Below are 72,089 nucleotides of genomic sequence, written 5' to 3' on the forward strand. Positions count from 1 at the left end.
ATCAAGTGCACTTTGAAGATCCTGTATACACCAAGAATGTGCACATGATCAGCTCTTGCGTAATGCCAATTGGCTAAAATAAGATGAAGAAAAAAGTTTCACGATACTTGAACAAGAAAAAGGAATAAGAACTGCTGCTCCTCTCAGCTCCTCTTCCTGTAAAAGATTCACACTTGAAACTTGTCCAGAAGAAGCATTAATGAGATACATAAAACAAGCATTAACAAATGAAGTAGGATATTGTAAACACCAAGTAAGCGTTATTGGTTACAGATAAACAAGTCATCATCACATTCTAGGGAACAGAAAGAAGGTTTTCATGTAGCATTCTTTCTTTTTATCAAACTTCTAAAATACAAATGTTACTACAGTAGACCATGAGATCAATGTTACCGCCTGCAAAGTAATCTATATATCATCTTCAATGCATGGAATATGTATAAGATATACCATAGCAAGGTTTTAGGAAGTTTTTAAAAAAGAGGATGATTAATATTTATAAGATATACCATAGCAAAGTAATATATATATATCGTCTTCAATGCATGGAATGTTACTACAGAGGCTGGTCTATACTAAAAGCGTCATTTTATTGAATATGGGAACAAAATATGAACTATATACTAAAATTGAATAGGATGATTAATCTTTTCGTCTGTCATGAACACACGAAAGCATAGATGTAAACTTTTATTTTATTTCAACACTTTTAAACATTGAGATAACCTGGAATAACGCTAATAATTAAATCCCAAGTCCATATTATAAAAGTGGTTCAAACAGTGGCATCCCATGAATACAACATTGAAATGCTATAACAGACTCAAAGTTAGTAAATGCCCATATAGATGATATTCAAATGCATCTTACAGGCCTATCGGTTCATTGAAGTCTAGCATTTCTCCAGGAAAAAAGTAAGCCATTATTGCTTCTAACTTGGAATCGTCCACAAAGTGGCACAAAAAGTTTCATAATCATTTGAAGGAGTTATACACAAGCAATAAGTTAGGTCTTATGTAAAAAAAATTATTTCTATGCAACCAGAGAGATATCTCTTGGCATTGAGTGATAATCACATTGACATTGATAGATTTCGGATGGCTAGAAAATTCAACTGTACTTTTTTATACTTAGGTTAGATTTCTTTTACCACAAACACCGGTTGAAGCTATTGCATCAACAACCAAAACCACAAAGTGGAACATATATAGTTCTAATCATATATCCTATTGAACTTTTCCTATTCATTTGCATATTATGATGTTCAGGAAAATCTACGATTTTATGAAGCATCAATCTTAAGAAACTCATGAATCTAGTTTTACACGTTTAGACCATTCTCTAACAAATAACACCACCAACACTCCAGTATATTATAGTATCCAATCTTTATAATAAGACTGATGAAAACATCAATTTCTTCAAAGCATACAATGCAAAGCTTCTAACAATCTCCATATCTTATTTGAAGCAAAAATAATTCAGCCCAACAAAAGCATTGGAAAACTAGTAGGCACAACCTAAAATTCAGAAAATACAAGAAGCACTAATAGCAACATTAAAGTCAAAAATTAATTTGTTAAATAATAATAATAATAAGGGAGACAAACCTAAATCACCAAAACTCCCCACCTTTTCAATAACAAAAACCCAAACTTTACACTAAAATAGTTGAATAAATTTTTCGATGTCGCCAAGCTTTGAAGCTTACTTGCAGAATTAAAGTAAACCTGAGTTAAATCGACCCAAAGACATGAAAAACTTAGCGAACAAAAAATACCCAACAATTTAAACCCCGAATTCATTGAAATATATATATTATATATAACCAAATAAAATTATGCTAAAAATAACAGGATGGGATTATCTCTTGAATACAACTTTATGCAGTTGAGATTTACAATAACAAGCATTATCTCAAGCCTTTGATATAAGAAATTATGAACTTCGTCATCTCTTTACCTTCAAACAATCAAATCGATAAGAAAATATTACTAATTCAAGACAATACTATAAAAAATCTACTATACACGTTAAAGATCCAGATCAAGAAATAGGAAAAATGTTTACCTGACCTTGGATGAAGGAGAGGAATCGAAGGAAGCAAGAAATGGCTGCTGTTTGAGTGTTTTTGAGGTGAGAATTTGTGAGGGTAAAATAGGATTCATATGGCAAGGAATGGGTAAACGGTGAAGAGGGAAGGAAATAGAAATCCCCGAATATCTCTACTTAAGCCCGGAATGGAATACACCCGTAATAGGGTATTCCCTTGAACCAAAAATTTGTTTAAGTGGGCTTGCAGAATAGGCTTGTAATAGGCAGGAAATGGCATATCTTCAACCAAACATACCCTTAAGGTTTTCAAGGACAACTTAGACAAAATAAAGTTTAAGCCCTAACGTCGGAACAATTGCCAAATTAGGACCTAATTTGGACCCAAAAAAAATTCAAACCCTAATGTAAAAAAATTTATCAAAGTTCATTCCCTAAAAGGATATTTAACCCAATAAAGTATTAGGGTAATTTGTATTGAGGAGTCGAGATAAAATTATTAAAGTTAATCGGTAAGGTTAAAAAAGTTTGTGCTAAAATTTATTAAATTGAACTGTTAATATTTTGGAGGTGTTAAGAAAGTAATTTTCCATGTAACAAAGAAAAAAATGGATTAAATTAAATTAAGAATTTTTAGAAATTGCTAAAAATGGTTTTTCCCATTTATCCAATTGGGCAATGCCCTTGCTTACCCCAAGCTTTGCTCTTAATTATAAGATTACCTAATAAGTAATTGGTCCTTAGATGACTAATATTCACACTATTATAGATTCAGGATTTTACTTTAAGGGACACGAAACTTTTAAATCTGAACGACCTTTTTTCTAATGTAAAAAGTGTCGATTCTTCTCGAGATATATTTTTTTCTTATCAAACAAATCAATTTAATATTCTTTTAAAAAGCAAGAACAATTTAACAATAAAAAATTAAAAGAAAAAAATCACATTATATAAAACTAAATATTTATTTCCAATATGCAAAAAGAATAACTACAACTATATTAAAATTTTCATAAATATCATTATCATTCCAAAAATTAAATTAAAAAAACTTGGCCTTCGTTTTATTTCTCAATACTAAGCATCCTAAATTACACCATCCACTTTTTCATAAGATAGAACTCATCAATGGTGGAATTTGTTCAAAATTCTCAAGTTATTTCATTTTTTATGTAGGCCACCAAGTAAGTTGAAAGAAAATCATCCTCCATTCTGTTGCGAAGCCTTGTCTTCACAATTTTCATAGCTAAAAAATAGTCATCTGGTTGTTGCAGTAGACATGGGAAAAGTTAGCACAAGACGAATAATTCTATCAAGAAAAGGATAAATACTTGACTTATTTGTCTTATCTAGCACTTGACACAACTCGACAATTGTAGAAGCTTTTTGCAACTCATTTGTTTCGACTCTCAACACCTTACGAGTATGTTTAGGAACTTGAGAAGACTCGATATCTCATTCAGGATATTGGGATTGAGAAGACTTGATATCTCGTTCAGGAGCTTGTGAAGACTTGATATCGCATTCAAAAGCTTGGGATTGAGAAGACTTGATATCTCGTTCAGAAGCATGGGAATATTTGATGTTTGTTTTTTCTCCACTAATAGCAGAAGGTTGAGGAACTGATTGATCATTATTGCTTTCTGATATCCTTTTTTTGAAAAAATATTCGATCTTTTTATTGACCATAATTAATCGAAAAACCTGAAGACTACAATAATATATTAAACAACAACATATTAGGAAAATAATAATAATAAGTCAAATAAATAAATAACATAATTTATGTAAAAATATTTATCGAGAGATCTTTTACATAAGGAGCTGAGAGGAAGATAATTTGTATTTTTTTACTATATGCTCTCAGTCTCGGCATCAAACTCCTTTCTTTTTCTCTTGACAGTGTCGACACCTTACCAAAGGAAGATAATTCCTTAGTAAGTCATACAAATCAAAATACAAGAAAATCACTGACTTATTATGTATGGGTATGGGCCAAATCAATTAATTCTGTAACTCGGCTAAAAGTCTATATTGAGCCTCTAAGTTTCGTCTTTCAAAATTCATCATACATTTATTGAAGTTATATAATTAAAAACTGAAAAAATATTTTGTTAATATAAAGTATGACCTTATGGTTTAAGGGGGCGAATTATATGAAATACAAATTGACAAAAGGGGACGAATGTTACACAATGTGGACACCAAATCTAAAATACATGACAATTTATATATAAAATTCAAAAATCTAAGATAAATCTGACAATTTATAGTTTTCGTCTCTGTATTATACTCGATTTGATAATTTAGTTTATAAACTTTATTTTAACATAATTTGGTCTTCCTCCTATTATTAAAGTTAGGCATTATAGCCAAAGACGAATCGAATGGGAGTAGGTAGAGAACTTGTCCCCAAAATAGAAAAATTGTAATTCTATCATTTCATAAATGATGAAAGTATAAGCTAATATATGATAAAATTTCACTCTAGTCCTCAAAATAGGGACTAAATATGAAAACATAGTTTGACCAAAATTCTTAGCAGCATTGTTATATTATTTTAATTTGCTACCATTAATCAAAGTACTTAGTTTCTTCTGCTTGGGATTAATTAAAGGATAAATCATTGTGATTAACTAAATTTATTATAAGAGAGAAAGTGGTGATGAAATATTGTCAATTTGTAGAGCCACGCCGTTCGCCGGTTGTCGGCTGCGTATGCGAGACGCTCAAGTAACCAAACTTATACTACTACTACTACTACAACTATTATTATTATTATTATTATTATTATTATTATATATTTTGGTCCCTGAACTTAGCAACTAAAATCACTTTGGTACTTTTTTTTTGTTCACTTTGATATTTAAACTTGGTAACTAGGTCCATTTTGATCTCTAAACTTGAACTCCATCAAGATTCAATAATATGACCAATGTTCTTGAAACATGATTAGATTGGGTGGACAGTCGGTTGGACTTAAAATCAAACGGAATATTAGTCCAAAAAGGGGTTGAACCAATTAAACCGAGAACTACTCGAAATCAATAAAATAGAAAACGAGGACAAAACCAGTAATTGAACAAGTTAAAAAAGTTTAATATTTTTTTTTGTTTTTTAAATTTTTATTGATTTTTAATTATTTATTTGATCATTGTTGGTCTAATAGTTGAATCGGTCAAATTAATTGAATTAAGAACCAGTGGTATAATCAGTTTAACCATTGGTCCGATTATTAATAAACTGTATGTGATACTCTAATATTGTGCCACATCATCAAACTTTTATATTTTTAAGTTCAAAGAGCAAGATGAATCTAGTTGTTAAGTTCAAGTACTAAAGTCGATCAAAAAATAGTACAAGTATCAAAGTGTACGTAGTTGCCAAGTTCACGGGCTAAAATTTATGTTATCCATCATCATCATCAATAATCCACACTTTGTGTTGTTTTAACTTTTTGGACTCTATACTTTTCATCTATTTGAAATTTAATTCCATATTTTTATTTTCAGGAATTTAGTCATTTTATTTTTCAGATTTAAACTTTTGGGTTTAATTGTTAACGCTATTAAAATTTTTCATTAAATTCATTTGTGTGACATGTTGAAATTAAAAAAAAACATGTGGTAGCATAGTGGCAAAAAATGATAATGTAATAGGCTTGGACTTAACAAAGAATTTTAATGAAGTTAACAATTCTTAAAATTCACATAAATATTTTAATTAGAATAAAATATTTAGAATAACTAACGACATTCTAAAAATTGAGATGCCAAATTATGTAAAAATTAAAGTATAGAGAACAATGTCGTTAGTTAATCATAAAATATAGGAACAAAATTAAAAGTTGCCCATTGTTATATAATTTCAAAAGGTAAAAGATTGTATATTTGGACGCAAAATAAACTATTTAATTTAACTAATGTCATTATAAAAGTTGATGTGCTAAATGTTATCAACAATTAAACTATTAAAGTATAGATATTAAATTTCAAATTTGAACATAACATAGGGACCAAAAGTAAATTATACATTTGCTATATAATCTTTTTAAAAAATGTTATTATTTAACAACTTTTTTAGAGTATACAATTACAAAACAATATAATTATAATTACAGTAAACTACATCGGTAGTCACCCAACTATTGTTGAGTTTTCTTTTCTTTTTGCCATTTAGTTATAAAAAGTTACAAAATAGTCACTAACTATTTAATTTTGTCTTTTTGGTCACCGTTATTAAATAGTAAACAACAATATGACGTGACAACTTTTAAAATTGGTATAATAGATACTTTAACCCTCAACATTTATATAATGTGTCATTTTGATCTTAATTCTAAAAAAAAAAAAAACCCCCTTAACATTTACGCATCGTGTAATTTGGTCTTTTTTGCAATTTTACTTTTCTTTGTGACCCTTCATCTAAAAAGCTAAAAAAACAAAGTTATCAGCTAAATTTGATGATAATATACCAAAAATGGAAGTACCCAAAAGTCCAAGATAATAATTTCTCATTTCTCATTCTTTTAAAATTAACACTTAATGTCTCGAAGAAAAATAATTATCAAAATATGCAATGTGTAAATGTTGAGGATTAATTTTTTTTAGAATCGGGAAAAAACTGACATAATGTATAAATGTTGAGGGTTAAAGTTGAATACTTGGGTGACCACCAAAAAAGAAATTTACTAACAGTCGGGTGACTACTAACATAGTTTACCTTTATAATTATAGTTTAATTACAAATACATGTCCAATCAATTTTAAAGTAGAATTAAATCAATACAATCCAACAATTCGAACGACGATGGACCTACCAGACTGAAATCCACACGTACCATGATAATACTCAAACCTAAATACAAAAATCTTAAAACCTTAATATTTGTCAATAATATCAATGCCTCATTTCCTCCGGTGGAGGTTGCCTTACAAGAATAATATAGAGCAATAGCTTTGGGCCAATAAGCCCAACACTATTTTGATGGAAAGTAACTTTGATTTTGGAAAATTAATTGATTATATATTAAAAAATAATGATTTTTTTATTATAAAATATCAATTTATCAAAAATTGATTAGTGTGCATCAATCGTTTAACAATTTATATATAACTAAAGATCATGGGAGGGGCAGACAGGGATGTAAACTAAAAATTTATATTTTTACTCTTTAAAATGTATAAAATTATAAATCAGTATTTTACGCACTCTAGCTCTCAAAATGAGAAGATTCTAATTTAGTCTTCTAAAAATTATAAAATATTAACTAATGCAATGGTGAAATTGCATTTTAACTCTTATCAAAATTTATAACTTAATTCTGCCTCAAAAAAATTTCTGGCTTCGCCAATATATACGACAAATTAATAAAAAAAATCACCAGTTCAAGCTCATGTTACCAACAATTATATTTTTTTTATATGATCAAGGAATCCTTTGTAACCATTTTACAGTATGTGAAGACTAATCTTTTCGGGGTAATGGCTACATTCCTAGCAATGTGTTTAGGGTTTAAACTTGAGTCATCTTAGAAATACAATGTATGTGTTTTATCACTGCACTCAACACTTATTATTTACCAATAACTATATTAATTTTTAATGGCTTATGTGTCAAAAAAGCCCTCAAGAAAATACGAAAAAAATCAATTATGCCCATGTATTAAATTCACACCCAATTGAGCCCCTGCCATTAGCTAAAATAATCAACTAAGCCCCTTCACTAATGGTTTTCGTTATTGACTACGTTAACCGTTAAAATAAATTGACAGACCAATTAGATGTTGATATGTGGCTACTTCAAACTTTAATATAATATTAAGAAATCATAAAAAATTTATTTAAAGATAAAAAACAGAAAAATATTAAAATTATAAAATATAAAAAATTAAAATTGATATAAATTTATAATATTATAAAAATATAAAAAATCTAATATATTCTAATAAATTATGAAAAATATAAAATTAATAAAACATATTTAAAATTTTATAAAAACGTATTAAAATTCTAAAATCATGAAAATTATTAAAAATATAAAAATATAAAAATATATCGTTAAAAGATTATGAAAAATTCATAAAAACATTAATTAGACCAGATTAGCCGGTTAGACTGAAATCAGCAAGGGTATAGGTCTTGAGAAAGCCATTAGATCGGTTGACTTGACAATCGGATAGTTGAATTGGTTTTTCATTTTAAATATTTTTATTTTTTATATTTTTTATTTAATTGAACTTGGAGAACCAATCGAATTGGCAAATTGGTAGCCTGATCAGTTCGACCGCCAATCCGGTTCTAAAAATCTTGGTTAGAACATTTCATTCTCACATATGCTAATAGTTGAGTAATAAAATTTTGATTTGACAAAATATATTAAAAAAATCGGTTCAACTGCTCAGTTCGTAGGTCAATTGATGTAATGGTTTTTTTCGAGCCGATACCCTTGCCGATTTTGATCTAACCGGTCGAACCAACTATTTCAGTCTGGTTGAAGGTTTTATGATTTTTTTAAATAATTTTATAAGGTTATATCAAATTTAATAAATTTTATAATTTTTCAAGAATTCTAATACGTTTTTATAAAATTTAAAAATGTTTTATTAATTTTATAATTTTTTTATAATATTTATAGGTTTATATCAATTTTAACAATTTTCATATTATCTTTATTTTTATAATTTTTATAATTTTCTAATTTTTGAATTTTTTAATGTTTTTAATAATTTATTATGGGTAAAATATTGGATTATACTAGAAGTTGTCACATGTCAATATAGTCAATGACGAAACCATTATCGAAGGGACTTAATTGAATATTTTAATTAGCGACAGGAGCTTAATTGGAGTCAAATTTAATATAGAAACTAGAATGATTGTTTTACATTTTTAAGGACCTGTTTTACCATATAAGCCTTTTCTTAATCTTCATAAAATACAAAAGAAAAATTTTAAAAAAATTAGAAAGACTAGATTTCTTTTTGGGAAGAATAGAGTTGATTATATATGCAACACTGAATAATCTTAAAGTTTTGGACACCAGCTTTACAATTTGTCAGCTTTCCCCGTTTCAGATAGTTGAAAACAAGTTTCCAAAATTTATAATTGAATCCAGGAAGTGACTAAAAGGGGTATTCTCCAAACAACTCTAAAAAGTAGCTCTACATTTTCTTGCCCTTCACCATTGTTTGATGATTAAATTACTTGCAGCACAGAGTACCATATTATATGTGTATATTTACACACATATAGAGGCTTGATTATGACTGCTTCATAGCCTCGGAATTGCTGCAAAAGAGTAAATGATTGCAGGAATGGTAATATTATTCACACATCATTATGGCATCATTGCCACCGATTCCTTTTTCAAAATTATATCTTTATGCAAATCAAATGTTAATTAGTTTAGAATAAATATGGTTGAACATGAGTTCGAGTGTACATTCACATATTATTTTTCTATTTATAAGGTAGAGAATGACTATGAATAGTTCTAGATAGATTATTAAACTAACTTATCGCACATCACTCTAATAAATTAATTCGTTGGACCAGCCTATAGTTAGTTCCAAATACAAATTAAGTCATTGATTTGATGGTACAGTTCCTTTTAATTAAATCTTAAAATTTCGTTCCTATTAATGAAGTTAAGTTAGACTTGAAAGCGCCTTTGCCGTAGCAAAAGGTGACATCTTGTAATTTATAATGAATTTATTTGGTCATAAAATTGGTGAAGAAAAATAATAATTAAATCTCATAATTAGTCATCCTTTTGACCGCACGAGTGGGAGAAAAAAACATGTTGTGGGGGCATCACATAAAATGAAACATTATTGAGCTTTTGATGACACTGTTTATGTTAGTTAAAGTGTAGACACTTCAATCACATTCGACCCTAAAAATGCATTGTGGGAACTTCGTTACTTGTTTGTTAATGTTGGTAGTGGATGAAGGAAGAGATTAGAGCCCGAGGAGTGGAACCAAGTTTGCACAATATGATGTTGAGAGTCTCCGGAGTCACGTGTTACCTTATGAGGCCTTCACAATTTAAATGCCCACGGATTCATGTGCCTTACAAGCGACAGATGAAGCATGGCGAGATTTCTACTAAGCAAGACAATGGACCTTGGTGGGGTGGGTACACTTGGTGTGGTCTTAAGGAAGCAAAACAAAGTGGGATAAAGGCATATATCAATTTTTGTTATTAGATATACTATAATGAAAAAATACAAACATGTCATCTTCCATTTTGATATCAGTACCAATTTTGAGAAAATACAAATCATTTTGATATCAGCCCCCTCTACTGTTTTTTTTCCTTTTGTTTTATCTCTTACTTTCTAATCTATCAAAATTTGGTAACACTACTATGAAAGTCCATATACCAGGAGATAATAGCATTTTACCTTCTCTACTAAAAAAATGTAAATTAGACTTTGTACGTCAAATTAAAGAGTAAATTGATCATTTCTGTTAAAAATTTTATACATCTATACTATTAAAAATTGGCCTGGCTGATGAAATAACCTGGTAGTGACACACGACATACCATGTGTACCACATATTAATATATAGGGACTAATTTTTAACAGTAGAAATGTATAAAATTTTTAATAGAATGACTAGTTTGTCTTTTGATCTAACATATACAAACTAATCTACCCATTTTTTTAATATAATAGGGTAAAATACAATCCGACTTCTAGTAAAAGAGTCTCCATGATACTTTTACTTTAAAAAATTCTATTGTTTTTTTTATTTCACTAGTAACAAATATTTGTGTTCCAAACGACACAAACACATAAACCGTAAACCCTAAACTAATTATCTAATACATTAAATCATTTGTTGAATCAAATTTTATTTGAAAAAATATGATTTCGATTTTCATTTTTAATTGAAATCTCGTACTTGAATGAAAAAGGATATATATATATAGAGAGAGAGGACATAAAAATATTTATGGGAATAGACATGAGACAGCACGAGCTACTACACTATACTAGGATTGAAATGGCCAGAATTTGCAGAAGGTTGTTCTTTTGCATGTGGAACTGTTCTAACGTCACCCGTCGGTCATCGAACTCGTACCATTACTTCCACGTGCCCTGATGTTATTGCTTCTAACAGGATTTGAATTTCTGTCAAATGCTTACTCTTCACACCACAGGAACAGAACCATAACCGGACGGCGCGGTGACACGCCGTTATTACTATCTTTTCTCTTTTTAATTTTCCTTACCTTGGTGTAATATATTTTTAGGGATAATATCATTTTTGGCCCCAGATTTTGGCAATTAGGTCTATTTTGGTCTTTGAACTTGAAAAATATAAAAGTTTGATAACATGATGCTTTGAAGTTGTGCTACGACATCACTTGAAAGTTCAAAAATTTGTATAAAATTCAGTTGATGATGACATGGTACAACCTTAAAGTATCACATACAATGTTCTAATAATCGGACCAGTTGTTGAATCAGTCAGACTATTGATTTCTGATTTAATCAGTTTAACCAGTTTGACTATTAAGTAAAAATTTAAAAATAAAAAAAAGTAAAGCAGTTCAACCTATTCAGTTATTGATTTTTGTCCTAATTTTTATTATTTTTATTATTTTGACCACTTCCCGGTTCAATCGGTTCAACCTCTTTGTTTGAACTAGCATACCAATTGATTCTCGGTCTGATCGACCAATCCAATCATGTTCCAAGAATACTAGTCACGTCATCAAATCTTGATGGATGTCTAAAATAGATTTAGTTGTTAAGTTGAAATACCAAAGTGAACAAAAAAAATATAGGCCTAGCCAAAAATTATATTATTCTTAGAAATTAAAAGAGTGCAATTTGGAAGGAAAAAAAAGGTTTATTTATAATTTGAAAAAGTAATTTTGAGGAACGTTACTTTGGGGTCCCAATAATGAGGCCGTGTTTTCACCAAAACGTTACGTTCTTCGTCAAGGATTCTTACGTGGCAGGCTTTGAACGCTGAATTTGTGGTTTGACCTTTCCATTCGGATTACAACATCTTATTGATATCATAGGAGTCTTATAAGAGGTGTCATTTGTCCTTGTCCAGACGCTACGCATCAACCTTTTCTTGCTTTTATATTCCCTCTACCTCATTTCACCTTCTTGTAAAAATGGGTCGGATTGCAAACCAATACACCTCCTCGCTTGCTATAAGGCTAAAGGGTGGAGTATCCTTGAGTCCTGATTGGTTGGATTTGGTTCTCACCACTCTGCAATGTTGGTCAAGATGAAGTGTAGGTATAACAGATATCAAAATCTCTTTTCTATAATCTCATAAGTAGAAGGATAATAATCGAGTTAAGATTCAATCGAGTTTTAATTTTATAATTGAATTAAATGATTATTATAATATATACATTAACCCATTCAACATAACGATGTTTAGAGTTTGAACTTAAATATCAAAACCAATCTAAGAGCCCAAAAAACGACATAGAGGCAGCCTAAGGAGCTTTGTACTCCCAAATTCATTTTAAAAATTTTTAATCCCTTAATTTGTTTTTAAAAATTTTAGTTACCCCTCCAAAAAAAATTGAAAATTTTCATTAAGCCCTTTAAAATTTTAACTTTTTAATTAAATCCTCCAAAATTTTTTATCAAATTTTAATTAAACCTATAAAAAATTTTAAACATTCTCATCAAATCCTTTAATTTTTTTGGAAATTTTAAATAAACCTCTTAAATCATTATGTAAAAATCCGCCATTGATTGAGAATACCCATTTTAAGTAAAGATTATGATGATGACGATGATAATCACTGTTGGTGTTGTTGTTAGTCATTGTCAAATTAATTTCATTATTTTATTTAAAAATCTATGCGTAAGACTTTTGCTTATATATAGAGTTTGAGATGTTGATATCTTTCCAATTTTAACCCTAACCCTATTCTTAAATAAACAAAATTTTAATTATTTTTGAGTAATTGCATTTTGAACCGTCCTTAAATTTTAAAATATTCTAATTACATCCTTTAACTATCAAGATTATATCAATCAAGTCTTTTCATTATTAAAACCGTTGATTTAATCGTTAAATGACAACTCAAATCTTATATAGGTAAATTTAAAATGAAAATTTTAAAGGAAAACAAGCTTATGCAGCATAACTTTTAAAAGTAAAACTAAATATAAAAAGAATGTCGAAATTAATATTTTACAACATCCATTTTTTCTTGAAAATCATGTTATGTAAAATCTAACATGTCAATTAATAGTTAAATTAAAAATTTAATAATAAAAAGACCTAATTAGTACAATCCCTAGATATAATTAACCCTAATTTTTTTAAAAAAACTTCAACTAAAATTCCCCATCATTCATTAAACACATACTATTTATAGTACTTAACCAACAAAATTAAATGCAAAAAAATAAAAAATGAAAAGAAAATTAAAACCTGTGGGTCAGAGCAAGCCATTGTCGAAAATCCAGTGGATTTATTTTGGCTTATTGTATAAAAAGGGCAAAAAGAAAATAAAGAATAAAGCATATATAAATTAAGCTGAGTCATTTTCAACGTAAGATGGCGTCTTTTGCCCTCCACGCAGCTTAAAACACGCAGTGTCAATTTTAGACACATCCTAATGACACGTTTCGAGTTCTGAAAAAGAAAATTTTTTTATTTTTTTTATATTCGATAGTTACATCGGAACTTAAACGGAGAAACGAAATAAAAGAATCGAGAAAATGGAGATTGGAACACTTTATCTTTTTTGTTAAGATAAAAGTGTTCAAACGGTCGATTTAATTAATAATCCAACTTTATTATCGTTAATTGAGTTGAGTTTATTTTGGTTGTTTCGATTGGTCATATTTTAATTTTATTTAAATTCTTAACATATCTAACAGGGTTATATATATTATTTATTAATATTAATTTTGATTTTTTGATAAAAAATCCTTTAACTAATAATTTATGGAATTAATTACAATGATACGATTGATTCGAATTAATTTAATTTAGAAGTTAGGGTTTTCAAATCAAAGTAACCGACAATCAAAATTTTTATAAAAAAATCTTTAAAATGATACCCAATAGAACTAATTACAGTTATACCCATTAATTAATTGAATTCATATAATTTAAGGTTTTAGGTTTTCAAACTGAATTAACTCATAATCAAAATTATAAAATCTTCGAACCAATACCTAGTCAAACTAATTATTGAGGTACTGGTCAATTAAATTAATTTAATTCAGGGTTTAGGGTTTTGAAATCGAATTAATTGATAATTAAAACTTCAAAAAAAAATTTAATCGATACCCAGTTGAATTAATTACGGTGATACCGAATCGATTAGTTAAGTTAATTTAATTTAGAGTTTAAAAAGTATAAACCGAATTAACTAATTATAAAAACTACAAAAAAAAATCCGATTGAACTAGTAGTGATATGAGGGACGAAGGCAAAAAGGGTAGGCAATGTACTTGGCTCCTCCTCATAATGGTAAATTTTGAATTTAGTCTCTTAAATTTTATGAAATTATATGTTAAAATAATGATTAAATTACACTTTAACTCTCCAATAATTTATGATTCATCTTTGATCTCATTAAAATAATTATTTTAGCTTTGTACCTTAATTAATTAAATTAATTTAAGATAATTTGATCAAACTTGACTCTGAATTGAATGGAGTGGGGAGGAACATGTGTTTTTTTGTTATAAAATTCACGAAATATATGTTAAAAAAAAACCAAAAAAAGGAATTAAAATTTATTTATAATTAATAGAAGGGCAGTTGAGAGAATGGCTAGGCTTATCGCATGTTTGCTTCACGCAAGCAGCTAAATTAGAAGAAGAGGGGTAATTGTGGTGTTGTTTTGCTCCCTCGCGTGGCTTTAAAGTCTTCTTCTTCTAAGCGTTTTTTTAAAATCCGCCATTAAAATATATAACACCCCCATCATCACCAAACCCTAAAAAGGAAGTCCCTGTGCTTTCCTCTCCTCCTCCTCCTCCTCTTCTTCAACTTGAAAACAAACCCTAATTATGGGACCTATTCAATTACTCTAAAACTTTAAAAAGAGTTCTTTTTTCCCAAGATCATGAGTGCAAACACTTGTAGTAGCGGCGGTGCTGCTGGTAGTTCGACTGGCGGTGCTGTTGGTGGTGGTGGTGGTGGACCTTGTGGCGCGTGTAAGTTTTTGAGGAGGAAATGTGTTCCGGGTTGTATATTTGCACCGTATTTCGACTCGGAACAAGGTGCGGCTCATTTCGCGGCGGTTCATAAGGTGTTTGGTGCTAGTAATGTGTCGAAGCTGTTACTTCATGTCCCGGTTCATAAACGGCTTGATGCGGTGGTTACTATATGTTACGAGGCTCAAGCTCGGCTGAGAGACCCCGTTTACGGTTGCGTCGCTCATATCTTTGCACTTCAACAACAGGTAAAAGTGTAAACCTTTATCATTCAATTTTACAACTTTGTTATCTCTCTTCAAAAAGCGCGTTTTTTTCTTCAAAAACGCATGTTTAACCCTAAAAATATTATTATTATTAAGAGAAACAGTCATCAACTGGATATATATTGTAATATTTTGGAGTTTGTTGAAATCTAGAACATGTTTTTGCACTTTTATTCCTCATTTCCTAAGAAACTTGATTTGTTGGCAATGCCATGTTCTCGTACACATAATCCTAAGCATCCTTTTAGTGTCAATAAAGACAACATGTCATTAATATGCCTCAAAAAAACATAGTTTACTTCCTATTATTTACAAAATATTTAAATATATGGGTATTCTTTTTTGGGCAGGTTGTGAATTTACAAGCAGAGCTATCGTATTTACAAGCCCATTTAGCTACGCTAGAGCTTCCAACGCCGCCACTACCTTCTCCTCCTCCACCGCCGCCACAACAAACTCTAATGGAACCGCCACCTCTCTCAATATCAGACCTCCCACCAGCCACTTACGACTTATCCACACTTTTTGATCCTATGGTGCAACCTTCATGGGCCATGCAACAAAGACAAATCAACCAGTTCGACTCGTCATCGCTTGGAAGCGGCGATCTTCAAGCATTGGCTCGAGAACTCCTCCATCGACAAGGGTCACCACCGCGACTACCGGCTTCACCGTCACCATCTTTCTCAAAGTGAGACTGACCCCTTTTTAATTTTGCTTGCCTTGGAAAATTATTACCATGTGACCCATATATATATATATACACTTAGCTTTATCCAAGCAAGGGAGCTTAAATTTTCATGTTGTATATTTCATTGGGCAAGTAATCTGGATAACTAATTAACCTTTCATTTTTAATTTTGTTTCTTTTTTTTCCCTTAATATTCCTTTTTAGATGAAATTAAATTTTAGTTTATTTTTAGAAAAGTTACTTTTGTCTCATTTATAAAAAAAAATCTTTAAATATTATCGATTGAATTTTAACTCGATTGGTGACATAGGCATTATTGTTAATGCAAATAGGACGAGGGTTCAAGTGCTTGTAATGAAATATATTATTTTCCTATTTGTAGGTTGGGAGGGGATGCTATGAGTAGTTTTAAGAATTTTGTCAAAAAAAGATATGATTAGAACCTTTTATCCTTACACCACGTGTGAATGTTTAAACCTAAGAAAAAAAATTAAAAATTATAAAACAAATATACTTAAGATAAATTAATCTTAGTAAATAAAAAACTATGGGAATTTGAAACACTTCCTTTTTATCAAAGCCAAATTCTTCCATTGATTTTGGTTAAAATATTTTCCCCATTTGATGGTATTTTGGGCTATGGTTTCAGTCATTTGATGGGAAAATGTCTTGGGTTTATGTGGGTTTAGGGTTTTGATTTTCTTTTCAATTTCTTGTTTAGGGAAACGTGAGCGAAGGATCTTTTGGGTTGAAATCTCAGAATCTAAATTTAGAGTTATTTGAAACTGGATTATGCACTACAGCAAAACAGTCTTAAGACGATACTTTTAGGGCGGCACTTTTCTAAATTTTGTGATAGACTTACCGACATATGCTTTAAATATTTTAGGTCAATGCTTGATATTTAGGGTTACTTTAATTTAGGGTCTTTATTAGAACCCTAAGTTTCGAAGCTGAGTTTTTAATTTAGGGTTTTAGAAAAAGTTGGGAGGTGAGCTTGGGGGGAGGATGTGGTTATAAAACATTTAGTTTTTAATCTGCCACAATTATTTATTAGGTTTTTTTTGTTCTAAAGGTATTGATGGGTTTGGTTAAAATTAATGGTATTACTGAGGTACTTAAAAAAGTTACTCGATTGGTTAATGAAATCTAAGTTTAGGTATCAATTATGCTTTGAACAAAATACGAAATTTAGAGGCTAAAGTATTTACTAACTCTAGTTGAAATTATGGTTTTGATCCCTTTAACTATATTTAAGTTTGAGTCCTTTAATTCAATATTTATGATGCAATTAGTTAGTCCAAATAGGCAACATTAGAGTATAGCCCTTTCTCCAAATTAAAAGATTTGTAAATGAAAAATTATATCGTTAGCCTTTTAAGACATTAATAATTTAATCCAATCTTTTAATACAAAATTTTTAATTCCGACCCTTAAACGAAATCCTTAATTTCGTCCTTGGATAACACAATTAGCTATTTCGACTAAAATCTTGATGTGAACATAAATTGTTTTAGAGGAATTTAATTGAAAAATTAAATGATATTATAAAATAAAAATATGATATTATATTGATTAAAATATAAGAAGTAACATCCAAATATGACCAAAAGAACCTCGTAGGCTGAGGCTTTAAATTTTTGAATCCAACATTCTTGGTAAGAAATATTGTGGGTGCAGTGGAGGCAGTCACTGCAACGAACAAAAAGGTGTGACGCACACACACGTAAAGGGCAAAACTGAATTTTCATAATTAGTTTCCACCTTAAATTTAGTAGTGTTTTTGAACTCCTCTTATCTACGCGTCAGTTGGGAGTTTTCGTATTATCGATCAATTCAATCGATTTTTCGAATTTAATCAACTTAATCGATCACTTTAAATGTTAATTGAATCGACCGATTTAGTAATAGATTTAATTTTTATATATTATATATTAAGTTGGATAATTCAACTGATAACAACCGAACTTAACTAAGACCATAACCAACCATTGATTTTAATCAAATAGGTTAACAAAACTCCTCTTTTCTTTTCCTTTTTTGTTCTTTTCGAAGTTTTGATTGTAATTACAAGCAACACAATCGGACTGATATCTCGAGTCAAATCAAAATAGCTATATATAGAAAGGACCCACACGTGATATGATTCAAGCCGGAATAAATATAGAAACAATCAGTACATGATTTACGTAGGATGGAAGTTAAGTTTCAGTTATCAATATAACAAGACATCCTACTTTGCCAACAATACCGAGACTCTATCTTAACTTATTGGGTCTAACAATGAATAACAAAAATTCTGGGCCCAAATTAGATGGGCCTCCTTTTCTAATCCTAGTCATTGTGATTGTAAATGAATGAGAATTGCGGGTACAGATATTCAAAACCCACGAATAAAAAGGTATAACTATGCTTTTGCTTCCTACATTCTTAACACATTTGAAATTTAGTCCAATTACTTTAATCTCATGGATTTTCGCCTTTGGTCCCTCCCAAATAAAAAGATTAGCCCCGAAAACTGAATTCCTAGCTTTGCTCCTCAGTACAACCCAAAAGATTGTTAGATTAAGGGACAACCGGTAGCAAGGGCGGCACTAAGGGAGCAGACAGTGGACTTGGCCCTCGAAAATGACAAATTTGAATTTTGTAATATTATAAAAAAATTTACATTTTTCCGAATTTTATTCTTTATTTCTGGCCCCATAATTTTTTTTTTTTTTGATTTCACCCCTAAAGCAAGTCAGCCCATGTTGGCCTCTTTTTAGCCTCGAACATGTATATGTGACAAGTTGCAAGGCTAACAAATTGGCCTTCGCAGCGCAACGGCTACCTAGTGAAGGCGGAAGACAAAAATGGATAGTTTTAGCTTAGCGGGTAAAAGAGTTGCATGTTCCCTCTTCCCTTTACCATTACCATTCTCCTTAAACTCGATTTAAAAATTGGAAAGCGTTTCAAGGTCCAATCTTTGATTCACATGTTCAAATTCTTATGAATCTATTACACCTCTGGGTAGCCCAATTAGTAAGGCCTCCGTTGGGTTTAGGCCCATTTTGTATTTGGATCCTTCCAAATCACTGGGAGTTGTTAATAAATGTACGAGGCTCAAGAAAGATGGTTCAGATTTTGGTCTTTTTATTTTTTATATTTTAAAATTCAGGTTTAATTGTTAATATTTTTTTTATTAAACTTGTTAATTTGACATTTTGGAATAAAAAATACTCGTTTGGTAGCAACTTAACTAAAAAACGATGTTGTAATGTTGAATTTAACAAAATAATTTTAACAATATTAACAATTGAACCTGGAATTTGAAATCAGAAAGGATTAAATTCCTATAAATAAAATTACAATCACTAAATTCTATATACATGAAGAATACAGAGGTTTGTGGCGTATTTTAATTTCAACATATGTAAGAATATGAGTTTTGACTCGTATCTATTCTAATTAATTAGTTTGAGTTAGTCAGTTTAGTGTTTGTAACGGTTAATTTTGATTGGAATTGAGAGAAGGTAAGGATTATTCATTGATCAAACTCAACACTGACGTACACTAAAATAATATCATCACATGTCCTCGAACAATGATCTCGATTATTCATTAATTTTAACTTAAATTATCAATATCATATCAATCAGGTCATTTCATCAGTTCAACAGTTAAATTTGACATTAAATGTTAACTTGAGTTTGATGTCAATCATATTTAAAAGACATGGATCAATACTTACCGATTCAGCTCGATCGACATTAATATTGTTATTAATACAGTAAACTATAGATTCGAGTGTGTGTAAAGAAATTGGAATCAATTTTTTATTTTTGATTTATCATCCCTACCCGTAGCTGCACCCCACGAGTCAAAAAGAAGATGGTGCGAAATTTGCATGTAGAAATTAGGCACAAAACTACAAAAAGTATACGATCAGAGCAGCAGCCATTTCCAACCCTAAAACCCACATCAATTTCTAGCAGCCTCCATTACGTTTACCCTTCAATCCCTCCACCTCATCACCGGAATCTGACGTCATGGCTCAAAACCATCACGTAACCTCCGCCGTCTTCACTATTATCACCACCATTACCATTCATTGAATCAACCTCCCATTTATCTCATTTTCCACACATTTTCAATTTCAAAGCATAAAAATCCTTACCCAACTCAAATTCAAGCCTTATCTAGACTTTGGGTTGCTGTTTTCATTTGGTTTAAAAATGCCTATTTTGAAGAGCTATGGAGCTTGCTTGAGAGAGTCTTCCTTCCAGTTCCCTCGCTCCCATCGCATCGATAACTACAAGAGGTATTTAAAAAAAATAAAATTTAACACTCACTATGTAAGATAAGATATTTGTTCTTTTTCCTTTGTTTTTAATTGCAGTAATTGTTGAATTCATTAATTACTTTATAATCATGTATTATTCCTTGTTCCTTATTTGTAGAACAGTTCAATTTGGTACTTGTTTAAAAGATTATGGGTTTGTTTGATTTAGTGCTTGATGGGTGTTAATGATAATCAAAGGTTAATCTTAGTTGAACTTTATGTCTGCATAGTTTATTTGCTCCTATGTTAAATGTGGATCGATCCTGGGGAGCAAAAATTAGAACTCAATTTGAGTTCGTCTAATGTAAAATAGGTTTTTTGAACTTATATGTATTTTTTTTTTTGTTTATATAAATACATACTTCTAAATATATAATTTTATAATGAACTATAGGCTAGTAGTAATTATAGTTTTACTGAATTGGATCGCTAGTGTTCCTTGTTTCGAAATATACGTACCAATTCGAAAATCGCTAGGGAGATAGTGATTTATGGTAACAGAGATTTGCTTATCATCTTGTTTGCTTGCTTTGTATCAGGAGAAATGTGAAATGGAGGTCGCCCCAAGCAGCAATAATACCCGATTTCCACCTCCCAATGCGTAGCTTCGAGGTTAAAAACAGGTAACTAATAAAATTTTTCATTATCTGAATGTGGTTTGATGTTTTGCTGGGAAGAATTTGTTGTTAATTTGCTTATTGTTTCTCTGCATCTCTACCTATATTCGTTCTTGGAATGTTAGTGCTGGCGGTGTTATTGTACCTGTTTATCATCTTTCTTATAGCTGGTACAAGCGATATGTGCTTTGAATGTGCTGTTGACATTGTTCTGTTATTCAAACCTTTATTTATGGAGCCTTTCTGTGCATAAACTCAATTAGGATCTCTTCGTGCTTGTAATATTATCTTATGTTTGGTGTTGGTACTTGTGTAATGCACCATACATGGTGAATGCATAATATATATTAGTCTGTGATGATGATGATTTGGTATGTGTGATAAAGTTGTGGTGAATGTTAATATTTTGGTGTCCTGATCCATGCTGCCCGGACTCTTCATTTTTCTTGAAATACCTGTTTCTAACAATTGGATATGGGGATTGACCTCAGGGGCAAAGCCAGGAAATTGCTGTTTTTTTTTTTTTTTGGAGGGGGGGGGGCGGGGGGAGGAAGGCCACTGCTTGCCCCCTCTCCCTCCGCCTTTGTCTGACCTCCAAGGATCCTCCAAATACGTAACTTAGAAAAATCCAACTGTACTTGTGTTATATATGTGCTCATAATAGTATCTGATACTCAGACCAGAGTCTGAGTAACGTAGGTCCTAATTGATGGAGAGATGGTTTATATGTAGCTTTAGATTTGTTGGAAATGAAGCTTTCTTTTGAAAGAATAATTGCTCTTGATGATTTTGCCTGCCTTATGCTTTCCAGGACATCAGCCGAAGATATAAAGGCTCTTCGACTGATAACAGCCATCAAAACCCCGTATCTACCTGATGGAAGGTTTGATCTCGAAGCATACGATGATTTGGTGAATATGCAGATTGAAAACGGTGCCGAAGGGGTAATTGTTGGTGGCACAACCGGTGAAGGCCAGCTAATGAGCTGGGATGAACACATAATGCTTATCGGTCATACTGTCAACTGTTTCGGCGGATCCGTTAAGGTAATTGGTAACACGGGAAGTAACTCAACCAGGGAAGCGATTCACGCCACCGAACAAGGCTTTGCTGTTGGAATGCATGCCGCTCTTCACATCAATCCTTACTATGGCAAAACCTCTCTAGAGGGCTTGGTTTCTCACTTTAATAGTGTACTACCAATGGGCCCTACTATCATATACAATGTCCCGTCACGAACTGGCCAAGATATTCCTCCGCGTGTCGTCAATACTGTGGCACAAAGTCCTAACTTGGCTGGTATCAAAGAATGTGTTGGAAATGACCGAATTGAGCAATATACAGGTAACGGAATTGTAGTGTGGAGTGGGAACGATGATCAGTGCCATGATGCTAGGTGGAGCCATGAGGCTACCGGGGTAATTTCCGTTACTAGTAATCTGGTTCCCGGTTTGATGCACGAACTCATGTTCAATGGGAAAAACGCTTCACTTAACGCGAAGCTCTTACCTTTGATTCAATGGCTCTTTGAGGAACCTAACCCCATTGGTCTTAACACAGCCCTTGCACAACTTGGGGTTGTGAGGCCGGTTTTTAGGTTACCGTATGTACCTCTTCCGCTGGAAAAGAGGGTCAAATTTGTTGAACTGGTCAATGAAATCGGGCGAGAGAACTTTGTTGGAGAAAAAGATGTTCAGGTACTTGATGACGACGATTTCATCTTAGTTGGTCGATATTAGTTTTTTTTTTGTCTATGTTCAGGACTCGTTGCCCGGTGTCTCGATTTTCGACTCTGTTTCGTTTATAGGACTACAGATAAAGTCTACCCGGTTGTTTATAAGAAAAAATAAAAACATATGGTAAAGATCAAGGTGTGTTTTTGTTAAAAGTTGTCTTTTTGGATAATGTTTGTCTTTCTTGTAAGCCCAGATCAATGTGTTTCTCTGGCCTACGTATAACTATCTTGCGATGTTAGGCCTGGTCCGTAAATAAACCGAGCTTGAGTGAACGAGTTTTTGTTTATGCATCTTTGTCTATTTTTGTTTGGTTCGGAAAACTATTTTAGTAGTCGTTCAATTATGATCTATTTTTTAGTCACTCAACTATGAAAATTATAAAATGGTCATTCAACTATTAGTATTTTTTTTATCACTCAAATATGAAAAATTATAGAATGGTCACTCAATTATTTAATTTTGTCTATTTTGGTCACCTAATTATCTTGAATTTTTAGATGTTTATATTTTTATGTTGGCTAGTTGGTTGACCAAAAAGAAATTAACTAATAGTTGGATGATCTTTTGTAAATTTTCACAGTTGAGTGACTAAAAAAAAAACAAACCATGATATTGTAGTTTACCCTTAAATTTATGTGCAAACATATTCATGAATATATAATTAAATATATTTATGGATGTTATCCATAAATAATGGACAATAAATAAATACATATTTTAATTTTTAGACATAATAAAATTAAATATAAATATTAATAATTATACTATAAATAAAATAAGCACACAATAAAAAATAATATTATTAATTATATAATATTCAAAGAATAGATGAGTTTTAAACAAAATTTAAAATTTTTTGTATAATTGTAATATACATAAAACAATTAATAAAAAGCCAAAATAATTAATAAAACAAAAGTGTATATCCATTATTGTTTGGGCTACAAATAATTGATTTGCCTAGGTTTCCTCTTTACAATAATCGAATATATCCCTTTTTTATTTATAAAATATTAAAATAAATGTTGGTTTGAAAAAGAATTGTTTTATTAATAAAAATGGTTAAAATTTTGAAGATTTTCAATTTGGTACTCATGATTTTAACTAGAGACCCATAGTGATTCCATTCACTAAAATTAATGATTCAATTTGCTTAAATTTTATATGTATTAAGTTAAAAAAACATTTTATGTTTCGATAAATCCTATTTCATTCTTACTAAACTAATCGAAGAATACTATTTAGGGGTATAAATGAGGTACTGATATTTACAAGCTACTCGAATTCAATTTTAAAAAAAACTCAAACTTGATTCGGTAATTATCAAACCGAACTTGAACATGGACAAATTTGAGTTCCCCACTCAAATGGAAAATCACTATTTAAATCCTCTAGAAATGATTAAATTAAAAGTTAATTTATGATAAAATATTTCGAATTTACCCCTTTGCTCAAGATTAAACCTAAACTTAATTATCGTGTTAAGCTCGAGTTCAAGTAATTAAATTTAAAAAAACCATTTCATCAATCAAATACACAAAATTAAAAAAAACTTATTTCCAAACTCAAATATCCATAAAATAAAAATAAAGCAAAATAAAGAAGATGAAGTTGATAGATGGTAACAAATAATTTCTAATTATTAATGGAGAAGTTGTGTTGTAACTGAGCCAACAAAGTAAGGTTCTCTTGATGAAGAAGAAGAGCTTTGTTCCTTAACCTCTCATTTTCTTTTATAATGCTTTGATTCTCCATGAACAACTTCAAGTTCTTCATTTCCATTTCATTTGTTTTTTCAATACCCATTATTGCCATCTTCTTCTTCTTCTTCTTGTTTAATCTTCTCCACCTGTTTTTGATACTTTTTGTTAAGGACCAAAAAGAAAATACAGTATAATATATGAACAACAACAACAACAAAGAAACCCGAACCTGTTGAGTGTTGGAATTAAACGAATGTTGTGGCTGTTGTAAGAATGCTTTTGAGACTGAGAATTGCTTGGAGTTGAGTTAATGCACATCTTTAGATTGAGTGGACAAAAATGGTGGGTTTTTTTTTTTGGTTCTAAATAAAAAGCTTGAGATGGAAAAAAAGAGAGGATTTGGGACTTGGAAATGGAATAGATTAAGTTTTGAGGTAGAAAGTGTTATATAGATGAATTTTTTAGGGTAAATTAGACTCGAGGTCACTAAATTATTAGTAAATTTATGCTTTGGTTACTTAACTTTAAAAAGTTACAGAATTGTCACTAAATTATTCGAAAGTTTTTATTTAAGTTACTGGCTTGCTGTTAAATTTTTTTTAAGTACAGGTAACAAGCTCTAAGAACCAATTCGATGAGTAAAAGAACATACCTTAGATCCAAGTTGATTTGACGATCAGTGTAGGAGATCGGAGAAGAAAGTTATTTAGATTTTGGTTCGTAAATTCGTGCCACTCAAAGTTGTATCATGAAAAAGAACTGAACTGTAAAAGAAAAGGAGAAGGAAAGTTTTCGATTGATGCATGTGGTGAGAACAAAGAAGGTCATTCAACAGTCCAGTGACTTGAATGAAAGTTTTCAAACAGTTTATAATTATTTTGTAACTTTTTAAAATTGAGTGAACAAAATATAAACTTCTTAATAATCTAATGATCTCTAGTGTAATTTACCCAACAAATAAAAATGAGAGAGAAAGAGAGAGCTTTTGATGGTAATGATGACAAAAGGACTCATCATTACAAAAGGGGGCAGCAATGGATGGATCAATGGAACAATTGCTGAGAGAAGAAGGAAGAAGATTTAATGTGCTTCTCAACTCTTTTCTATGGCTTTTATTGATGCCATGGGTTAATTTTGGAAAAAAATATATTTATATTTAACATAAAATATATTTAAAATACGTGATCAATTGCGTAAATATATGAAATTGTGTGGTTAAAATTTAGATTAATATAGTAGATCCAAATTGTTCATTCAATAGGTTAATATACGGTTGCAATTTAATAGATTTGTTTCGCTACATATTTTAGTTGTCATTTTGACACGTAAGCTAATAGTTAAAGCTTATAAAATGATTTCATTGATATAATATCGAAGGACTGCTTTAAAATTTTGGTTGTAGTTTGAGGAGATCAAGTCAATTATACAATGTTAACATAGTAACACGACTTGTATTTTTAAAATAAGAGGCACTAAGTTCTTTGAAATAAAAATAAGAAAACTAAATTCTTTGTAATTTGAGGACTCAATTAAAATGACTTTAAAGAATAATTTAAAACTTCAGTTATAGAAAAAAGCTATTCTCTAAGGTTTTCAGAACGGAAACCGATTAAGTTACTAGTTTACTTGTCCAAACAATTTGTCCAGTTCAATTAAATAAATTTTTAAAAGTTATTCATTAACCCTTAGAACTTTCCCCTTTCAGTTCTTTAACGTTTGAACATTGTGGGCTCCTTTCCCACCACCATTTACGGCCAAAATTATAACATGGAATATAAGTTGGGAGACATATAATTAATAACAGGTTAAATTATATTATAAGTTGTTCTACTTTTTATAATTTACAATTTAATCCTCTACTTTTACTCCAAGAGATTTTTTTTATTTTTCGGATTTTCAAATGTAAATCCAATTATTAACCTCGTTGGGTTCATTACAAAATCATTCTTTAGTTTTATTAAGTGAGCATTTTTTCCATTTCTAAATGTCACACTAACAAATTTAATAGAACAATTTTAATAGCGTTAACAATTAGACTTGAATTTTTAAATTTGAACTGAAAAAAAGAGAGGATAAATTTCAAAATTACACTTGAAATTTGGTTTAATGTGCAATTTTATACATGAAATTTTGATTTGATCAAATTCTACGAACTATTAACACAATTATCAATATGATATCGTTTTATGTTTACATATCGCAAATAATTATATTTATTCAATATAAAATAAATTGATATATTTGTTTAAAGTGTATGTAATTGAATCAAAACTAAAGTTTTATGTATACATTTGAATTATAATCAAAATTTCACGTGTATAATTACACTAAATCAAAGTTTATATATAGATTTATCCCAAAATTAAAAAAAAAAACCTTGAAATATATTTAAACCTTAATAACTTCAACTTTTTACATTTTTAGTCCTCAAGTAATGCTTGTTTGCTGGCCCCAACAGCAGCTAAGCCAAAAATGTCGGCTAATAAAAGAACACAATAAACAAGGATAAATATTAAAGCTAGTAACATCATATTTTAATTTTAATTTTATGTTGATTTTATATATCAAATTTTAATTTGATTGAACTTTCACGAAATCACGAATAATATTATCGAATTAGCATCATTTTATGTTGATATGTTGTATACACAAACAATTATATTAAGCCAATATGAAAATAAATATTTATATTCATTTATTTAAATATATAAAATTCAATCAAAATCAAAGTTTCATATATACATATGAACCACAATTCCAGTTTCATGTGTATAATTGTACTAAATCAAAGTTCATGTATCAAATTGTAAATTAAACCAAAGTTCATATATAAATTTGATATTTATCCATAAAACATCTATACATAGAATTAGTACATGATACACTGCTCACAAATTTTATTTTCATAAATATACTATTATATGTTCAATTTTTCAAAAAAACTTTTTATTATTATTTTATTATATTCTAAAAAGATTGTGTTACTCATTTAATCTTATCGAATTTTTAAAATAATTTTATATATATTAAAAATATTTTAAGGTACATTAAAGCAGAGAAAACTAAATTTTACCCACGCTTAATTATCTATTTCTTGATTAAAGTATAGAGTAAAAATTTAAAGGTTACAATTTGCTCAAAGTTTTTTACTTTTTATAGATTTGAATCTTCATATTTTTAATTTTAGGAATTTAGTCCTCCATATTTCAATTTAAAATTTAGATCCATTTATTAACATTTTTAAAATTCTTTTGTTAATTTTTTGGTGTGACATTTTGAAATAAAAAATCCATTGGCATCCATATAACAAAAAAAAACATTGTAATGACCTAAATTTAATAGAGCATTTTAACAGTGCTAACAAGTCTTAAAAATTCACATAATCATTTTAATTAGAAAAAATATTTAGACTAACTAAAGACATTATAAAAGTTGAGCTACCAAAATATGTTAAATCTCAAAATTGAGTGAAAGATAGGAATAAAATTGAATTTAAACTATTCTTATAATCTAAAAAGTAGAAGGATTGAAATTGAAATTTAACCATTATATTCTCATGTAAAAAGAAAGAAAGGAAAAACAATGGACGCCCTAAGGCCTTCCTAGTATATAATCTAAAAAGTAGAGGGATTGAAATTAAAATTACCCATTATATTTTCATGTAAAAAGAAAGAGAAAAGGAGGTCTTCTTTATATATAGTAGTATAGATATCTACTTTGTAGTTGGGTTTTAGATTTGCCTTTTTCATAGACAGTCTTCTACTCATTAAAGTAGAAATAAATGTAAATCCAAAAACAAATCCATTGCCTTTAAACATTATTATTATTATTAATCATGATTTATCAACAACACAACTAGCTTATGATTGTTTCTGTTTATTTTATGATTAGCCATGTTGTTTGCATCAACTTTATGACGATGTCTTGGATTTTTTCATCAAAGGTATAATCTTTTATGAAAAAATGTGTCCACAAAATGATATATTCAGAAGGACATATGTTTTAGTGTTCCCTGTTCACTGCTTCTATAAGAAAATCTTGGACCACCATAATTAAATTGTATCTTTTTATAAAATTTCAAATATTTTTTTATTTGAGGGATAATGTGTAATTTTATCATATAAAAATTTAAATTTTTATATATTTTAGTGGGTAAAAAATTTTAAGGGCAATGCGCTTGCCTATCCTTCTTTTGCAGGCGCACGGCCTTAGGGGTCATCCAGAGATTCAGCTGCCTAGAGCTTAAGGCTGAAATGATTCAAAATATTGGTTTTCAGTTTAGGGGTCCAAAAATTTATTTTTTTAACTTTTAGAAGTCAAAAAAAAAAAATCAACTTTTAAGGGGCTCAAAAGTTTTTTTAGGTTTTAAGAGCCCAAAATTTTTTTTACCAATTTTTAAGAGACCTAAAATTTTTTTTCTCAAACTTTTAAAGAACCTAAAACTCCATTTTATTATTTTGTTCTTTGGCACCACCTTGGTTATTTTCACTACTTTGATTTTGGTTGTTTATAATAAAAAACTTCAAAGAAAAGTAACTCACGACTTAAGATCTTATTCCAATTTCCTTACTCTACGTTCTAACAAGGAGAGTTTCATCAGGTTGAACTCAGCTCGACTTTATATTTGATTGAGACCTAATACGATCTTGGAAAGTATATGGGTATTCACGTGCAAGTCACGTGAGGATGTAGAAAAGGTGGTGGGGGTGGAGAAAAGTCCAAAAGAAAATTGAGTGTAGGGTTGGGAGAGGTGGGGAAGAGAGGGCCATAAAGGGATTGGTGAGAAAGAGAGGGTAGTCAATGTGGTTAGGTCCTTTCTTTTGTTCATTTTCTTTCATGCAATTGAGTACCCCCAAACCCATGCTTATTTATTAGGAAAATGAACCCTCAATATTTGGACTTTTTGCCCAAAACAAAAAGAAAAAATCCCAGCCCTTCCTCCATTTGAGACACTTATCTTCTTCATTATGATGGAGTATTGGCATTTTTTGGCATCATCATGAGGTGAATGCGTGGGAGCTTCATTTTCTCCTTACACACACTACTCAAATGGTCCTCCTTCAATTGCTGAATTGGGGGTACTTTGGGCTTTCACAGCCCACATAAAGTCTTCACTACAATCAACCTTTAGGTCCAACTCTGATATTAATTTATTAATTTATGAACTATGCGTATATTACGGATTTAATCTTTATACTTTAATTCGATTCATTTTAATTTTTATATTGAATTTTGAAATTTCAATCATAATTTATATGATAGTAGTTAAATCCATTATGTCAAATTCTACTATTAATCATATGCTATGCATAAGTTGTGAATTTAATCTAAAGTCTCCAATTTGATCATATTTAATCCCGATATTTTTGAATTTTGAGATTTTAATCATGACTCAAACAATAGCCATTAAATTCTTTAACTAAAATAACAATTTTAATGAGTATTATGTGAAAATAACAAACTAATATGTCATACACACATGATTATATGTTTATTGCATAACATTTTAAAAATGACACAATTTAACTTACCAATTTTAATAGCTACTGTTTCGTCAAGATTGATTTTTTGGATTCAAAAATACTAAAACTAAAATGACCAAACTAGAACACATAAACTAAATCCACAACTCACACATAGAATAAAGAATAATAATAATTTAATCACATCTTTATACATATTCCTTTAAAGAACAAAATTATGTTTATCAATCAAAGGCATAAATTTGTCAATTGCATTTAATGGTTTTTTTTTTAAAGTTACTAACTACATCAATTGTTTCAATAAGAACCAATTACTACAGGGACTAAACTAAATAATTTAAAGAAAAACCCACACAGATAGAGCTCAAATCTGTAATCCTAAAGTTTCCAAAACTACAACTTTTATCATTGATCCAATGCCTTATTAAACTTTTCTTTTTCCACAAAAGGTATCCAAATGAAAAGGGTATTGAAAAAGAAAAATAAAAACCCTTATCATGTTGGTTAGAAGAAATGGTTGAGGAAATTGATGGGGGACCAAGATCCATTGATAGCCTAGCCTAAGCTATTAACCCAAGCCTAGGCTTTCATTCATTTGTTGTATTACTTACTAAGGCAAAGCACTCGAATACTAGAAAATGGAGTGATATCAAGTAGTCAACAATGAAATGAATCCCCCGCCCCCCCATCCATTCCAAAACGATTTAATTGCCCTATTTTTGGATTTTTCTATTGCTATTTGTAACTTTAGGATTGGGAATATACGTTGCGTTTTATACTTTGTTTCTCTTGATTTGATAGTGTCTCAAGTGACTAGTGAGCAACGTTGCATGATGGGTTTCACATGCACCATTGATGAGGAAGGTGGAGCCGCTAGGGTAAAATTATTATAAAAGTTATTATATTAAGAGTCAAATTATGTTTTGTTTCCTCTATTAATATATATAGGTAAATTAACCCCGTATATTAGACCAAAACGCAAATTGATCCTTCTGTTAAAAATTCTATCAATTTCTACCGTTAAAAATTGGTCATTGTACATCAAAATGAGGTACACATGACACCTCCCGTGTAACTGTCTGGTTATTTTGTCAATCAAGTCATTGTACTATGGAATTTTTAACAAAGACTATTTGTTCTTTGATTTAACATAGAAAAACTAACTTGTCTATTTTCTAGGTAAAAAGACAAAATACAATTTGACTTCTAGAACAAGAGTTTTATTAAGCAGCTAGCTACTTTTCACCCTCTATCAAGTCCCTACCTCAACCACGTGGTCCAAATCATCTATCCCCGTGCTCTTTAAATTTCAAACTAGGCATCTATGAATATCTCTGACTTTCTAATAGTGAATTACACTTGACACTTGTCCCTAACATTTCTCTTTTAAATCATTATGTTGTTGAATCAATCCCGAACCTAAATTGATCCAAACCTAAACAGATTTGAACTCGAAACGAGCCAAATCTGTAATAAACCAACTTGGAAACACAAGTCTTGAAGTTGAATGACTTGAACTCATGACGAGTCTACCTATGTTCGTTAAAATGAATGATGAATGCAGATGAGAATGAAGAAATTAAGAGAGATAAAGGATTAAAGATAATATACCATATAGACAGCTAAGTTCCTCACCGAGTAAATAATGAATGACGAACGTTCAAGATGAAGATTTGATATGAGGATATTCACTGTCAGTTTCATCCTCCTCCATTACATCATTATGGTTTCGATCCTCATTAGCCTGCTCACTACTCCCCTCTGTCTCTGCATCTGATATTGAACCACTCTTAGCAGCTACTTCGTTGTTATTTTCATCGTTGCTGTCGGTACAATCCTCAGTGTCTGAGTCAGAAATAAAACTCTGTTTAGTCCTCTGTCGATCAAGATCATCAGCAGTAGCACCCAGAAATTGCTCCTTTAAATCAGGAGCCACAATCCCAATCATCTCACTTAATGCTTGATGTTTGACAATGCGTCTGGAAGGAGCAGCCTTGGAAGACGGTGTACTTTGGCTCTCAGCTACCACACCACTAGAATCATGGAGAGCTAAGAGAGCCATGACACAATCATCATTGTTGTCCCCAATTTTAGGGGATTCATTTTCTCCGTGGACAGAGGGATTAGTGCTATAAGCCCAACTCCCCAAAACTTCAGAAGCTAAAAGCTCAGCTGTTCTAATTGTGCCTCCAGGTTGTGTGTCTGCCACCGAATTTTGAGTCTCGTATGGTTTATTTGACTGAGAATGTATGGAAGCATCTGGGTGAGTTGTTTGAATTTGATTGTTGCTTTCATGTGCATCAGTTTCACAATCAAACTCCATTGTATCTCTGCCTAAAGTTCCACACCTGTTTAAATCAACATTTCGTTCAACCTCGATTCCCAAGCTTTCAGTTTCATGAACACGCTCAGTTCCAATGGTATCTCCTTCATGAACAGGAGCTGTACCAACACCATCTATGTCAGAACCAAAGCCACCTTTAACAAAAGGATCGGCACTTGTAAATTCTGCCTCCTGAGTGTTTTCACCAACTTCTTGACTTCTTATGCCACAGTCATTCTTCTCAGTAGCACTGACTTCATCACTAGAACTATTAACCCTCTGAGCTGAAGTACTGGAGCCTGCCTTTGTGGCACCGTTCCCATTGTAGCCGGTAGCAGTCTTTTCTCTGCCTATGGTTCTATAGGTGTTCATGTCAGGAGCATTTAGGTCAATATCAACAGAAGTATTCTCATAATTTTCCTCATCTTCCAGAGTTCTCTGCATTGCCTTCAGTTGTTCCTGCTGCTTCGCAAACAGTATGGAGATTTCCTCGGTTGTGGAATAGAATGCTCGTAGCTGAGTTTCTCTGCAGAGCAACGACACAAAAGTCACCATCTAAATGAGAAAATCCACAAGATGTTTGAACAGCATCCATGTTAACACTCACAATATTCAAAAAGGATCAAACCTTGATCGGTAAGATGCTTAGGACCAATAGTGCAACTAAAGATCAAACAATTGCTATTGTCATAGAAATCATACCGAAGCATAATTCTTTCCCTGGCACCTTTCAGCCTCCTCTTTTCATAATCAAGATCCCGCATTGCAGCATTTATTTCAAGCTCAAGAACAGAAACTTTACTCCATGCTTCTTCTCGGGCTGCCTGCTACCAACGGTAAAGGAAACCTCAGCTTAACAATACAGTAACTCAGTAAACATGACAATACCGAGGTCTACAATACCCAGATTGATTTATTATTTAGTAGATTAAGTTGTATCTAAACTGATCTATTATGCCTTCAAAAGCTGCTGGCACAAACCAGATTTACATGAAGTATCAACAAATTAATAGACAATCTCAATCTTGAGCAGCAGAGTGAATGGCAGACAGTCCATATCATACAAGATAACATCTTAAATAAGTAAAAATAATATAATATAAAATTATACCTTCTCAGTCTCAAGATGTTTCCTCAATCCTTTAATTTCATGTTCAAGTTCTTCCACTTGCTGCTCAAAAGCACATTAAATGTCAGATTTAGAAAAATCTATTCGCATGTCTGTCCATAGAGGCAGGCATAAAAAAGAAAAAAGGTTTACTTTTCTTGCATTTGCTGAGGCCTGTTTTGCTTCAGAAACCTGAGCTTCTAGTTGGCGGACCTTATTATCAGAATTGACCAATTTCTGCCTAGTGTCTTCCTGAAGTAGATAAAGGAATCAAGACACAAGCCCTTCAGAATTCAGCTTAAAAAGTGGTATCATGTGTGTAAATTCAAAATCAAACAGCAATGCAGATAATACCAGTTTGGACACCAGATCTTCCACTTGTGTCGAGCTCTTTCCCAGCGATTCCTAAGAATTGTGATGCATAACATTTCATTTCTTAGTTCCATTGATATAAATTACACATGAAGGACATCCAAGCAAGCAAGCAAAAGACAGTAGTCTGACCTCAAGCTTATTAATTGCTTCTTCTAGCTCCTTTTCTCGTTTTAAAGCAATATCTGACAGTCTTTGCAGTTCCTCTTGAGCTTCTGACTGCGCTCTTTGCACTGCTGCTTTTAAATCAACAACGGCCTTTTCTCGTTCTTCTCGTCTCTGATCTCGCTCTTCCTCTAACTGAACCTTGAGTTCAGCTATAGATGCCTTCTGACTGAAAATATGAAATTAAGCCATCATATCTTCTATTCTATTTGGTGCCATAAATTGACTAAAAGTAAAAAAGCCAACAGCAACTCATTACTTACTTCATTATTCTTTCATTTGCTTCAGTACACGACTGCATGGAAGCACTAAATCTTTCATTAAGGTCTTCAATAGCATGCTTTTGTTCAGCTGATACCCTATTGACCTCTATAAGCTCCTTCTGTTTAACATCTAGCAAAATTTTCATTTCTTTGATTTGATCAAGGTATGAATTTGCAACTGATTCTTTTATCTCTTTGATTTCCTGAAGAAACAGATTAGAATATATCTAAATTACCAAGGATCAGAATAAATAGCAGTAACTTGTCAAATTGAAGAAATGGCACCAATCTCTGAAAGAGCTCCAAGAAATATCATTAACACCTTATTCACCATTGCACATTAACTTTCTCTTTGTTAAAGGTCATGGCTAGCTGAACTTAGCTATAGTGGACTGATTGTTAACAAAGATAAAATATGAATACAATATAATTTAATGTTGCAAGCAGGTTTAACCACCATTCACAATAACTGCATGAAATCAAAGTGGGGTGCTGCATCAATTGAATTTATGCCATTAAAAGAACCACGGTATCCAGTAACATAGGTACTCAGCAATACCAACTTAAAGACATAGACATAAATCAGAGAGAAAGGTTAGAGTCTGTCAGAAGAGCATACATTCTCATGACACTCAACGGTTGCACGATTCTCATTATGCAATTTATCTATTGCAAGCACTTGATCTTCTAATTGCTTCCTCAATTCCTGCATGCGCCAGTTTTATTACTATTTATTATGCGACGGAACTCAAGGGTTTGACGGTTTGAGCAATCAGAAGATTCATGAATCCAAAACAGGATACCTTGTTTGACCGCTGAAGACTCCGAAAATCGTCAAGAGATATAGGACCCTCAGGAGCACCAATGCCAAGACCTTTTTGTCTCTTGTTTTCACAATTAAGTTCATCTACATGATAAGGGGAAATTGTTTCAGGTAGTAGTAGCTTAGTATCTCTTTCTTCAATAAGAACCAGCAAAATTATGAAAGCTCCGAAAAGAAAAGCAATGGATTTTGAAGATATACCTGCTTTTCGTTTTGCACATGCACCTTCCACTGAGTGAGCCGACTTAAGAGCATCTCTATATACGAAGGCAAAAGCAAGTTCTGCAACCAAAAGGGTAATTGCTTACTGTGAAAGACGGTTCAAGCATTGAACCTCAATTGAATTGAAAGAAAGAAAAGAAAAGTTCATTGATGATATAGATATTAGTAGTACCATGATGTGGAGGAGCATTAAATGAAATGATGTCACCATGTTGAACTTTCATCTCAGGACTATTCTTCCTCAACCTCTCCCAATTAAAAAACGTCCCATTCACACTACAAATACGCATAACACAATCAGAACCCGAAAACTACGAAAAATCCCCACAAAAGAAACCACAAATAGAACAATAACCTCATATCCTTTAAGTAAACAGATACATCACAGTTCAACGACTGCTCCGCGCCTTCATTGCTCACTCTCTTCCTATATATTCTGCAATGTTTCGTACTAACCCAGCGTGATTCAATTCGAAAACTCATATCCTCCACTAATCTGCCAATCCAGTGCTCATCTGCACTCAAAATCATATTCATACCCTAGGAAACAAAACATAATCTCTTCATCAGTCTTTCACTTACATAATACAATTTTAACATATATTCATGTCAAGCTTAAACGTAATTTCAAAAAGACGATTCACAATATGATCTAAACAAAATGGTTGAAATTTAACTAAAATTTTGAAATTTTACTACTTAAATAAAATGGTTAAAATATGTCATAAATCCCTGTGCTCTTCGTAAATTTGAAATTTAATCACTGTACTTCTATTTTTAGGAATTTAGTCCCTCTCAGGTCCAATTATTAACTCTGTTAAGATTCGTTACAACATCATCGTCATTTTTCAGTTAAATTTCTACGAAGTGAGTTTTTTTTTAACAAATTTAACCAAAAGAATTATCAGTATTAACAATTTCACTTGAATTTTGAAATCCGGAAAGTAGACGAACTAAATTCCTGGAAATAAAAGTACAGGACTAAATTTCAAATTTGTGAAAACTACAGGGACCTAAGGCATATTTCAACCAAATAAAATTGAGGGAGCGAAAGGACCTGAGGGCGTTTACGGGCATTGTTAGAGATAGCGGTGAGGACGCCCCAAACGTTGGGATCGTAAGTAGGGAGAGGCTGAGAGGAGATATTGGCGGCGACGGAGAGCATGAATTGCTTGACATCCACAAGCTTCGAAGACGGAGAGGTGTCGACTTGCTTAGCCGGTGCCGGCGCCGATTGAGGCACATTGTCTTGGGGGCTTTGACTGTGCTTTGAAGAAATTGAGGTATCCGGTTTTTCAATTTCATTAGTAGCCATTGATGAGAGTGGTGTAGACTGAGTCAACAAGTGAAGTAAAATAAAAATGGCGGGGATTTTGAAACCCTAACTGCTTTTTTATAGTAGCAGGATTCTTCTTGTTGCGTTAGACAGAAGCTTGTTCTGGAAGACCCTTTTCTTTTTGTTAAAATATATTTTAAGGACTTGTACTCTTTATACATTTATAATTTAGTCCACATACTTTTATCTCTCGATTTTAAAAATGCAAGTGGAATTGTTAATATTTTTATAATTCTTCTATTAATTTCAGATTCATTACAACATCACTTTCTTTTTTGTTTATGTCTACCAAGTTGGTATTTTGTTTAAGAATAATATAATTTTTGGCCCTTAAACTTGGCAATTAGGTCTACTTTGGAATCTGTATTTTTTTTGTTGACTTTAGTCCTTAAACTTGGAATTTAGATCCATTTTTGTCCTTGAAGTTGGATTTTATCAAGATTTGATAATGTGATCGTTGTTACTACAGCAAGACCAAGTTTAACAAACTGAGAATTGATTGATGTAATCGTCCAAACAAAGGGGTTGAATTGGTTGACTCATAAATTACTTGAAATTGGTAAAAATAAAAAATTGGGACAAAAATCAACAGTTGAACAGGTTTAATAATTTTTTAGATTTGTATGAATTTTTTAATTTTTTTATATAATTTGGGATGATTTGACAAACAATGCAAGTTCAAGAGCTAAAAGAGGCAAAAAATTTAAATGAAGGGCTAAAATGACTTTTTTGTTAAGTTGAAGGGCCAAAAGGTCATTATGTCAATTTTTAATTTTCAAGTGATGATGTGGCATAATTTTAGAGTGTTGTGCCATCAAGCTTTTATATTTTCAAAGTTAAGGGACCAAAAAGAACATTGTTTTTAAGTTCAAGTGTCAAAGTGAACCAAAAAAAGTACATGTACTAAAATGAACCGAGTTACTAAGTTCAAGGGCAAAAATTTATATTATCCTTTTTTTTATTTCAAGATATTAGACCATTGAATTTAACAAGATATAACGATATTAACAATTTAACTTAAAATTTTAAATTTAAAAGTATAATAACAAAATTTTTAAAAATAAAGTAAATGAACTAAATTTCAAACGTACCATAGGCACAAGAACTTAAAGTATATTTTAACTTTCTTTTTTTTGTAAAAAACCTCAGTGTTTGATGAACACATTGAACCCAAATTACTAATAAACTCAAGAAATATTAATATTATTTGGCATATTTTTAATATATAAAGTTGATGTTTGAAATTATATTTAGTTTTTTTATGACTTGATAAATATAGTGATATTAATACTCTAAGGACTCAATTAAAATGTTTCGATCATAAATTAATGACATTCGAATATAATTCAAGTTTGTATATTCATTTCCTTGAGGACCTTGTTGATGCCAAAAAGAGTGGCAAGAAGGACAGAGAGCTGTATGATACAGGTGACGAAGGTTGGATGAGGAAGGGGAAGCTAGGAAGGAGAGAGGTGAAGACTTGTTAGAGGGTTAATTTTATTAGTTCACATTTTTAGAACTTATTATAATTCATATTCATGAATTTCTAATTAATAATTAATAAGGGTTAATTTTGGTAGCCAGTTTCAACAGGCCACTAAAAAACTTGATAGATTGTAGAGAATTTATGGCCGAATATCTCGTAGAAAACTGTTTTTTGTAATTATGTACCTTGAAAAAAATTAATTTCCCAATAGGAAAAAAAAAGAAGGCCATCTCTCCCTTCACAACCACTGTAATTCTTTGATTTCATTTCATATAATCATATAAGAAGGGATCAAATTCCTTTTTTCTCTTTTTGTTCTTTGATAGGTTGGTAAAAAATTTATCATTGTTAAGCATGCAAAACAACAATCTTGACGTTCAATGGAAATTAATAACGTAGCCTATATTAGGATCAAAGAAGAAGAAACAGAACTCGAACCCGAGAAACAACGAAAAGAAGAGGAGGAGGAAGAAGAAGAGGAAAATTCTTGTAGCTCCGAGGTCGAGTTTCCCTTACAGGAAGAACCTTTACCTCAAATCCTTACCGATGAGAAACGGTCGAATCGCTTGTTAAAGTTCATCGCCATTGGCATCCCTTCAGCCATTTTGGTCATAGTTGCAATTAAATGGGTTGGACCCTTTGTGCTGAAAAAGGTACCTAATTAAAACCCCAAATTTATTTTCATGATGGGATTATAGACATTGAGATTTGGATATAAAACCCATCTTTTAAAGATGATAGTTGTTGATGTGTTTCTGGTGAAGGTGACACAAAACCAGATATCTTTTAAAGGTGATTGTTGTTGACGAACTAGGCTGGAGCTTATGCTCTTGCTAGCTTTGGGACATTGTTCGATACTTAAATCATCACAACCCCACCATGGAGTATTCTTGTAGGGTTGCTTGAGGGTTTGCAGAGCTTGGTTGTTTATTTATGGTGTCAAGCTTTTTGATAGTTAACTTTGTTGATATTTTGACATATCACTTGTATAAACCAATTGGACTGATACGAATGGTTTATGTTGTTACATGGTGATGGCAGGTGATTGTCCCTGCTTTACAATGGGAGGCCCATGCATTCAGCACAACCGAGAGAATACTTGTAATCGTAACTTCATTAGCTCTATTTCCAACTCTATGTTTGCCATCCACACCTTCAATGTGGATGGCTGGAATGGCTTATGGATACATTAAAGGGCTGCTAATAGTCATGACGGGGGTTTCTCTTGGTGTATCATTGCCTTTTTTTGTTGGTTCTATGTTTCACACCAAAATTCAAGTGAGTTTTGATTCTCTCTTTCTACAAGTGTTTATCATCTATGAATTTATCTTGTTTAAGTAAATAATTAGTGTTAGAATCAATCATAATTACGAAAAGTTTTATTCGAAGGTATTCATGGATTGAACCAGATCGTAACTCAATTTCTAAAGCTTTTTCAAGCTTGTGCCCAAGCTCAACTTATCCAAATAGGCTAAGGGTCCCATTGGATGGGCAATGCGTGTAGTGTAAAAACAGCGGTGGCGGTGAGATTAGATATTATAGCGATATTATAGCATGAGAAAAAAAAAACTAAACGCAGATAAACGCTATCTAAAGGAGTCCAATAAAATATAAAGACTAAAATCTCAAACTTGAATATTAATAGAAGGACCAAAACTATAATTCGGTTTTTCTACTTTTAATAAATGTTTATTTAATATTTTGTGATTTTTCTCTTGTGGTTATAACATAGCGACTATTAGGGAAATATCCGAAGGAAGCTTCAATACTAAGACTCGCAGGAGAAGGTAACTTGCTTCATCAATTTCGAACAGTGACGTTGATTAGGATCAGTCCATTGCCGTACATTATGTTTAACTACGCCGCCGTGGCGACCAACGTCCACTACATCCCGTATATGATGGGGACATGGATGGGGATGTTGCCTGAAGTTTTTATTGCACTTTACAGGTTAGAACATCCTACATTGGTTAAAATAGATTAAGTCGGTGGTTTATAATTTATAATTTTCATAATTAGAGGTGTTCATGATTAAATTGAAGCTAACCAAAGTTTGGTTTCAACCCAAGCTCAACTCACTTAAGCTCGCCCAAATAGTTTGATTTAGTATTCAAAAAATAATTAATTTTTTAGTTAATTTAGCTGTAAAAATATAAGTATTATATAATTTTTTTATTATTTCTAAATAGTAAAGAGGGTCAGGTCAAGTCAGTTAAGGTTTAAAAACATAAACCCAAGCCTAGTCCAAAACGGGTCGGATCACTCGACCCATGAACATCTCTATTAAAAAATCACAGTCGAACTGACAAATTTTTCCAACTTTTAAATATATATAATATATAAAAATGTATAAAATTTCAACCAAAACTTAAATCACTTTTTATTTGAAAAATCAATTTATTCGACTCACGGGATCGATCCGATTAATATTAAATTGGTTTGATTAATAGATTAAGCCCTAAATTGGTCGATTAAATCAATTTTTCGATTTTTAACCAAACATTATTTACTTGCTCTAACTAATATTATTTTAATGGTTTTTAATCGTTTGATTCTTTTTTTCAGTGGGATTTTGATACGATCTTTTGCTGAGGCAACACAAGACAAAAGGAGTCTTACTCCAAGACAGATAATATACAACGTCGTTGGATTCTGTGCATCTGTGACAGCAACGATTTTCATTGGCATCCGTACCAAGAAGCGACTCGACCGGCTACAGGAGGAAGAATTAGTTCAAGTGCATGAGGAAGAGCCAGAGCCTGAGTAGACTATATTTTTTAATACAAGTTGGAGCTTGAAGAAGCTTTGAATGATATAATTAGGAAAACCAAAATAGAATACATATATAAATATATAGTTCATTGGATTCAACCCTAGTGAAAAGAATGAAGTGCAATGGAAGATTATAATCAGCTCATCTCAATTTCATGATTTCAATGAAAATGATTTGATTTGATTTGATTTGATATTGTGATTTTTGGAAGAATGATATAAGTTTTTATTGTTCTCATGAGAAAAAAAGAGCAAAAGTTTATATTAGGGTTTATGTGATTTAGATAAATATTGAAAGAATAAATATTTTCATTCTGATTGATGCATAATATCATGAAACATATTTTCTATATTTGGATAAAAATTAATTAAGATTGTGTCTATTTTAAATGTCAACTGATATTAAAGATTATTTTTTTGTGAAAATAAAATGGATACAAATGCAATTATCCTAGGTCCTCAAAGGAGGATCCTTGAACAATATTAAATCAGGTCTTTTGTCCCGAACCATCTTGACAATATTATCAGTAATTGTGTTTTCTTCTTGGGGAATATGTCGGATTTTTCACTGTTTGACCATTGGCAATGTTTTTCATATTCTTCTGATAAGAGTAGAATTAGAGTTACCAGCTGAATCATCCTAAATGACCTAAGTTGCTTCAAGACTATCCTTTTAAATTAAAACCCTTTCGTCCCTCTTACCTACGATGAGCTTCAACCCATCCAAAATACCCCAAAATTCTGCCTTCGTCACTGTACAGTTTCCCAAGTATCTGGAAAACCCAATGATCCATCTACCATCTTGGTATCGCACCAAACCCCCGGCTGTAGCAAAACCTTCATCATGTCTAACCAAACCATCTGTGTTTAGGCATACCCAAGTTTTATCTATGCATGAACGAGTGGGAGAGCTTTTGGTAATGTGAGGTGATACCTTCAACGCTGAAGTATATTGCCTTACCCAGTTGAAGTATATTGAGATTTTTAGTATTGTTATACCATCGCGTTGAATTTAATCTCATTTAATGATTCTAAGCTCATTAACCTTTAGGAAAGTCACATATGACCCATTCTCAAGGCTCACTAACCTCAAGAAAAAATATATTCGGCATGCACCTTAAGTCAAGTTTAAGATTGGACTTTACAAGAAAATCACCATAAGACCCTAAGGGTGAGTTTGGATGGGTGGAGCATTTACTTGTGGTTAGTGTAAAAATAGCAGTGGCGGTGAGATTAGATATTGTAGCAATACTATAGCATGAGACAAAAAGTAAACTAAACGCACAACACCGCATCTAATCACCCATCTAAACCCACCCTAAGTCAACCACCACTCATCGCTTTTAAGTTACTTCTTTCTCCTCGTTGTACTTACCTTTTTCTTTTTCATACTTTTCGGATATATAAATATAATACTGTGATCGGTCTATTGTTTTTCTTTTCTTCAGCTACGCCATCAAGTAATGTTAAGATGAGATCTTTAGATTGTAGATAAAGTCTAGTGAATCATTTTGATCGGTGGTCTTACGATCATTGTTGCTTGGATGCTTTCTCTCTCCCCTTGGTATGCCTCCTAAATCTTTAGGAAAATTTATTGGAATCGAATTGAATTGATCGGTTTAATTCAACTATACTAAAAATGAATTGAAATTTCTTTTATAAATTTTTAATAAAAAGATTCCAAAAATACTTTTAACCCACACAAAATAACCATTACTAAATAGAAATTGAAAAGTGGGGCCCACCACAATAATCTTTCCACGTGGGCTAACAGTCAAATCCTGACTATTTCCCACTTCCCATCGCCAATTAAATTATAATATAAATATATATTAAAATAAATTCATTTAATATTTTTAATTTAAAATATTTATTCAAATCATATTAATTTCTAAATAAAAATATTTTTGTCGGATAAACTCGTAATATAACCCAATTAAATTTAAACAAAACTGGATCAAATTTAAATAAAAATAAAGCGTTACAAAATTTATAAATAAAGATTCAAAAATCCTTAACATCAAAAATAAATAAATAAACGAACACTAAGAAAATGTAATTAAACAAAAATAAAAGAGAAAAATATAACAAGGTTCCAGTATTCTTCTTCAGACCCATATGTCGCCGGAGGCGGCGCCGTCGAGCTATCACCGTTTATCCCATAAATTGAAACCCAAATACATTTAAAAAAGAAGAAGAAGCAAACTGTAATGAAAATAAGCAAAATAGCAAACCCAAAAAAGAACAAATTAACATAGTGAATAACCGACAATGGCCAACACAGTGAATATAACAGTGGGACTCACGTGACCGGCAGCATTATCGGAGGTGCTGTTCTCCGACGATCCAGCCGGCGAATCAACAGGAGATCCGGCGGGAGTGTCGGTTGGTGGAGCTGGTGGTGAAGCGGCTAATGGCGATGGTGCTTCGGATAATGGAGAAGGTGTCGGTGAAGGTGAAGAAACTGGTTCTGGAGCAGGTGCTGGCGACGGTGACTTTCCGAACAACTCGGAGGGTAACAAAACATTGTCGACGGTGAATATCACGACCGGTGGGGAGTCAAAAACTGCTTCAGCGACTCTAGATGGACTGATTCCAGTATGAAGCGTGACGGAATCACCGGCGGCGGTGACCGTCAAATCGAACTTCCCGGCACCTCTAGTAGCCAATGTAGTAATCCGATCTTTCGTCGTCTTTAAAGTCCCCTTTGGTTTATAATCCGGCGAGGCATGGTATTCTAACAGCGAAACTTGATCGGCATTGGTCAACTTACTCAGATCAGGTACACCGTCGGCTTTAAAAGCTTCATCGGACGGCGCAAAAATAGTCAACCCTTTATCAAGCGCCGCTTCATAAGTCTTCAACACACCACTACTGGTAAGCAAATTAGCAAACGTCTTACAACCAGCTTTCTCAAGTAAGCCGGTAATGTTAACACCGGAAGCCGACGGTGCAGGAGCTGATAAAACACCGGGAGCAATAATCGGCGCACTGATCTCCAGTATAGAAATATTATACGGTACCTGTTTAACAGACTTAGTATAAGACGAATCAAGTTTAGACCCAGGAACGGCTGACCCAAACCCGACTTTCCCACCTTGTAGATCGGTGATATTAACGAAACCCAGATTTCCGGGAGCATTTCCGGTGGTTTGGTAAAGAGTAGTAGTAAGTGTAGTACCATCGGAGATTTTATGGAGTTTTTGTGGGTCATAATAATCTAAAAGAACATGAAGGCTAAGGATGTTTTTAACGACGGAAAGTGGGTGTTTAGCAGTGAGAGCAGACATAGCTCCATTGTTAAGAACAAGGCAAGTGATGGTTTGTCGAGTGTTGATCTCATCGGCGAGCTTGGTTTTAGTGAGGAAATCGTTGTAAACGGAGTAATCAGGGAAACCTTCGAGTATGGCGCTGATGTTGTGAGCATTGACGGCGACGGCGAGTAAAGAGAGGGTTAAAAGGGTAAGGTCTATCCGGCGAAATGTGGGCGTCGCCATTGTTGAAGACAGTGTGGGAGTGAAGTGAAAAATTAGTAGCAGTGTGGAAGAAGAAAAAAGGGTGGTTAATAAAAAAAAAGAAAAGAAAAACGAAGATGGGTTAGGATTTTTAACTATGGTTGAGTTATTTTAACTATGGTTTGGTTAATTGTTGGAAGGAAAAATTGGGGCCACGTGAATGGCACCTGGACACAGCTGGAAAATATAAAGGGTTCTGTGGGTGAAATGCTTCCGTATTTGGTTTCCCTTTCCTTTGGGGTTAATTGTACTAGACATCCCTAAACTATAACTTATTCTAAATTGGTACCTAAACTTCAAAGCATTTTAATAACATCCTCAAACTATCAATATTATATCAATCAGGTCTTTTTTTATTAAATTTGTTAAATGGCACATCAAACTTATGTCGCTAAATTTAAAATGAAAATTTTTAAAAAGTAAAATATTGTCGCATAGAAAAAACTAAAAAAAAAAGAATGATAAAACTTCTGTAAAAGCTTCGAAAATCTAAAAATTAATATTTTTAAAGCATCTATTTTTTTTGCATATGCCGCATATGATTTTATGTGTCATTTAACAATTAAATTAATGATTTTAGCAATGAAAGGACCTAATTGATATAGTCTCGATAATTTAGGGATGTAATTAGAAGGATTTGAAATTTAAGGACCAATTTAAAATGAATGTCATAGTTTGGGGGTGTTTGGTGCAACTAACTCTTTCTTTTTCTAATACATTTCATTTATGTTTTATGGTTTATGTTCGGGTTCTTTGCTTTTCCTCTCGATGGTGTTATCATCAAAATTCGAACATGCATTCTCTCATTAAGAATGTAATTTATCTTATAATTGCACCCAACAGTTGTAGGTTTCAAATTAGGGTTTTCTCTTTTGTGGGTTGTGAATTGACAATAATGGATTTAGTTAATCTAAATCGTTTCGAGTATTTTCAAGTTTGAGTCCTTTTGGATTTCAGTTGCTTCGTGGTTAAACCATTTTGAATTCAGATTATTTGTTAACTTTGCTGACGTGAGACACGCATGGACTGCCACGTGGATGTCACGTTAACAATTAATTATTTTTTAAAAATTTAAAAATATATAAATTAGTTTTAAAATTTAAAATAATTAAAATTATAAAAAAATAATTTTATATTTAAAAAATAATTACTGACCTGACATATATGTGGCTTACATTTGAAATCCCCAAATGAAAATGATTTTATATATTAATTCGATATAACTAAGCATATTTTTAATTTTGCTTTCAATTTTCGATTTAATCGATCCAAACAATTAAATAAATTTTGATTTTTTTTATTATATATCACAAGTTTACAGTTGGATGTCTGATTTTCAATTCAACCAACCTAATTTAGGTCAATAACATTTGATTTAGACTGATTAAAATATTAATTTAAAAAATAATATTGAACCGATTGAATCAAGAATCAAATCGATAAACTGATTACTTAACTGATTTAATCATTATTTCGATTCTAAAAACATTGATCCAATTCGGGAAAGACACCCCCACATTACTTTAGAAGATGATTTAGGGTTGTTGCGAGCCACGTATCTCAATCATGACTAGGGTTGCCTAGGACCCATAAGGTCCAACAAAGTTTCGCATTGATTAAATGTATAATGTCCCTATAAAATTCTTATGGGGTTGGAAAACCGACATACCAAAATTGGTTTATTATAATGATAAATTTTATTGAATGTGAGGATCATTATTTAATCATTGAGTTACTCAGATTTACTTGTTTTGACTAGTTTTGTAGTTTAGTTGGTGAATTTTCTTTTGTGTTAATATTCCTTTAATTATTTTAATTCGATTGATATATATATTGTTATCAATACGAGAGGATATAAGTTTAAGTACGTTGAAACGCATTATTCTCCTATTTATGAGTTGGGGAGGGACTATGGGTAGTTCTAAGTATGGTGTCAAAAAGAGTAGATATGATCAGAACCTATAATAAGATTATTTAAAAAAAGTTTGTTTTTTATTTTGTATAATTAAGATGTTATTATGCGTATATGTCATGTGTGGATTTCGTCCGATTCTTCGTCTGTTGTGTTTTTATATTGGTTGGTTTGATTATATTTTGTAATTATCTGTACTTGTATTGTATCTCTGACTGCATTATATTATAATAAAAACACCTCTTGATTCTTCTTAATTTCAATATTGAGTAAATTGGTTTATCTCAAAAAAATTAGAGCAATTTAGTCACTATTAATTTCAAAAGTGAGCAACTAAGGACAATTAATCATAGTGCATTTTCCATCAAGTGCACATAGTTTTGATTGATATAATAACAATTTTAGCCCTTGATGTTTATGTATTCTATGTAAATGCTGCGGGATAAATTTGTTAAATTAGGACCAAATTGATAGAATGTGTAAGCTTTAAGAGCTAAATTTATTATTATATTGATAAAAATGTACATTTATAATAATAACACTTTTTAAAAAAAATAATTAATTGCATCAAAACTTTAATGATAATTTCATTCCATACAGCTTGTACTGTACCCCACACCAATTCCCATATCCCCTCCACCCATAATCTCCAGATTCTCCCTTTTGCTATTTTATTTTTCTATTTTGGTCCATCATTATGTGCTCTCCATGTCCAATATTTTAGATTTGATTAACCAAATTAAATATTTACATGCCGGTCATTTAACTTTAAAAATTTATAAAATAGTCATTGAACTATTCGAATTTTTCAATTAAGTCATTAAGATGTTAAATAGTATGCTGTATGGCCTTCTCTCTCCTCTCTTCTACAATTCATGAAATAACTTTGAACGTCACGAATTTACAAACCAAAATCTAAATCTCCAACATTGACTGTCAGATCAACTTAGATATAAAGTATGTTCTTCTACTCATCGATAAATATTAATCCATCGTACTTTTACCTTAAATCCTATATATATCATATTTAAATCCAAAGTCTCAAAAAAGATGAAGCAGCCTACATGGATTACCAAAAATTGTAACACATGATGAGTTGAAATTCCACTTTATGCTATATCATGCATTTAATTTCATGTAATTTTCTTTAAATAATCAATTACCAACTATATGGAAAACATTTCGTATATAATATTTATATAATTGGTTTTCTTAAAAGGAAAATTATTATAATTGATTGATTAAAGATAAACTATTAATCAATTTAATTATAAATAAAATAAAATAAAAGCTCAATCATAGGAGTTAGGTGAGATGACAAGGGTCTCTCTCACTTTAACCAGTGATCGAGGGTTCGATCATCGTCCTATGTATGGAGCAATGTTAAAAGTTGTGGTCAACATTTACCCCCTTAATGGACCTACAGAATGCGAATGGTTTGTAAAATAAACAATTTCGAATATCATATATCTAATTTCTCGAACCCTAAACCCCAATTTCATATCTCAATGTTAGTTAAATACAATGTTTAATTTAGTTTAATGTGAGTAATTAAGCATGTAGGTGAATCTTTTAATATGTGTTTGCCCTTATCATAAAAAAGTATGATCTTTTCCATTCCTCTAATTTGAAGCAAATGCAACCAAAATCATGTAAGAATAATTAGTAGCATAGTATAAAAAGTGTGAATTTCTTCAATTTTTTTCTTTTTACTTTCCATGGGTTAAGAAAAGTGAATATTTCTTGGTTCACAAGATTTAGCCTTTTGACAAAGCTAAAGCAAGGAGAATATATTTAACTTGTTAAGGTTACATTTTTCAGTGTTATTCAAACCGAATCAAATTGGTCGGACTAGGAACCAGTTGGTGTATCGATCTGGGCATAAGAATTGAATCGGTTTTTAAATGAACTGCTTGGAACTAGTAAAAAACAGGACAAATGATTGACGATTGAAATGTTTTTATCTTTTTTAATAATTTTTAATTTTATGATTTTTTTAATTTTCTATTCAATTATTGTTGGGCCGACTGTCAAATTGAGAATAAGTGATTTGACCAATTCAACCATCAATTCGTTGTTTAAAATATTGACATTTGTTTACAAGTTGGAATATGCTATAGATTTGAAAATTTTAATTTGAATTTAATTGATTTTGAAATGATTTAATTCGATCTAATCTAGTTTATAATTTGTTTTAAGATTAATTGAACAAAACATATTTAAATTATCGTACAAATTTTATGTTAGATTTCTAAATTTAAAACATTTTAATTGAATCTTTAAAATATTAATATTGCATAAATCAAGTCTTTCATCAATCTAATCATTAGTCTAGACTTTAAATGTTAGTTCGAACATGATGTCGAACATTTTTAAAGCATGTGAATCAAATTATAAATATCTCTACTTATTGTGTGGATAACTTGAATTTAAAGTATTAAAAAAGCATACATTACTATTACAAAATACTTCACGTTATATTTGAATTAGCATTTCAAAGCTAATAGTGAGGTCAACAAAAGGATTTGATTGATATGATATCAACACATTGAGGGCTCAATTGAAATATTTTGAAGTTCAGTGAGAAATCTAAACCCTAGTTTGAAGACATTCGATGCAATTAACCCTTGTTTTTCTTTTTATAAATCCAATTAACAATCATTTTTTATACAACGCTTAAACTACCCGTAACCCATCTTTAAAGTGGAAAGTACATCAAACCCACGTTTTCTAAATTGTTACAACAACAAAATTAAAACTCAGTTCGAGAATAAACAACAATTTATTTTTTAATAATTTTTATATTAATTTTACGAGAATAAAAAATCAGATTTTGAAGCTAGAAGCTACGGCAATTTGTAAGGTTGATTGTGAAAACTAAAATTGTCGGCAGCAAAATAGAATGACATTAGGAATCAAACAAAGGGGGGGCAATATGCAAAGGTTGTTTGCCTTAAGATGCCATGTGAATGCGCCATTATGATTTTATAAAATCAACATATGTGGTCCACTCCACTTCATTGTCTACCTCCACTCGTGTTGACACCCGGAGAACATATATTTTGCATTACAAAGTTCAATTATCTTTGTATTTATTTTAGATTTTGGGACACTCAAAATAAATATATAAATAAAGTTTTAGTCAAAATAGTAAAATTGGAAATTTTAAAATTATAGTTTCTTAGTGAAATAAAATTAGTAAGCTGTAATTGAACCTTCAATTTTATTAATATTCGTTGTAGCGTGTGATGAAACAGAAATCATAAATTCACATATCTGATTTTCTAAACTCAGAACAGGGGACTCTAAAAACAGATTTGACCCTGTCTCCTTAAAATTCACATATCTCAAAATATAAAATTCCTTTTGTTAAACCATTATTTTTCCATGAAAATAGACTCAATAAGATTTCAATCTACATATCATTCACCTTATAACTCATTATATACTATATCCTAGGTGATTTTTTTAAGGTCACGTCATTGTAACTGCTTGAAATCTGTTTCTTTGCAAATTTTTACTCTTTCATGATTTCCATGCATGATTTATCACCAAAACATACATAGTACCAAACATATTCATACTTAACCATTTTAAAAGCCAAACATTATCACATACTCACACATCTTCCTTTAGCAATATCATAGATACAAACATTCAGAATGACTAATCCCTATACATCACTTAGGTATATATATTACTTAGGTACATGCCATGTTATCAAAAGAAAAGTACATCACTAAAATTTCTCTGAGGTCGGGATTATTCTGGATGCTGGACCGAACACTGGTTTTCTACTAACCTGCGCACGGAAACAACCGTACGCTGAGCATGGGAATACTCAGTGGTATTACCATAATTCAAATTTATAACATTAATCGATAAATTATATACATTTAATTTATGTCTACAATTATTCATTAATTGTCTCATACTTTAAAACAACTTGATCACTAATAACAATAAGCAATATTTCAATTTTATATTTAATTGTATTCATACCTTATTTCACTATCTAAATTTTATTGGATTTTTCAACATCTCATTTTAATAACTCATTCCAAATTCATACAAATTCAATCAATTTATCAACTCATTCATTATCATTTCTATTTATATTCAATTTATACTTTAAATCTTTTAATAATCAAATTAAAACATTTAGACCAATATGTTTTAATAATAATAATAATAATAATAATAATAATAATAATAATAATAACAACTAATTTTATAAAATTGTATTCAAATCAACTCACACACTATTTCTTAATTCAATTTATACCATTAATATTTCAATAAACATTTAATACATTAAATCAACTTGTTTCAACAACAATAATAATACTAACTATCTTTTAATTCGATTCGTTCATTTATAATCAATTTACACTTATAATCTTTTAACTCTCAATTTATTCATTAAATCCATAAATAAATTTCAATAACTTGTATTCAATTAAATTCACATATTTTTCACTATTTCAAATCATTTTATTTTCACTTCTCATTTCTCAACAATAGCTATTTCAATTTGCTTTTCTTTACTTATAATTTTTACATCATCTCATACTACCAAAACCATTTCATGAACTATATCGTTATCTATTTCTTGAACCCATGGTTCATACATTTCATTTCCATATCTCAATTTAATATCTTATTTCAATTCATATTCAAGATCATTCAATAAAATTTATATTATCAAAATTATTCATTTACCCCTATTAACTTGACTCGGACTTTGGCGGATACACGGATCCAACCAAACACACCAGAATGGCACCCTGTGCCTCATCGGATAGTTCGAAGCTATAAAGTGACACCCAATGTCTCATCGGCCAAGCCGAAGTAAGTTGGTACCCAGTACCTCATCGAATCTATCCGAAGTAACAGTATGACACCCAGTGTCTCATCGACTTAAGGTCGAATTATCCCTGAACACTTCCAATCCTATGGCATGCCAACTATATCCGACTCAACCCAACTAGTTAATAGGGTATTCAAATCATTTTTCTATTTCAAATTTACTTTTGATTCAATCACAATTCAATTCAGATTCACTTCCCACTTTCTAATCAATATACAATTCAATACCAATACATATTTCAGATATTCACATACAATCATACTTCGGTTCAATTCAAACCACTTTTCAATCTATACTCAATTCACATATTCACACATAATCATAATTTAATTCACTTTTATTCAATTCATATTTTTAATTCATTTAATTCAATATGGATATTCACGTTATTTTTATTTACTAAACATATTATTCAAAATTCAACAATTACTACTAATAAATTCAATACCAATACGTTTATATATATATATATATATATATATATATATATATATATATATTCCATTCAATTCAATCATGATACTCACCTCATTTTGCTTATCATGTATATTAATTTAAATTTCAACAATTAATAATTAAATTCGAATTATGGTAATACTAACCGAAATTTCTCTCGAGTCACTTCTTGTCCATCTTTTTCCTTTTCCTTTCTCGGACAATGACTCTTGCACGACATTAGCTACGTAATTAAACAATTAAAAATAATTAATACACAATTTCATCTAAATATTTCCATTTATACCTAAACTTTACCCAAATTCTAATTTAATCCCTTATCAATACTAATTTTATTTTCCCATTCTAACACCATATTCTCTCTTAATTCTTACTATAAACTCAATTTAGCTCTTCAATTTCACCATAAATCCCTAATTTTGGGATTCTTTCAATTTAGTCCCTACTATTCAAAACTTACACTTTATTTTACAATTAAATCCTTTACTAACTTCTAACTTGAAATTTAATCAATTTAACCACTAATTCTTTCATTTATTCAATATAATCAATGTCTAGAAATATAATAACTTCCAAAATTTCAACATAAACCATGAAATATTTTGTTCTAGAACTCTAAAAAAACTCAAAAAGTATAAGAAAAAGGGCTTAATTTAACTTACCAATTGAGCTTGGAACCTCAAAACCTCAATTTTCTCTTTTCTTTCTTTCCTTCTTTCCTTCTCTGTTTCGTTTGCCTATTTTGTTTCTATCCTCTTTTTCTATCTTTTATTTCTTTTATTTAATTAGTTTAATATAATAACAATAAAATAATAATATAAAATTATTTACTTAAATAATAAGTAAGGTTGCTTGTAACACCCCTTACCCTATTCTGACATTGAAAAGGGTAAGGGGTGTTACATTGCTTGTGTTCTCATTGTCCTTTTTACCTTAATGATGAATGGGTATTTATAGAAGAATAGAAGTTGGGGGTGGGTCTCAACTCTCAACCACTTGAGTTCCCTTTAATTGGGTGTAGTGATAGGATGGCATGTATCAACTTAGGACACTCTTGAAGTTGACTTGAAGAGGCTAGACAATGGGTTTGCAAAATGTGATGGATTGATGAATGTTGTCAAAGGCTCGTTTCAATATATCTTCCGAAAATTGTGTGGACCCACTAAGTATGATGTTTAGGTGAGGGTGTAAGGTCAAGCTCGTCTAGTGAAACATTGGTGAAGTTGTGTTGTCAAGTTCCTAGGATGGTCATTGTTTTGGCGAGGTGGCGTGAAGTAGAGGTATAACATATATCAATTAAGTTAGTATCTAGTTAACCCAAGATACCATGCGTGTGTGTGTATGTGCTCTATGTTTGGACCAATGTTGTTTGAACCGGATCAGCTGGTTAGATCGGTTGGACCGAGAATCAAATGATCGGTTCGAAAGAGGCTTTGATTCGCTTGGCTCGAAAATCGATACGGATCAATTGAACCAGGCGGTTGGACCAGGTTTTTTAATTTATTATTATTATTTGAAATTTTAACTTTTTAATAATTTTTAATCGGATCGGCTGAACTGGTCGGACTGGTTGAACCGACGAATTAATGGTTTGACTGGTTCGACCACTGGTACGGGTTAAAAAACCAGTGATTTGGACCTTCTTGTACTGACACATGGATGCCTATTGTCTTCTTCTTTTTTTTTACATTATAAATAAATGGTTAAATTCTGTTTTTGGTTCTTTTATTATGCTCATATTTGATATTTACTTTTTATACTTTAATTTCTAACGAAAATTAATCTCTATATTTTTATAATATTATTAATTAATTCAAATAGTTAATAACATTAATTTTTTTATTAAAATGTTATGTGGTTATATATAATTTGAAAATAAATTTTTAAATTCGAAAAGTGATTAAATTCTTGAAAACAAAAGTATGGGGACTAAAATTCAAATGTATGAAGTGTATAGAGACTTAGAGTCATGATTGTTTGAACTGGGCTACATTGGATGGCTGAACCGAGAATCGATTGGAGTACTAGTTCGAAAAGAGGCATTAGATCGATTGACTCGTGAACTGATATGGACCGGTTGAACTAGACTAAACAAACTTTTTTATGATTTTTAATGGTTTATTTAATTGATCCGTATGAATCAATGCCTGACTGATTCAACCTCTAATCCGATTTTGAAAACTTTGTTCAGAATATATTTTAATCTTTAAATTTTTACTCTATAATTTAAGATAAACAAATAATCAATTGAACATAAAGTGTGGATGGATGATTCTAATATATATATATATATATATATCTATCTATTAAAAGTCCTTGGGAGAGCTCAATTTTAGATTGTGGGATGCTCATTTGAAGACAACTAAGGTAAGGAATTAATTTATTTTAGGGATAATTGTTTTTTTCCTTAAATTTTTCTTTTATTTTGCTAAACCACATTAATAAATTTTAGGTTTTATTTTTTCTTTCATTTTTAAATATTATAAGTTTATCTTATTTTTACTAATACATTTTAAATATTATAGGTGTTGTCTTAATGTTATTTTTCATTTTATATTGTATTTTAATTAATTTTCGTGTTATTTTTGTATGATGTATTCATTTCATCTCAAATTTTATAGAATTCGTTATAATTTTAACTTTAAATTCACTATTTGAAATTAATTAATTTTGAATGTTATATATTAATACAAAATATACCATTCAAAACTTCACTACAATTTTCCCAAACATGGGTAGCATTTGGTACCATGGAAAGTAGTCACTCTCCAAAAATATAATCAGTTGGAAAGTGATTCCAATGTTTGTTATGTCAAATTTTATTTATTTTCCTTAGAATTTAACTTTTCATTGAGAGTTACTTTCCTATAATAAAAGGTGGGAAAGTTACTTTTCCATATATATTGGAAAGTTAAAAAATATTAAGACAAAATTAACTTTATATATATTAGTTTAAGGTATTAGTCTATTAATCAACGAAAAAGAAAAGAAGTAGCTATTGCCTTATTCCTTCATCCTACTACTTGATTTTTCCTACTATTTCAATGGATAATTCATAAGTATTATATATACATAAAATTTTTAAATTTATTCCAAAATAAGTTTTATATATACATAATTTTATACGTGTATTATTGTATTTAGAAAATATATGTAGGAAAACTTGAAACAATTTTGCTTTCAATTAACATTATCTAAATTTTTAAAAAGTGTCAATTAAAATTCATTATTAAATATTAAATCAAAATAATTGTTAAGAATAAAGTTTATTATAAAAATTAAGGGTAAACTATTGGAAAATTTTGGTTTAAAAATGGTTTTCTTGTGCAGCGGAAAATAAAAATTTTGAAAACGACCCGGTTTGTGATATTTATAGCAATAAACCCTAGACCGAAATCGTACATGTGTTTTTGAATAGACGGATCCTTGTCGTTCCTAGCTTTCAACCAAATGATCTTCTCTGCTATTCTCGTACCACGAATTGCTTCGAGTGTGGGCCCAAACAAAATGAATCAAGCACATAAACTAGAAATAGTTTTTTTGGTGAAAACGAAAATTGTCTCTTCAAAATAGAAACCGACAAAATTGTTATTCCGAAAAATATATTTAATTCTTAGAGAATAAAAGTCTCTATTTTCGGGTAGAATAACAATATTTGAAAGTTGTGTTTATAGCCTTACTGGTGCCATATATTTATAGGAAGAGAATGTAGAACACTTATTAAAGTAGAGAAGTTTATTTCAACTAGAAAAGCAAAATCGTAGTTCAACTAGGATGTAGGGAGTGACAACCCTAGTTAAATATATTATGGTTTGTCGTCCCCCTTTATTACATAAGGGGCTTTTAGGCCTCTTCCATATCGAGTGCAGTTACAAGAACTTCATGGGCTTTTAACCCAATATTTTATAATTTGATTCATCCCAATATTTGTTTTTCTATTTCCCAAAAATAAACTTCAATATATTTCCAATTAAATAATTTTTCCAACCCTGTAACAACTCATTTTTCAATGGTATCGAAAATGGTGGTTTTAGAACCCTGTTTTCCGATAATCGAGTCAGTAAATATTATTTATTAATATTTATGAGTCTATTATGGTGATATATTGAGTTTTGGTTTGGTAATTTTATTGAACGGTTAGTAATTAATGTATAAGAACTAAATAGTAAAATCATAAAAGTTAATCGCTATAGATTTTTATTAGTTAAAAAGCTTATTTAGCAATTAAACGAGGACTTAGAAGGAAATTAGACCTTAGTATATTATAGTGGACGGTTGGTGACCCTATTATTTGATAATTATCTTAGGTTATAATATTATTTAATTATAATAATAAAACATGTTTTATAATGTAAAAGAAAAAGAAAAGAAGAAAACATTCATCCATTTTTCATTCTAGAACCGATTCTTAAGGAAGAAGAAGACCTAACCTTCGGTCAAGCTTTGCTCTTCAATTGGTGAGTCGATTTTGTTCAATTTTTTTGTAATTTTTATGTTTTTGGAATCTCGGGAGCTTGATCTAGCTAGCTCAGGGACTAATCCGTAAAACTGCCAAAGATTTTAAAAGTTTCCATTGATGATTTTTGAAGCTTGTGGTGTTAAATGGTTGCATGTTAAGCTTAGATGTTAAATAGGACTAATTTATAAAGTAAAATTTGTTAATTTTGAGTTCAGGGGCTAAAATGTAAATGTTTCAAATTTGATATGAAATTTTTCAATTTATGTTTCTATTGAGTAATATAAGGATGAAATTAAAATGGGTTGGAAACGAAGCTTAAATGTGAAAGTTATAGTGGTTTTGGTTCTATGGACTAAATTGAATAAAATGTAAAAGTTTAGGAATTTTGTAAGATAAAATTAAAAGGTCATATACATGTATATGAATGTTGTAAGATAATTGAAATTAATAATTTGAACTTAATTATTATATAGATCAAGGATTAAACCAAGAGGAGGATAATCAAGGAAAATGAAAATTACAGAATAATCCTTACGATCCGACTCGCTAACTAATCATATTAGGTAAGTTCATAGGGTATAATTATGCATTTATTGAGGTTGAATTGTGAATTTATACTGTTAGAATGTATTTTACAATGTTTGCCAATTAGTATGAAAGTGATAAATAGATTAATGACTTAATTATAAAGTTTGTATACGTGATAATTATAGTTCATGTCGAATGCTGAATGAATATGATATAGTTATGACATGATTTGATTTATGAAAATGCTTCAGCAATGTGAATGTTTTGAATTCTGTATAAATGTCCATTTGAACGTAGTAAACGATTAGCATACAATTGGCATGCCAACAGGGTTAGTTGCGCACTTGTACAGGATTGCACTTCGGTGCCTCTGTATAGCATTTAATGCTCTCTGGTGTGGTGTAGGTACCCAAATTTTTGAACCTGATTACTATAGTTCATCGGGCTAGTTTGAATTGAGAATAAATTATATATGTTATAAATGAAAGTAACGTATCTATGTGAATGGATTAAATTGAATGATATGACAAGTGATAAAACTTTTTGTTATCTAGTAATGTGATGAACTCATCTATCTTTTGTGGACTATTATGTCAGGTTATAGTATTACGTTAATTGTTTTATTGCATATTTCTGATTCGAGGTAAGTTACTTGTATTTTAACCTTTGAATTTTGTGGAACGTTTATTTTTTGTTTTCTAGAGTTGGCATTTTGTGGAACATGTCTATCGGATCATTTTCAGAGCTCACACTATCCTGCCTTAATCTCAGTAGACTTTTGAATCGTTCTAACTCAGTTATGTGGCATGTATATAGGCTGGTTATGATTATGTGATTTTGAGATTTAAGTGGTGATTTTGTAAAGTTGATGAAATGGTATATATGTAATGTTGGTTTTGAAAGTTGTATGGTATGTATATAAGGTTTGAATGTAATGTGTATGTTAGTTGAGATGCTCATGTTTTTGGATAAAAAATGAGGATGGTTTCAATGATATTTGGATGTAAATTGTGGAATATGTAAGTTGGTGATAGTCACTATGTTAATTGCCTAAATAGTCAAGTTTTAGCTTGTGTAAAGGTGAGATTTGGCAAGTTTATTGTGACCATACGTGCATTTGTATTTTAGGTTAACATACATTATTGAAACTTATGAATGGGTTACTTTAGTACCAAATTTAGTTGGATGATTTGTAATGTTTTATAACTTTGTTTGTGGTGGTGCCAATGATGTATATAGGTTAGATGATTAGGGGTCGATATGGTATGTTTTTAGATTGTTTTGAATAGCTACCAATTGTTAATTTATGTTTTGGAAGTTGTCATTTTAGGTTGAAATGGAATTATATGTCAAATGGTTTATTTTGTCCCACACGGGCTGACACACGACCGTATGTCACATACAGGTAGGTAGGTGATATGGCCGTGTGCTCACTGGCAATTAGGAAGCATTTAGACTACACGGTTACCGATTGTCACACGGGCTGGCCACACGCCCATGTGAGTTCTGTAGTTTTGGTAAATTGCTTTTTACATAGTCTCAATTTGTTACACGACCCAGCCATACGACCGTGTGACTTGTGTTGAATTTTTACACTTTGATCCGCACGGTCACAATGAGTCACACAGTCTGGATACATGGCTGTGTGACTCCAATGCTACACGGTTTTAGCTTGTCACTAGGCCGTGTGACCCTTATTTTGCACATTTTTCCCTTCTTTTGTGAAAAGTTTCAAATCAATCATTGTTTGATTCCAGGTCGATTTTAGAGTTCTCGTAAGCTCAATTTAAAACCGATCTTGTTTACAAAGCATTATTTGTGTGAATGTATGAGATTTATTGAATGTTTAAAAGATTTTTTTTTAAATTCGCATGTAACTGTTCTATTAATTGCTGTAGCATTCTGTAATCTAATTTCGACAACGGGGACGGGTGAGGGATGTTACAAACTCAATTTTAATTCGAATAAAATCATGACGACTTTACCGTAAAAGAATTTATGAGAAAATATATTTAATATTTTCGTATTTAATGATTCACAATGACCAAATTATTTATTTTCATTTTAGAACTTCATTTATTCGAAAAACATAAATTCATTTTTCAAGTCTTTTTCATTTTGGAGAAAACTACATTCATTTCCAAATGATTTCATTTCTCTATTTTCATTTCTGTTTTGGAGAAAATCTTAATCATTTCCAAATGTTTCCTATTTCTCTATTTCACCATTTATATTCAATCCTGTTCATTTGATTTATCATACAATTTATTTTTAGTTTCAACGAGCTAGTGGAGGGACCGGTTAGACATATACAATTGAGGCTCAAATGATTTATAATTAAGTATCAACTTTTTACCTATTAATTATAAACTCATTTAGTCACGAAGTCATTCCACTATAGTATCGTGATTGAGTTCTCCTCAATGACATACTATTACGAAAGCAACTCAATTAGTGCTTGTTCAATGACCTTATCATAAGTGTGTTACCCTCATAGGATATCCTTAATCTCTTTGGGATAATATTCGTTCTCCCAATATGATCTTATTTTATCTCATGGTAACCATTATATCTTCTTTTAAGAAAAGTCAATCACTATAAAATAGTAATCAAGTCATCTTTCAACAAGACAAATGATTCGTGACCACGTTTACTTTTCATCAACTATGTAATGCCAATGAGAGAATATCATTAACCCATGTCTCAGGCTATGAATTTTATTGTTGTAAATGATACAACATATTGCAGAAGTCGTACACCCAACGCATCAACTTTCGGTTCCTTATCTATTTGAATTTAGACTTTTACTCACATGAAAGTGTACGAGTTACGCATATATAGTCTGTCATCCACTCAGGATTTAGGTATGCCACACTATGAACGTCACAAGTGAATAAATCCATAAATGGATTCAGGATCTATTCTAATTGGGTTATGTTTGATGTACTATTTGTCCAGTCAGTCACATTTATGTCTCTATCTTTTGGGAGTCATCCGCTCCGATGCCCAACACAAAATATCTCCACAATTAGATTTGATAGACGACATATTAATCTTTTAATCGGTTTGCTCATTTTCGATTAGACTAAGAACATGTTTAGGTTCGTCTACTAATATAAGTTGTCTTTCCGCATTACGATCTGATCACTTAGTATTAGTTTAAACATTAGACAACCAATAAACAACATTTGCTTCCATTTTGCTTTGCGTGCAAAAACCATATGAAGACAATTATACAAAGTATATTAATGTAATCAATGAATTTATTTTATTAACCAATTTATTTGAAAATTTTATAAGTTTACAAGCGAATATACTACACTCAAGGCACCAAATCAAATATAAACTACACAAATAATCACTCAACTATAAAAATATTCATTTTAGGCAGTCAAAATAAAAAGTTTTCAATTTAAGCACCCACGTTACATAATTTGGTCATTTTGGTCACTCCCAATAAAATCACAAACGACAAGCTAACGTGATAGTTAAAAAAATCAGTATTATAACAAATTTAGCCCTCAAATTTTATATATTATATGGATTTAGTCATAATTTTAAAAAACCTAACACTCAAAATTTACAAATATTCTCAATTTAGTCCTAATTCTAAAAAATTCAAAAAAGATATAACATACATAAACATTTTCAAAAAAAAAAATTCATATTAAATAAAATAAAACCCCCCACCGGATCTCTCCACCACCCCCCCTCTCCCTCTAATGATGTAAACGATGTTGAGTAGCTTAATATCTTTATACTTGTAGGTCTGAATGCAAGAGATTAAGGGTGGGTTTGGATGGGCGATTGGGTGCGGTGCGGTGCGTTTAGCTTACTTTTTGTCTCACGCTACAGTATCGCTACAGTATTTAATCCCACCGCCACCGTTGTTTTTACACTAACCGCAGGTAAACGCACCGTCCATCGAAACTCACCTTAAGGAAAAAGAGATCAAATCCCTAGAGAATGGAGACGCCAATCCCATGTGTAAAGTATGCTTTGAATCAATTCCTATATGGTAGGGAGGTTTGGTGGGGAATTTTTATTTTATTTAATAATAATATAATTATATTAATTTATTATTAAATTTAAATTTAAATTTATTATTATATTTTTTAAAATATTTATGTATTTTTATATATTTCTTTCAATTTCTTAGAATTAGAATCAAATTAAGAATATTTATAAGTTTTGAGGTTAATTTTTAAAATTATGACCATATCAATATAATATGTAAAAGTTGAGGGCTAAATTTGTTATTATACTGATTTTTTAACTGCCACGTTAGCTTGTAGTTTGTGATTTTAACAGAAGTGATCAAAATGACCAAACTATGTAATATGATTACTTAAATTGCTAACTTTTTTATTCTGGGTGTCTAAAATGCCTTTTCTTTTTTACATTCCTAGGAAACTACTTAGTGAACGAACATAATAATGTCACTTTATTGAGATTTTAATCAATACTTTCTAATATATATTTAACGTTATAAAGTAATTTTCCTGACAATCACGTTTCATTAAAATCGTAATATAGAAAAACACCAACACTACTATAGTGAGGGGCATTCTCTAGTAAATATTAAGAATACATGCAATAACGTTTTAAGGGCCAAGCAATGGGAACCAGCCATTAGGAGGAAGTTGTAATTTTGTAATAGTTGGACTCAGATCATTTGACAACTGGGTCTAAATGAAGGGCACCTAAAATTTTCAAACCACCAATAATGAATCACAAACAACTAAGCAAAGCGACCATCATGTCTAACATTAGGGGTCTCTTTGGCATCTGCAATTATTTCAAGAAACCAGTGTATGCAATATATATTTATTTATTTGGATACAAAAATTTAAGAAGGTTCAGGGTGAGTTTAAATACGCAGTGCATTTACTTGCAGTTAGTGTAAAAACAGTAGTGACGGTGATATTAGATACTATAGCATGAGATAAAAAATAAGCTAAACGCACCGCATCACGCCCCACTACCTATCAAAACTCACCCTCAAGTAATAATCAAAATAGCAAATTGTGTTCATTATGATTTAAGATCGAGTTTTATTATATACAATTTTTATGCACGAGTTTTTAATTTCATCACGCTAAATTAGTATGGGTGAATTTTGTTTGGTTCTTAATATGTTTTGTGCTTTGTATCAGTTTAGTTCTACTTTGTAGTTACTTAGATATATATTTGTAATTCGTAATTTATTGTATTTATATTTATAAACTCGCGAGAAGAAGTTAATATCTGATGCACTAATTAGTGGATTAAATATAAGTCTTTTAATTATTTATATGAGCTTTTAAGGTTTTTTAATCATGTGACATAAGATTGTCAGTAAATATATTTATAAACAAAGAGTCCATGGGTTAAGCTGGATCAGACTAGATTTGGGTTGAGTTCATGTATGGTATCAAATTCAATGTCATATATAGCTATTTAAGTCTAGTTTGACTCAAAATACGAGTCTTAAAATTTTTTCAAATTTGTTTATGTTTATAAATGGGTAACGTCTAAAGTGAGATCTTATTATAGTGGGATCTTGTAGGATCTTTTTAAATCAACGGCTGTGATTAAAAGACATAAATAGCTAACTCAAACTAATTTAGGCAGATTTATTTTTCATTTTCTATGTTATTTTATTTTATTAAAATTTCAAACACTAACAACTTAATTTATACTTTTAATATATTCAATTTTCATATGATATAGAATATATATATATTAAAAATATATTAGGTAAGGTCAAACTCAAGCCTTAACTATTAAAATTCAAACTTGTCTCATATTTAAATAGATTTAAAATTTTGTTTAAACTCTCCCAAATATATATAAGAAATCTTTGGACTTTGATGTATATAACTCGATCTTAAGAGAGTTCAATTGTTCTTCTAGTTTAATGACTTTAACTTACGGTTAAGATATGCATGTTCCTATACTCTTAATACACTTGGAATTTAATCATTTTCCTTTTCTTTAAAAAATTTAGTTTCCTCAACTTTTTAAATTATAGAATTTAGGTCTAATTGTTAACATAGTTAAATTTTTATATTAACTTCACTTCTATGGTATTTTGAAATTGAAAAAAATACTCACTTAAGAATTTTAATAATATTTACAATTAAACTTACTATTTTTAAAATAAAAGAAAAGAAGTAAATTCTAAAAAGAAATACATAAATCTTTCTTAATTTATCTACCGGAAGGAATCCAATAACTAATTATTCGCATCCTGTAAACTCGTTAAAAAGTAAACACTGAACCCGAATCTCCATACCCAAATCCAAAACTATATATACTCATTTCATTCTAACCAAAAAAAAAAAGTATAAAAGAACAAAAAGCACCTTTTGTGGAACTCATGTTGATGTCACGTTTCCTGGAAAGTAATTATATATTTTTAAAATCTTTTTGAAGGTTTATTTCATATAAATTAATTTAATCTCTGCAATAGAATTATGGAAAACAAAGAACGGCTAGATGCTTAGAACGTGTAATTATTAGAAAAAATAAGAGAAAATATTCCAGTGCTGAAGATTCAAAGGCGAAGGGAAGAAGGAGGAGAAGTCTCTCTTTCTCTGTCCTTCATTACTTGAATTTTTTAATTTTTTCAATTTAATCCTTTTTCGACTGTCAACGGCTACGTCCGTCTCCGTTTGTTGATAATGATGTTTTTCATTTGGATCGAAATTAAAAAAGAAGAAACAAAAAACAAACGAACGGTGTTGATGTTTTGATTTTTTGAATGATTTGAAGTGAGAGTGAAATTTCAAATTTCGAACGTAAATTTTCGAATCCTCTTTCTTATTTATCCGATCCGTAATGTTTATGTACTTTTTTGTGTGATTTGGATTCGTTCATGAAGTTTCTGCTTTGGATTTCAGGAATATGGGGTTGATTTCGGGGATTTTGATGGGAATGATCTTCGGTGTTTCGTTAATGGCTGGTTGGCTTCAAATGATGAAATACCGAAGCGGGAAACGAATCGGAAAGGTGTTGGTTTATCTTCCTTGTGCTTTTTTATGAAGTTCTTAATTATTTGGTTAGATTTCTTTGACTGAATTCAGTTTCTTATTCCTTTTGTTTAATTTCTCGTTAACTTTTTGCTAATTTTCATTGGTTGATGAAACGAGTTGCAGAGAATTCTGGAGTTATTGAAAAATGTTCGTATTATAGGACTTTGAATCACAAGAATTGCTTTAAGAGATATTGAACATTTGTGTGCCTAAATGTTTATAGCTCAATGAAGGAATTTAACTCATTAAACAACCTGCATTTGTTATCAGTAGATGAGTTGGTTGCTGCGTTTAACTTTAGCTTTGCTTGAAAGAACTGTGTTAACATCCTCAAAGAGAAGGAATTATTTGTTACCTTGTTCATTTAGAATATGACTATATGTGGTTGGGCAGTAATAACTAAAAAGAAACTAAATGAGCATTATGAGGTGGTTTTACAGTATCTTCTTCTATGCTTAATACTGAAAAATGTTCTCATTGATTGTTTCTAAATTCATTATATGTTGGATTGTTTAATGCAAGAATGTGGTAATGAGTTACATTTTAGTTTGTCTTCAAGAAACTGAACTTTTCTGTATGGTAATTTAGATATTGTGACTTGGTCAACTTTAAACTTTTGAATCTATTCGACTTTTCAAATGCTTAGTAACTATTATTTATTTGTCTTCTTTGACAGGCAGTTGATATAAAAACTCTTTCGACTCTCAATAGAGATGATCTTAGGAAAATTTGTGGAGATAATTATCCTGAATGGATATCTTTCCCTGTCTTTGAACAGGTTGGTTTAATGGTCTTAGATTAATTACTACTTCTAGTAACTTTTTCTTAGGCTACTATGATTGTTGATAAGTTTTCGTATGCTTGATTCAACTTGTTGAGACCAAATTTCTATTGATTCACTTGCATTAGTGCAAATTTGTTCTTCACAAAGATTAGAATATGATCTGTTTCGTTATATATCTTATACTTGAAAAGAAAGAATAAAATCCATTCCTTTTTTGCATCGGTATAAAATCCATTCCTTTTTTGCATCGGTATCTGCCTTATCCTTCATTTTTCTTGAAGGGAAATAGTCTCTGGCAATTTGTTTGAGACGGTTGGATTTATTGTCCAGTTATCTTTAACATCTACTGCTAGTGCATAAAATATGCATCTCAAAGACTAGATACATTTACATGTGTTAGGTATAGAAAAAGGTGTTTCCATTTTGGTGTTAAGATTTTATGCAGTGTAGTTGCTTACTGTCTTACACTATGTTGTCCTTTTAGGCAAAATGGTTGAACAAGCAATTGAGCAAATTATGGCCTTTTGTTGCAGAGGTAAGATACTTGTTCTTATATATATTTTTTGCTATAAGATTCATAGTAGTTGCTGGTTATTTATTTCAAAAAGGCTGAGAGAGGCTTTTGTGTAACTGAGGTTTTCCACCTTAACAGATGAAATTTAGGCAGGTTGTTCAACTCTTTTGGTGCTTTCTGAAGTGAAAATAATTGAAATTGTTCTCTATGTAACTTATAATTTAGTATTTTTTCATAGTAGATTAACCAGTATTAGACTATTTTGGTTGTCCTCAATATTAAGCATTCTGAGCATCAATATATTTTAATGGAACTGAATTGGGTTTAGCTGTTTGTTGTCATTCTCTGGGGAAAGGTATGATAAGTTTAAATGGCTTCCCGTAAATGGTACTGAGCCAAAGTTTGTCTAACATGTTATTTTCAGGCAGCATCAGCTGTGCTCAAAGAATCTGTTGAACCACTCTTGGAAGACTACCGACCTACGGCAGTTAACTCACTGAAGTTTGCCAAATTGTCTCTCGGAACTGTGGCTCCGAAGATTGAAGGTATAAATTAACAGATTTTGCTCAGAATAACTTTTGTATCTTTTAGCAAGGAAATCTAATTACAATTGTTGGGGTCTTCTTTCAGCTAGTGGTGTTTTTCATGTTCTTAAGCCCTAAGGAGTCCTTTATAAATGCTATGTAAATGTATACAACATATCTATACATGTCCTCTTTCTAAGCATTTCTACCCGCATGGTTACTTATGGAAAATGCAGGTATTCGTGTTCAGAGCCTTAAGAAAGGTCAAGTCACGATGGATATTGATCTTCGGTGGGGTGGTGATCCAAATATAGTTTTAGAAGTTGATACACCTGTTGGTAATATACCAATTCAGGTTGGGGCATTAACAACCTTTCAAGATTGTCATGCTTGAGAAATTCTGATATGATATATTTTGGACACTTTAGCATACCATGCTACTTTTTCCATTTATAATTTGAATCCTATGAGATGATGCTTTTGACTTACTATTAGTGTTTTTCTCTACGATACAGTTGAAGGATCTTCAAGTTTTTACGGTTGTTCGAGTCATTTTCCATCTTGCTGAAGAGATGCCTTGTATTTCTGCACTACTTGTTGCTCTTCTTTCTGAGGTACCATTAGAGTAATTTCTAAATGGCTGCAATCTTACAGGGGTTTATTTAGATGTTTTGGTTGAACAAACTTTCCCGGGTGTTTTACAAAAGCTGTTTAACTGCCCAATAGGTGACACATGCAACTTGCTTTGTGGTATGATTGTCTTGAATCTGGAAAGACAAGTGATTATTTATGGTTTTTACTGAAAGTACATACGATGCCTATACACTATACAAGGAGATGCCCAACCTTGTGGCTGTCCCCAAATTTTTTCTTTGTTTTCATTCAACTTTTGCTATGAACTGCTATTTATAAATGGCTTTAATCAAAATACCAAAGAATGAATCCCAGAGTTTTATAGTTTTTGTGGAAATAACTGATACCTTTTCTAAACCTATCAGCCAAAACCTAGAATTGATTACACTCTGAAGGCTGTTGGTGGAAGCTTAACTGGACTTCCTGGAATTTCGGATATGATTGATGTAAGCTTTTTGGTGCTGGTTTTTACTTCTTTAAAATATGTTAATATGGGTAAAAGTACCATGAGACCCTTGTACTAAGAGTTAGATTGCAGTTTACTTCTTCAACTAAAAAAATGGGCAAATTAGCCCTGGTATGTTAGATCAAAGAGCAAATTGGTCATTTATGTTAAAATTTTATCCGATTGTATTGATAAAAACTGGCATAACTGATAGAATAATCAGACGGTGACATATGTAGTTCATGCTGACATATATAAACCAATTTTTTAACAAAAGGACCAGTTTGCTCTTTGATCTAATGTACAAGGATTAATTTGCTCACTTTTTTAGTAGAAAGGGCAAAATGCAGTCTAACTCCTAATAAAGGGGCCTCCATGGTACTTTTACTGTTAATATGCTTTCATTGATTTTGTTTATTCATATTTTCTTAGATACACTAATTAATGTTTTAGGTTGTTCCATTTTTACCATATTTTGTAGGATACCGTGGAGTCAATTGTCACAGACACGCTTCAATGGCCACACAGAATTGTTGTTCCAATGGGTGGTACAGCAGTTGATGCAAGGTAATTCTGAAACTTTTGGTTCGAATTATGGAGTTTGAATGTCATGGGTTGGATGAAATATCGCTTCTCATTGTGTTATGCAGTGAATTCGAGCTTAAACCTGAGGGAAGGTTGACAGTTACAGTAGTGAGAGCTAATGATTTAAAGAACTTGGAAATGATTGGAAAATCCGATCCCTATGTGGTCGTGCACATTCGACCTCGGTTCAAGGTTAAAACAAAAACCATTGATAACAACTTGAGTCCTGTTTGGAATGAAACATTTGAGTTGATTGCAGAAGACAGAGAGACACAAGGACTAACTGTAGAGGTTCTAAATCATTCTATCTATCCCTCCTTTTGTATTCAATATCACTGTTTGAAATTGACTAGAGCATGTTCCGATATAGATATCGAAATATGACTCTCTTTGGATCTCTAAATACAACGTGAAGTACTGACCTTTCGAACATATTTGTGTTGGATACATTTCTTATCAAAAAATGAAATTTTCTTTTTGTATGTTTTGCTAATGTTATGCCTTAAACACCTATTACGGTTAGTTTACACAATGTTCATTATGGTTTCAAACAGGTTTTCGACAAGGATATCGGGCAAGACCAGAGATTAGGAATCGCGAAAGTTCGTTTGAGTGAACTGGAACCCGAGAAACCAAAGGAAGTTAATCTGAGGCTTCTGGCCTCACTTGATACACTTAAAGTAAAAGATAAGAAGGACAGAGGAACTTGTACCATTAAGGTAGATACTTTGTTTCATTTTTTTGTGTGTGTTAAGATGTTGGATTTCAACTTTGATGTCATTTAACCATTTAAGAAAGGGCATTTTCCCAATAAAAGTAGTATGGAGATTGAGTAAAATTGTATTTTGCTCTCTCTATTCAAAACTTGAATAAATTAGTTCTTATCCATTAGATTAAAGAGCAAATTAGTTTTTTTTTGTTAAAATTTTATCCAATTGTACCGTTAAAAACTGATGTGACTAATGGAAAAACCAAACAGTGACACATATACCATGTGTTGACGTATAGAGACCAATTTTTAACAGTAAAAATTTGCTCTTTGATCTAATATGCACGAACTAATTTGCCTATTTTTTAGTAAAGGGAGCAAATTTTAATCCAACTCCTAGTATAAGGAGCTCCATAATATTTTTTCCGTATTTTCAAACTTATAATTTGTATATAAAGGTCACTAAATTATTAGTAAGTTTATATTTTGGTCACTTAACTATAAAAAAGTTACAAAATGGATATTGAACTATTCAAAAGTTTTCATTTAAGTCATTGGCTGTTAAAATTGCTGATGTATGCCTTCTTTGTTTGCACCACTTGCACCAATCAAAAGCTCTCATTTCCCTTATTTTCTACTGTTCATTTTTTTCATGAAATAGCTTTAAACGCTACGAATCTGAAAACCACATTCCAAACAATTTTCCTTTTTAATCTCCAATACTAATCATTAGATCAATTTGGATCTAAAGTGTGTTCTTCTACTCATTGATGGTTACTGATCCATCGTACAGATTGTCGAATCATTGTTTGAAGCTCGCTACCTTAAAAAAAACTTATTAGCCTAATGACTTAAATAAAAACTTTTGAATAGTTCAGTAACTTTAATGAAACCTTTTTGAAGTTGAATAACCAAAATGTAGTTTACCCTTGTATATTTAGTATTTGTTTTGTTGATACTCTTTGGTGGGGAATTTTCCTACTCATATGGTGTAGTATTTGGATTCTTTTCTGATTAACAGAAGTATCTGTTTTATACTTTTAGCTTTTGTACCATCTGTTTAGCAAGGAGGAACAATTGGTTGCGCTAGAAGAAGAAAAGAGGATCTTAGAAGCAAGAAAAGAAATGAAAGAAGCAGGAGTTATCGAGAGCACGGCGGATGCGGTCGACGCGTCGGCATCTGGGTCCAGTACCGCTACCGGAGGTAGTGGGATCATGGGGAGTGTTGGTAGAGAACTGAGCAAAGCAGGGAAATTCATGGGCAGGACAATAACAGGGCATAGCAAAAGAATTGAATAGGGCATAGCAACATCCAAGCAAATGGGGATCAAAACCGGTAAAAGGATTATGGAGTCTTTATACAAGGAGTCAAATTATATTTTACTCTATTTGCTTTAAAAATGAGTAAATTAATTTTATATATTAAATTAAAGAGTAAATTTGGTCTTTTTTGTTAAAAAAATTATCTATTTCTATTGTTAAAAATTAATGTGGCTAACAAAATAACCAGATAGTTATATTTGGCATGCCACGTGTACTCCATAGTCCATACTGACGCATATGGATCAATTTTTAACAATAAAAATGGATAGTTAGTTTGCTTTTTGATCTTACATATAGAGATTAATTTGTTCTTTTTTTAATAAAAAGGTAAATATAATCTGACTTTTAGTACAAAAATCTCAATAATACTTTTACCGAACTTTAAATTCCAATGGTAAAAGAAGCATATGAAATTGCAAGTGATTTTAAATACCAAAAATACTTAAATGCTTCTTCCTTGTCCTTGCTCTTTATGGTCCGGAATTAGATTTTGCATTAAAAAGAAATTGATTCATTCTTCAACATAGTGGAAAATTTTATTTACTCTTTTAAGAAAAAAATAATTAATACATTCTTTTATTGTATATACACATTGCATTTTAGTCATTATTTTTTTGAACTTCATTAATAAATGTGTTTATTACTATCCAGTAAAACATTTGTTTTTCATTCATCCATTAAGATATAATAGTAAGAATGGTGTTTTTCGGGTGAGACCAAAAGTAATGTTTTTATGAAAGTTAACACATTGTTTGTTGATGGGTGAGTTATTTAAAATTACTGAATTTTAGAAAAGATTTCTTGTTTTCCTACTTCTTTTCATCAGAATTCACAAAAGATTCTCAACTTTTAAGTGCCTTTTGCTTTTGAGTTTTGTAGCATAAATTGGCTAAGATTAAACAAAAAAAAAAAAAAAGCAAAGGATTCGGATGTATCTTTTTATTGTAATAAAAAGTAAAAAAAATACATTTTGAGATTCTCTATTCCATTGATGATTTTTGGTGTATGATAGTTATTTTCTTTTGGATGAATTCAATTGAATCGGATTTGAAATTAAATTTCATAGACATTAGTTGGTGATAGACATCTACGAAAGATTAATTTGTTAGAATTTGTTCATTATATTTTATGGATATTAAAAGTTATTCCAATTGGTAGCGATTTAAACAGTTGATTTTTTGCCTTCTTCCATATAAATTGTTGAATTATTATTATTTTGTTAATTCCTCACATATATAACTTGCTAAAGAGTTGATGTCTAAAATAGCGAGTTAATGAAAAGTTTTAACATTATTATTCAATTTCTTAAATTTTGTAAAGTACATGCTTAAATTTTGACATAATAAAGTAAATAAATTAAGTGTAAACTACACCCAAAATCATTATTAGTAAGTTTATAATTTGATCACTCAATTTCAAAAGTTGCAAATTTGTAATATTCAAAAGTTTTCATTTAAGTTTAATTTTTTTTTAAAAAAGTTTAACTAGTGAGTTCCAAGTGACGATTCGATGATCGATATGATGAATCAGTACCTATTGATGAGCAGAATAACATACCTTAGATCCAAGTCAATTTGACGGTCAGTTTTAGAAGCCGTAGAAGAAAGCTATTTGGATTTTGGTTCACAAATTCTTGACATTCAAAGTTGTTTCATGAAAAAACACTAAATTATAGAAGAGAAGTGGATGGAGAGCTTTCGATTGATGAAGGTGGTGCGAATAAAGAACACCATATAACAATGATTTTAGCTGCCCAGTGACTTGAATAATTTTTTTTGAATAGTTCAATGACCATTTTATAACTTTTTGAAGTTAAGTTGTAACACCCCTAACCCATATTCGTTACTGAAACAGGGTTACGGAGCATTACCGAGATTTACAGATCAAATACAAACATTTCATATCAGAAATCAATCATAAAGTCCCTTGGATGAGCCCTCAAGGCCCAAAATATGCATTAGAAACAAGTCGGGACTAATCCGAGTACTTAGAGAATTTTTCGCAAAATTTCAAAATTTTTCCAAGGTGCAGGGGACACACGCCCGTGCCTCAGGCCGTGTGGGTATTCGAAATAGGGACACACGATCATGTCCTAGCTCGTGCCCAAATTAGGGTGCTCACTGACTTGGGTCACACAGCCAAGCCACATGCCTATGTGCTAGGCCGTGTGAGCATACTGACTTGCATTAAATAGGTGCAGGGGTCACACGGCCAATTCACACGCCCCTGTGCTAGGCCGTGTGAAACTACCTAAGCATTTTGTTTTGAAATTTTAAAAATGCAGGGGATACACGATCAAACCACATGCGCGTGCACGAGGCTGTGTGTTACACACGGTCGAGACATACGCTTGTGTCTCTACCCGTGTGGACGAAAATAGGCCATTTCCAAGGCCACATTTCTCACCCAAACTTGGCATCAACCTAATCAAACATTTTTGGACATCAATAGACCATAATAAGACAGTCAACCAAACCAAAATCAAGTTTTATACTAAACATAATACCACAACCATTCAAGAATCTTTACTTACCAATTTGACCAAATACATATATAAACTCATTTGAACCTAATTTACCAATTTTAAACCAACCATCAACATGTTTATAAAGTATCCATCATTCAACCATACTAACACACATTAAACATGATAAGGCCACTTACATGCATATCAAAACATGTTTATCACAAGCCATTCCAATGGCTATTTACAACAAAATACTTATAAGCCAACATTGGCTAATATACCCTATACATGCCATTATATCCTAAATTAGTTTCTATATGTACCGAAATGGGTTGATGGATAGTGTGAGATATCTCTGCCAAGCTTCCAACCCAACAAGCTTCCGAATTACTATAAAACTGAGGAAATAAAACAAAGTAAGCTTTTAAAGCTTAGTAAGTTC

At 31.0% G+C, this 72,089-nt stretch overlaps 6 protein-coding genes and 1 long non-coding RNA gene across 10 annotated transcripts; 4 read left to right on the plus strand and 3 right to left on the minus strand.

Annotated features, from left to right (window-relative positions):
• The first annotated feature begins 14,974 nt into the window (after window positions 1-14,974).
• LOC105763804 (LOB domain-containing protein 18) lies at window positions 14,975-16,344 on the plus strand. The gene is made up of 2 exons (XM_012582160.2): window positions 14,975-15,468; window positions 15,837-16,344. Exons 1-2 carry the CDS (start codon window positions 15,130-15,132, stop codon window positions 16,179-16,181), a joined length of 684 nt encoding a protein of 227 aa, XP_012437614.1. The 5' UTR covers window positions 14,975-15,129; the 3' UTR covers window positions 16,182-16,344.
• A 3,702-nt stretch (window positions 16,345-20,046) lies between these two features.
• Window positions 20,047-23,137, plus strand: LOC105763805 (4-hydroxy-tetrahydrodipicolinate synthase, chloroplastic). Its single transcript, XM_012582161.2, has 3 exons — window positions 20,047-20,477; window positions 21,038-21,121; window positions 21,927-23,137. Exons 1-3 carry the CDS (start codon window positions 20,392-20,394, stop codon window positions 22,852-22,854), a joined length of 1,098 nt encoding a protein of 365 aa, XP_012437615.1. The 5' UTR covers window positions 20,047-20,391; the 3' UTR covers window positions 22,855-23,137.
• Window positions 23,138-24,384: 1,247 nt separating this feature from the next.
• On the minus strand, window positions 24,385-24,957 carry LOC105762424 (uncharacterized). The gene is made up of 2 exons (XR_001123903.2): window positions 24,784-24,957; window positions 24,385-24,700 (listed from the first exon to the last, which is right to left on the minus strand). It is a non-coding gene; the product is annotated as an uncharacterized LOC105762424 (long non-coding RNA).
• Window positions 24,958-31,608: 6,651 nt separating this feature from the next.
• Window positions 31,609-36,741, minus strand: LOC105763806 (uncharacterized). 3 transcript variants are annotated; one of them, XM_012582163.2, is made up of 13 exons: window positions 36,371-36,741; window positions 35,669-35,853; window positions 35,486-35,589; window positions 35,293-35,373; window positions 35,072-35,175; window positions 34,888-34,974; window positions 34,269-34,471; window positions 33,973-34,174; window positions 33,823-33,873; window positions 33,622-33,720; window positions 33,472-33,531; window positions 33,063-33,184; window positions 31,609-32,886 (listed from the first exon to the last, which is right to left on the minus strand). In XM_012582163.2, the coding sequence occupies exons 1-13, from the start codon at window positions 36,626-36,628 to the stop codon at window positions 31,698-31,700; spliced, it is 2,745 nt and encodes a 914-aa protein (XP_012437617.1). In that variant the 5' UTR covers window positions 36,629-36,741; the 3' UTR covers window positions 31,609-31,697. The 3 variants fall into 3 exon arrangements, with proteins under 3 accessions (XP_012437617.1, XP_012437616.1, XP_012437619.1); XM_012582162.2 differs by having other exon boundaries at window positions 33,063-33,187; XM_012582165.2 differs by lacking the exon at window positions 34,888-34,974 and having other exon boundaries at window positions 33,063-33,187.
• Window positions 36,742-38,515: 1,774 nt separating this feature from the next.
• LOC105763808 (uncharacterized) lies at window positions 38,516-40,902 on the plus strand. Its single transcript, XM_012582169.2, has 4 exons — window positions 38,516-38,788; window positions 39,177-39,413; window positions 39,868-40,085; window positions 40,701-40,902. The coding sequence occupies exons 1-4, from the start codon at window positions 38,516-38,518 to the stop codon at window positions 40,900-40,902; spliced, it is 930 nt and encodes a 309-aa protein (XP_012437623.1).
• Window positions 40,903-42,848: 1,946 nt separating this feature from the next.
• LOC105763807 (fasciclin-like arabinogalactan protein 8) lies at window positions 42,849-44,459 on the minus strand. The gene has a single exon (XM_012582168.2). It carries the CDS (start codon window positions 44,402-44,404, stop codon window positions 43,157-43,159), a length of 1,248 nt encoding a protein of 415 aa, XP_012437622.1. The 5' UTR covers window positions 44,405-44,459; the 3' UTR covers window positions 42,849-43,156.
• Window positions 44,460-63,071: 18,612 nt separating this feature from the next.
• On the plus strand, window positions 63,072-69,319 carry LOC105763810 (calcium-dependent lipid-binding protein). Of its 2 annotated transcripts, none has more exons than XM_012582173.2 (12): window positions 63,072-63,429; window positions 63,532-63,640; window positions 64,340-64,441; window positions 64,932-64,982; window positions 65,386-65,506; window positions 65,722-65,840; window positions 66,001-66,099; window positions 66,484-66,564; window positions 67,045-67,130; window positions 67,214-67,439; window positions 67,703-67,867; window positions 68,922-69,319. In XM_012582173.2, the coding sequence occupies exons 2-12, from the start codon at window positions 63,536-63,538 to the stop codon at window positions 69,063-69,065; spliced, it is 1,299 nt and encodes a 432-aa protein (XP_012437627.1). In that variant the 5' UTR covers window positions 63,072-63,429; window positions 63,532-63,535; the 3' UTR covers window positions 69,066-69,319. The 2 variants fall into 2 exon arrangements, with proteins under 2 accessions (XP_012437627.1, XP_012437625.1); XM_012582171.2 differs by having other exon boundaries at window positions 63,075-63,429; window positions 68,902-69,319.
• The last annotated feature ends 2,770 nt before the right edge of the window (window positions 69,320-72,089 follow it).

This window comes from Gossypium raimondii, chromosome 12 (genome assembly GCF_025698545.1).
Source record: "Gossypium raimondii isolate GPD5lz chromosome 12, ASM2569854v1, whole genome shotgun sequence".
NCBI classification, from domain to species: domain Eukaryota; kingdom Viridiplantae; phylum Streptophyta; class Magnoliopsida; order Malvales; family Malvaceae; genus Gossypium; species Gossypium raimondii.

What these genes read in the sequence shown, in the direction of transcription:
- LOC105763806 (XM_012582162.2), bottom strand. Translation starts at nt 36,628, where the DNA reads ATGGCTACTAATGAAATTGAAAAACCGGATACCTCAATTTCTTCAAAG. An exon ending in AAGCAATTAATAAGCTTGAG is followed by an intron (nt 33,874 to 33,972) that starts GTCAGACTACTG and finishes CACAATTCTTAG; the next exon opens with GAATCGCTGGGAAAGAGCTC. An exon ending in AGGGAAAGAATTATGCTTCG is followed by an intron (nt 32,887 to 33,062) that starts GTATGATTTCTA and finishes GTTGCTCTGCAG; the next exon opens with AGAAACTCAGCTACGAGCAT.
- LOC105763808 (XM_012582169.2), top strand. Translation starts at nt 38,516, where the DNA reads ATGGAAATTAATAACGTAGCCTATATTAGGATCAAAGAAGAAGAAACA. An exon ending in GACCCTTTGTGCTGAAAAAG is followed by an intron (nt 38,789 to 39,176) that starts GTACCTAATTAA and finishes TGGTGATGGCAG; the next exon opens with GTGATTGTCCCTGCTTTACA. An exon ending in GTTTTTATTGCACTTTACAG is followed by an intron (nt 40,086 to 40,700) that starts GTTAGAACATCC and finishes TCTTTTTTTCAG; the next exon opens with TGGGATTTTGATACGATCTT.
- LOC105763804 (XM_012582160.2), top strand. Translation starts at nt 15,130, where the DNA reads ATGAGTGCAAACACTTGTAGTAGCGGCGGTGCTGCTGGTAGTTCGACT. An exon ending in TCTTTGCACTTCAACAACAG is followed by an intron (nt 15,469 to 15,836) that starts GTAAAAGTGTAA and finishes TTTTTTGGGCAG; the next exon opens with GTTGTGAATTTACAAGCAGA.
- LOC105763807 (XM_012582168.2), bottom strand. Translation starts at nt 44,404, where the DNA reads ATGGCGACGCCCACATTTCGCCGGATAGACCTTACCCTTTTAACCCTC.
- LOC105763805 (XM_012582161.2), top strand. Translation starts at nt 20,392, where the DNA reads ATGCCTATTTTGAAGAGCTATGGAGCTTGCTTGAGAGAGTCTTCCTTC. An exon ending in CGCATCGATAACTACAAGAG is followed by an intron (nt 20,478 to 21,037) that starts GTATTTAAAAAA and finishes GCTTTGTATCAG; the next exon opens with GAGAAATGTGAAATGGAGGT. An exon ending in AGCTTCGAGGTTAAAAACAG is followed by an intron (nt 21,122 to 21,926) that starts GTAACTAATAAA and finishes TATGCTTTCCAG; the next exon opens with GACATCAGCCGAAGATATAA.
- LOC105763810 (XM_012582171.2), top strand. Translation starts at nt 63,536, where the DNA reads ATGGGGTTGATTTCGGGGATTTTGATGGGAATGATCTTCGGTGTTTCG. An exon ending in CTTTCCCTGTCTTTGAACAG is followed by an intron (nt 64,442 to 64,931) that starts GTTGGTTTAATG and finishes TTGTCCTTTTAG; the next exon opens with GCAAAATGGTTGAACAAGCA. An exon ending in GAATTTCGGATATGATTGAT is followed by an intron (nt 66,565 to 67,044) that starts GTAAGCTTTTTG and finishes CATATTTTGTAG; the next exon opens with GATACCGTGGAGTCAATTGT.